At 43.8% G+C, this 67,964-nt stretch overlaps 3 protein-coding genes across 3 annotated transcripts; all 3 read right to left on the reverse strand.

The window, feature by feature from the left end:
• Nucleotides 1-4,193: 4,193 nt before the first annotated feature.
• Nucleotides 4,194-6,819, reverse strand: LOC309551771 (receptor-transporting protein 3-like). Its single transcript, XM_082252463.1, has 2 exons — nucleotides 6,658-6,819; nucleotides 4,194-4,575 (listed from the first exon to the last, which is right to left on the reverse strand). The coding sequence occupies exons 1-2, from the start codon at nucleotides 6,795-6,797 to the stop codon at nucleotides 4,224-4,226; spliced, it is 492 nt and encodes a 163-aa protein (XP_082108589.1). The 5' UTR covers nucleotides 6,798-6,819; the 3' UTR covers nucleotides 4,194-4,223.
• A 23,119-nt stretch (nucleotides 6,820-29,938) lies between these two features.
• LOC309549634 (receptor-transporting protein 3-like) lies at nucleotides 29,939-32,862 on the reverse strand. The gene is made up of 2 exons (XM_082250014.1): nucleotides 32,456-32,862; nucleotides 29,939-30,545 (listed from the first exon to the last, which is right to left on the reverse strand). The coding sequence occupies exons 1-2, from the start codon at nucleotides 32,593-32,595 to the stop codon at nucleotides 29,948-29,950; spliced, it is 738 nt and encodes a 245-aa protein (XP_082106140.1). The 5' UTR covers nucleotides 32,596-32,862; the 3' UTR covers nucleotides 29,939-29,947.
• A 19,177-nt stretch (nucleotides 32,863-52,039) lies between these two features.
• LOC309551718 (receptor-transporting protein 3-like) lies at nucleotides 52,040-58,552 on the reverse strand (the record flags this gene model as incomplete). Its single annotated transcript, XM_082252403.1, has 2 exons — nucleotides 58,346-58,552; nucleotides 52,040-52,616 (listed from the first exon to the last, which is right to left on the reverse strand). Exons 1-2 carry the CDS (start codon nucleotides 58,483-58,485, stop codon nucleotides 52,040-52,042), a joined length of 717 nt encoding a protein of 238 aa, XP_082108529.1. The 5' UTR covers nucleotides 58,486-58,552.
• Nucleotides 58,553-67,964: the final 9,412 nt, after the last annotated feature.

Raw genomic sequence — 67,964 nt, forward strand, 5'->3', positions numbered from 1 at the left:
CAATCCGGAATCCAAGTCCAAAGGGGTCTCTATCTTGATCTCCAACAGACTCCCCTGGACCCTTCTGGAACGTCGGGAGGATCCGGGGGGTAGGTTCCTGTTTCTCAGGGGCCGACTGGGGGATGTTGCGGTGACCCTGGCTACGGTATATGCTCCAAATGTCCACCAGGATGTGTTCCTCCGGAAGGTACTGACGGAGCTTGTCGACTTCGCGAAGGGACGTCTGCTGCTAGGTGGGGATTTTAATCTCCCACTGGACCCGACGTTAGATACCTCCACGGGATCGTCGTCGGTGCCCCGGGGTACGCGCCGACTGGTTCAGTCAGTCCTACATGACCTTCAACTGGTGGACGCGTGGCGGCTCCTGCATGCAGGGGAACGTGATTACACGTGTTTTTCCGCTCCCCATCAGGCCTATTCCAGGATAGACCTGTTTCTGATCCCACACCGCCTCCTCCAGTACGTAGGGGCTGTGGAGATAGGCGCCGTTACCTGGTCCGACCACGCTCCGGTCACGCTGTCTGTCGGCCTCTGCGGAACCCTCCGGGACGCGGATTGGCATTGGAGGTTGAACGAAGGGCTTCTACAGGATGCCGACGTTCTTGCGGACGTCACGCAGCAACTTCAGACTTATTTCCGCTTGAACTCCACGCCGGAGTGTGATCTGGGCGTGTTGTGGGAGGCCCACAAGGCAGTGATCCGAGGGGTGCTTATCCGTCATGGCGCTCGCCTCAAGCGGGAACGGGAGGCTAAATTAGACGCACTCCTACAGGAGGTGGTCTCGCTGGAAGAGCGACACAAACGGAGACCAGATGGGGAGACCGGCCTGAGGTTGACTCATCTGAGGTCACAGGTGGCGGATCTCTTGCGTTTCAGAGCCAAGGCCGCACTGCAGCGCTGTAAGCGGGTTTCCTATGAAGCGGGGGACAAGTGCGGGAAGGTGCTGGCGCGCGCACTTCGGGAGCAGCAAAAGGCCTCCTATGTACCTTTCCTGTTGGACGCCAGAGGTTCTAAAGTCCACCTCCCTAGAGAGATATCTAGGTGCTTTGCTGAATTTTATTCGCGTCTATATGATCTTCCCCAACAACCGACGCATGAGGGCGCCACATTGGCCTATCTTGACTCCGTGGTACTCCCGGGCATCTCCTCCTCGGATCGAGAGGAACTGGAGGCGCCGTTCACGCTGGAGGAACTCACTGTGGTGATCTCCTCTGCGAAGAAAGGTAAAGCCCCCGGGCCGGATGGCTTACCTGTGTCCTACTATCAGACGCTGAAGGAGACCCTTGCCCCCCACTTATTGCGATTCTTCAATGCGGTGGGGACTATCACTGCTTTTCGGGAAGAGGCCCTGGGTGCCCACATCTCTGTGATTCCGAAGGAGGGGAAGGACCCCTCCGCCTGCGGGAGCTACCGCCCGATTTCCCTGTTGAATGCGGACCTGAAGTTTTTTACCAAACTTCTGGCCCTCCGACTTCAGATGCTCTTACCGGCACTGGTGCATCGAGATCAGGTGGGTTTTGTCCCCACCCGCGAAGCCAGGGATAACACCATCAAGGTTATCGATCTTATACACCAGGCTCGCCACACTAATCTCCCCACGGTATTTTTGAGCACGGACGCGGAAAAAGCGTTTGACAGGGTAAATTGGCACTACCTGTTTGCGACGCTCCGCAGGTTTGGCGTGGGAGATCGAATGCTGGCGTGGATTCGGAGTGTATACACCAATCCGAGCGCACATGTGAAGGCGAATGGGGTCCTCTCGGATCAGATCCGCATTCGCAATGGTACCCGTCAGGGGTGCCCCTTGTCGCCTCTCCTCTTCGCGCTTTCCCTGGAACCCTTCCTGAACCGAGTACGGTCGAATGCGAGCATCTCGGGCATCCTTGTGGGGAATGCCACATACAAGGTCTCGGCGTACGCCGATGACCTCCTATTTTCCCTCTCCCAGCCCCTTGTCTCCCTCCCGTGCCTATTGCGGGAGTTTGAGGTGTTCGGATCCGTCTCCAACTTGAAGATCAACCTCTCCAAGTCAGAGATCATGGGGGTGGCCCTCCCACGGCCTCTTCAGGATTTGCTGGCTTCGGACTTCCCATTCAGATGGGCCCAAGGGGGGCTTAGATATCTAGGGACCGTGCTCTCCCCCAATCCGGCCGACCTGTTTCGCCTCAACTTCCCTCCCCTCCTGGTGAGCATCCGGACCCTGTTGGAGAGGTGGACAAAGGGGCTCCACTCCTGGTTCGGCAGGTGTAATATTTTGAAGATGTCGATCCTTCCCAAACTGTTATACCTCTTTCAGGCACTGCCGATATCACTCCCGGGGGGGTTCCTGAAGCAGGTTGAGTCGATCTTCACCGATTTTGTGTGGGCAGGCAGGCGACCGCGTTTGGCTCGCCGCTACCTGGTGCTGCCTAAGCGACACGGTGGTGTGGCGCTTCCGGACCCTAGACGATACTACCAGGCGGCCATGCTCACCCGATGGCTAGACTGGGCGCGTCACGCAGATCTGAAACTGTGGGTTGCCCTGGAGGCCTCCCTATTTCCTATATACTTACCGCGGGCCCCGCTTGTCCTCAGGGGAGTTCCTGCGGAGGCAATGCGTCACCCTACTATAGGGCCCACACTTAAGGCGTGCTCTCTGGCGGCCTCGGATAGAGGCCTCTCGAGGGGTAGAGGCCCGCTCTACCCTTTGCTAGGGAATCCGACGTTTGGGCCTGGTTGTGAGGGCGGCAGGTTCGGCGCCCTGATTAGGGAGGGTATCTTCCAGGTATCACACTTCGTCTCGGGTACGGGCTGGCCGACTCTCTGCCAGCTGACTTCCCTGAGTGGGAGATTTCGGTTGCTCAGGTGGCAGGCCCTGCAGCTTCTTCACTTCCTTGGAGGCCTGGGCGAGCCCTCGACATTTGGGCGAGACCTGACGCCCTTTGAGCAGTTCCTGTCCACACAGGGCCACTTGCCGCATGCCCTCTCGCAGATTTATGCCCTGATCTCGGACCCTCCCGCGGACTTTGCCCTACCGGGTATCCTTAAATGGGAAAGGGAACTGAACCAGACATTCTCTGAATCCCAGAGGCGAAATATGATCCGTTTCTCCCTCAAATCTTCCATCTGCACGAAGATACAGGAATCCAACTACAAGGTCCTTACACACTGGTACTTTACTCCGGCCAGACTGCACCGGTTCTTCCCGGAGGCGTCCGACATGTGCTGGCGTTGCCATCAGGAAGTGGGCACCATGTCCCACGTTTTCTGGTACTGCTCTAGGCTTCGGAACTTCTGGGCCGAAGTGCGTCGTATCTCCCAACTGATGACAGACCGGGCTGTACCCGACGACCCGGCATTCTTCCTGTTGCACTGCACGGGCATGGCTCCTAAACGCTATAAAAGCTCGGTGTTGAGGCATCTTGCCGATGCAGCGAAAGCATGTATCAGCCTCTGCTGGAAGAGCCCCTCTCCCCCGACGATTGCCCTTTGGTTGCAGAGGGTCAAGTGGATAAACGATTTGGAGGACATGGTGCTCACTGCACAGGGCAGAAAGGAACAGTACTCCAAGACTTGGTCCGTCTGGAATGTATTCATATTCTCTGCTGAGGGGATGGCACTTCAGGGACTGACCTCGGGGCAGGAGCTGTGATTGTCAGCGGGGTCGCCCGCGCAGGAGGACACTGATGACACCTGACTGGCCTTCCCCACTTACCCACACCACGATGTGTCTCCCGGTCTCCCGGCATGATGCCGGAGCTTCCCCCACTGCTTTCTTTCCCCCCCACCCTTGTCCCCTACTCACTCCCCCTCCCTTCTTCCTTTTACCCTGGATGTTTGCATTTATCCCTCTATTCTATCGCTCCAGATGTTTAATGGAAACACCTTTGGATGTCTGAGGTCCCGTGTGCGTGAGACTTGTTGCATCCTCCTAGCACATCTTGAGACGATTGCAGTGATTGTCTTGAGCTTAGTTGATTGCACTCTACCGGTCTGGAAAAAACGGGAATGTTTACCTCATATGGATATTTTACGGGTATGCTGTCTTCCCCTATAGATTTTATCTCTGCTGTCATGCACTTTCTGGGATTGCTGTTTACCGATACCGTTTATTGTATCCTGTAGTATTATTCTTTTGTTTGATACTTGTTTTGATCTCTTGTATGACTTATATAAATAAAGAATTTGAAAAAAAAAAAAACATTGGATGGATATAGTCCATGGGGTTCCAGTTGCTCTTGATATTAACCAGGCTGCACCTGCCAGTCACACAAATTGTGTTTGCAGGCTTCGCAATGCTCTTTATCATGTGGACCTTCTGACCTGCCAAATGATTCTGGTTTCAAGTCTTGATTTGGATCATGCATGCTATAAAATTTCTTTTGTATTTTAGTGACCACATTGCTGACAACTCTTTTAATATTTTCATGTGTGATTTTGGGGATTTCGAATACATCAGCAGTGCAGGTTTTACATTCCTGCCTGAAAATCCTCATTTTTACACTTCCTTGTTTGAAGTTTTTATTTTGGTTCATCAGAAATAATATATACACTTTTGATGATTTCCAGTGGTGTCTACACTTTGAGCAATTAAATCTAAATAAAAGAGAGAAAAAAAAAAGCATATGTCAGAGCAAGTTACTGTCACAGAGAAATAAAACTCATACATAACAGACCCCAGTAGGAATCTAAGCTTGTGCCTTATTTTAGGATTTGCTCTAGTTCCCACCAATCAGACTCCCCTTCCCCAGCGGCATGCTGAAGATGAGGACCACTGTGCTCTATTTGAGCATAGAGGTCTGACACACCTGCTGCACAGTCACAGCTACACTATATTACTAAAGTTATTGGGATGCCTGCCATTACACGCAAATTAACTTTAATGGCATCCTAGATGAAGGGGTTCATTTTTACCGTCTGCCTCCATTCCACCTATACCTTGACGTAGGGTCCTGGGAGTGATGCAGTTCAGACACACACTGGATCATGAAAAGCAGAACTCCTTTATTACTCCTTAGGGTTCAACATTGAGTTGGCCCACCCTTTGCAGCTATAACAGCTTCAACTCTTCTGGGAAGGCTGTCCACAAGGTTTAGGAGTGTGTCTATGGGAATGTTTGACTATTCTTCCAGAAGCACATTCGTGAGATCAGGCAATGATTTTGGATAAGAAGGCCTGGCTCGCAGTCTGCGCTTTAATTCATCCCAAAGGAGTTCTGTGGGGTTGAGGTCAGGACTGTGCAGGCCAGTCAAGTTCCTCCACCCCAAACTTGCTCATCCATGTCTTTATGGGCCTTGCTTTGTGCACTGCTGCGCAGTCATGTTGGAATAGGAAGGGGCCATCCCCAAACTGTTCTCACAAAATTGGGAGCAGGAAATTGTCCAAAATGTCTTGGTATGCTAATGCCTTAAGAGTTCCCTTCAATGGAACTAAGGGGCCCAGCCCAACCCCTGAAAAACAACCCCACACCATAACCCCCCCTCTACCAAATGATTTGTACCAGTGCATAAAGCAAGGTCCATAAAGCAAGGTCCATGTATATAGTGTCCTACAATGCTCATCCTTCCTAGTGAATGGAGAGCTGTAGTTTTGTCTGACTGGGTCCGATTGTTTAGTTAAAGTGGAAATTCACTCTCTCAAGCAACATTGACAATTTTTAATCATTATGCTGCTAGCAAGTAAGTAAATAGATAGGTAGGTAGGTAGGTAGGTAGGTAGGTAGGTAGGTAGGTAGGCGGCACAGTGGTGTAGTGGTTAGCACTTTCACCTAGCAGCAAGAGGGTCGCTGGTTCAAATCCCAACCACGACACTACCTGCCTGGAGTTTGCATGTTCTCCCTGTGCCTGCATGGGTTTCCTCCCACACTCCAAAGACATGCTGGTAGGTTAATTGGATCCTGTATAAAATTGGCTGTACTGTATGTGAGTTAGGGACCTTAGATTGTAAGCTCCTTGAGGGCAGGGACTGATGTGAATGTGCAATGTATATGTAAAACACTGCGTAAATTGACAGTGCTATATAAGTACCATAAATAAATAAATTATATTTACTTGTTTTAAACTTTTTTACATTTCTTTAGTTACTTCCTGTAACTAAAGCTATATAAGTACCTGAAATAAATAAATAAAAAAATAAAAAAATTATATTTACTTGTTTTAAACTTTTTTACATTTCTTTAGTTACTTCCTGTAGCTAAAGCTATATAAGTACCTGAAATGAATAAATAAAAAATAAATAAATTATATTTACTTGTTTTAAACTTTTTTACATTTCTTTAGTTACTTCCTGGTTTCCATGCCTGGGCAAACGATGCCATAAATCCCAGGAGTCTTGGGGGGGTTCTCAGCTAAGCACACCCTCCTGCCTGCATGCCTGAGCTAAGGTCAGATGGATTTAAGGTAGTAACTACTACATGAATCATCTGCCCTTAAGATGGACATGGCCATAAATGATAGGGTTGTTTTTCAAAGTGATTTCTCAGCAAAATAAAGCATGGTGACATGGATAGATGAGTGTGTTTGCTTTGAATAATAAACATGAATTAAACAGCATTTCTGGTTTGTGGTGCTCCAAGGCAGTGTAGCTGAATGCTTTGGTAATAAACCATGCTCGATATCTGTTCATACTTTATACTTTACTATAAATGTGCTGCCACAAGCATGCATGCAGTGTATTTACCCGGCAAATGTGTTCTGTGTATAATACAGTCCTCTATCCCCCTTTAGAAGATTTTCATCAATTACGAGTTTCCACTCATCTTTAATATCTGCTTCCATGATCTTATTCACAAATTCTTCTTTCCACACTGCCACACTCATTTTCACTTCTTTCAATGTACTTTCTCTTCCTGGACTAAAAGAGAACATAAGCATTACATTTTCTCCAGATGTGTGTAAAATGTTAAAAAAGGCAGCAGGATTAGTCATCTCCTACCTAGTCAACCTTGGGGATATCTGCCTGTCTGGGACAAACCATCATAAATTAGTTTATTAAAAAAGCCCAAGTCCTACATTTTAAAGAGAGAATACTATATTGGCTGACTTAAATTGATGTCTATTGTATAACTCTTCCAGGGGGGTTACCATAGAAAATGATGTGACTGCTATGGAGCCCAGCAGCATTGGGGACCCAGCACTATTTGGCTTTGTAGTAATTTATTCAAATGGCAATTGTATTTGGCAACTAAATATGGATAAGTATGGATAAGCTGGATGTATATGTAGTGTGAAAACCTCTAAAAATGTGAGAAAAGCAGAATTTTCTATCATTAGGAAGATTGCCATTTAGATGGAAAGTAGAGGCAAAGAATCCCTTAGTTTTGTTATGGGACCCAAGCACGTATATTTATGCCCCTAGTTTCTATTGCTCTTTAGGTAGTGTTTAGGAAAGCTGAATTACAACTAGATACAAAATGTAATACTAATTAAATATCGGGTGAAATAAATAGAGTGAGTGTTTAAGACTAAGGGCCCTTTCACACGGGCGCTCCGTATGTCCGCAAATCATCCTATTTTTTTGCGGATGATTTGCGGACATAATGTAAGTCTATGGCATTGCGGATGTCAGTGGATGACCATCCGCTGGCATTCGATTTTCTTCCTTTCAGTTCTGTTCCGTTTTTTGGAACGGAACAGAACCCTATTTTTCCTCCGTTCAAAAAACGAAAAGGAAGGAAAATCGGATGTCAGCGGTGTCATCCGCTGACATCCGCAATGCCCATAGACTTACATTATGTCCGTATATCATCCGCAAACAGATGGGATTATATGCGGACACACGGAGCGGATGACACAAATGTCATCCGCTCCTTGAAAAAAAAAAAGTCCCGCAGTGGATAAAAACAGCGGAGCGGCAGTGTAAAAGAGCCCTAACACTGCATTACTGGCAGGATCCTCAGGTAAAAATAAAGGAAAACAAAAAAAAAAAAAAAAGAACTAAGGGCTGGTTAACACCACAGATACACAATCCAGATCAGTTCCAAATGTGTTTCTGCATGAGCATTTTTAACATGTTTTTGATGCATTCCAATGCGTTTTTGTATGCATTTCTGGATGCATTCCAAATGTTTTGTTTTCTTCTTTTTTCCTGGTTTTCTTATACTGTACTGGAGTCCGGTGCTAATTTGATACGTTCCAGTTCGTATTTGATGTTTTTTACCGCCTCCCATTTCAGTTCAGTGCAGGAATAAAGCAGCATGTTGTACTTTTTCTGGAAATGCACTGGAACACACTGTATGGGTGTGGACTATGTCATTGGAACCCATATAACCTACCTTCCATGGGTTTTAAAGCAGAAAATAATAGCACTGTGAATTGGCCCTAAAAAAAAAAAAAAAAACAGTGCAGCTTCAAGTGCTGGTAAAGTGTAATGTGTTACATTATTGTTCTTGGTTTTAGATTCAGTGTTGGATTTACTAAAACTGGAGAGTGCAAAATCTGGTGCAGCTCTGTATAGAAACAAATCATCTTCTGGATTGTATTGTCAAAGCTTAAAGTGTTACTAAACCCAGGAGCCTGCATTCACTATATCTGGTCTCCCACAGTACACAAAACATGGAATGCATTTATTTTAGTAAATATAAACTGCTAAATATGTTTTTATCATCAGCAGTATATAGCAGTCTTGTGACTTCTATCAGTGTCTGGTTAAAACTTTTTTCATTCTCCCCTGATTGTCCTATGAGGCTGCAGGACCCCTGACCCTCTGGACAGTGCTGATCACATGCACCCTCCCAAAAAAAAAAAAACTCTCTAGCAATACACGCCAAACTGAGCATTTGCAGCTTGCCCCCTAGTCTCTGTTCTATCAGCAGATTGATTGGGCACTGTGGAAGAAGGGGAGGGGGTGGATTAGAGAAGACAGGATCAAACAGCCTTTTTACACAATGCGGAGGGTTAACCCCTTAGGATCCATAGTGAGTATAACAAGCAAGCATACTGCATATACAGAATGGTTTTACTTTGGTGGGTTAGCTGAACAAGCTGAAGTTCGAAGCTGATTGGCTACCATGCACAGCTGCACTAGATTCCTAGTGCATCAGGTTTAGTAAATCTCCACCACTGTGAATACTTTCAAGTCTGAAGGAAACCTCATCATTTCTAGCATGGCTAGTCAATGCTCTAGTGTATATCAATGACTGAAAGTGGAACTAAAGGATTAACTCTTATTTATCCAACGGTCCTGCGGACCTGCGCCAGGACCGGCTTTTTCTTCTGAGTGCCAGTCTTTGGACCTCTTCAGTGGCCGGGGGGTGATGTTATTCATGCACAGGAGGCCATCAGCCACTCAGAGACCAGCCTAGTGCTGTAAGCTAAATACTGGAGAAGACAGTGAGCAGGCAAGTAAGAGCATTTTATTGCAGAAGAGAGACAATGCGTGTCTTGCCTGCAATAAAACCCTGCCTGCTCACTGTTTCTTACAACGGAACTTCCGCAGTTCCGCTTTAAGAAAAGTTTAGACATAGTTTTCACTCTCTGAGGTATACATAGAAAACGTAAAGGTGCTGTAGTTTTATTTCATGCTATCTTGCTACAGGTAACAGAATGATAAGAGGAGAACATTAAATGATAGAGCTTAACCACTTGCTGACCAGCCGCTGTAGTTTTACTGTGGCAGGTCGGCTCTGTTACGTGAAAGAACGTACCTGTATGTTGCTTTGTGTAGTAGATAGTGGGGGCGTGCGTGCACCCCCCAAAGGCATGCACATGCACGGATTGGCTAGAGGGGGAGCCGATCAGCAGGTCCGGTGGACGAGATATCCGTCAGGCACCCGCGATCGCTCCCCATGGAGACAGAATGTCGGCCTGACGATGTAAACAAGGCAGACCGCTGTTGAACACAAGGATCTTGTGTTCCTCCTATTTAGGAACACAGGTCTCTGTGTTCATTCAGAAGTGAATCCCCCACACAGTTAGAAAGCACCTCCTAAGCACACGTTTAACCCTTTGATCGGCCCCTGGTGTTAACCCCTTCCCTGCCAGTGTCATTAGTACAGTAACAGTGCATATATTTAGCACTGATTACTGTAGTAATGTCACTGGTCCCCTCAAAAGTATCGGTTAAGTGTCCGATCTGTCCGCTGCAATGTTGCAGTCCCACTAGAAATCACTGATCGCCACCATTACTAGTAAAGAAAAATAAATTGCATACAGTAAATCTATCTCCTAGTTTGTTGATGCGATAACTTTTGCGCAAACCAAATAAATATACACTTACTGGGATTTTTTTACCAAATATATGTAGCAGAATTCATATTGGCCTAAATTGATGAAAAAATTGTATTTTTTAATTTTTTTTATTGGGAATGTTTTAAAGCAAAAAGTAAAAATATTGTATTTTTTCAGAATTTTCGCTCTTTTTTTGTTTATAGCACAAAAATAAAAAATGCAGAGGTGATCAAATACCTTAAAAGAAAGCTCTATTTGTGGGGGAAAAAAAGGACATCAATTTTATTTGGGTACAGCGTCACACGACCGTGCAATTGTAAGTTAAAATAACGCAGTGCCGTATCGCAAAAAATGGCCTGGTCATAAGGGGGTAAAATCTTCCGATCTTTAGTTGGTTAAACCTATATTATATAGCAGCAAAGTCAATAACCTGCTGTAGTTTCTCATAGATTATGTGCATACATATCATACTTCATGTAATTGTTACTTCATATGCACTGGGAATAGAAATATAAATAAAAATAAAATAATTCAAAAGCAAAACCACATTTAACAAATTTCGTGACTGTCAAGTTTACATAAATACATATGTAAATGAAATATTTATAATGGCTGTATGCAATAATTACATGAACAGTGCAGGGTTTCTATTACATCACATCAGATATCACTTACCCGTCCGATGGTTAGGAATGGTACACGCACACCAGAAAATCAGCTGTTATATACAGTAGGTTTTAGCATCATCATTCCAGGATCTCCTCCCTCCCTTCTATCATCTGTAGTATGAGTTAGAGAAATGAAACTGTCAGCTTTCAGTTTTCCAATGCTGTAATGTTGTTTGCCAACAGTCAGTGATGTGTGAAAAGGCAATGATGGGAATTTCCTAGCAAAATTCAACCTGCTACTAATCAATAATAGAATTATTGTATACTGTATGTCTGTATAGCTGATGTAGAGACATTAGACAATATGATCCTTCCATGGTAAGCATATATGTGAATAGTTTAGTGTTCTTTTTAAAGTGCTTTACAAATTTTTGACATTATATTATATAAGATCCATAAAAAAAAAAATGTGTGTATAAGCGCATTTTAAGGAATATTATAATTATATAGCGCAACCAATTTATGTAGCACTTAATATACTGTACATTTGCCATAGTCCCCTACCCTCAAGGAACTTACAATCCAAGGCCATATATATTGTATACTTACACATACTAGGCCCGTTTATCTACCAGCATGTCTTTCAAGTGTGAGAGGAAACCCACACAAGCTCAGAACATACAATATATACTCCATGCATATAATGACTTGACCGGGATTCAACCTGGGAAACCCAGTACTGCAAGGCAGAAATACTAATCACTAAGCTTCTGTGCTGCACCTCAATGCTGTAATGATACTAGGATAACAGAGATAAGTGGTATTCAGCTGCTTTGAGACCCATATCTCCTTACTTTCTAAAATGGGAATTAGGGACACCTATTAGCAAAAGTATGTAGGCAAAGGACCCCCCCACACACACACACACTTCAACCACTTGGCGACCACCCACCGCAGATGGCCGCTCCTGGGTGAAGCAATATAGTACTACGTCGATCAGGAGACTCTAGGGGGTGAGCGCGCACCACCAGCGGCGCGCTCCCGCCCCCACTCGTCAGCTGGGGAGCCAGTGCGTGTTACTTGCGATCTCCCGCAGCTGACAGAGAAGGACAGACGGCTGATGTAAACACAGCCATCTGTCATTCTCCCTTAGATGATCACAGAGGCTATGTGATCCTGATACAGTTGGGATCGAAAGTTTGGGCACCCCAAGTAAAAATATGTATTAATGTGCATAAAGAAGCCAAGGAAAGATGGAAAAATCTCCAAAAGGCATCAAATTACAGATTAGACATTCTTATAATATGTCACCAAAAGTTAGATTTTATTTCCATAATTGACACTTTCAAAATTACAGAAAACAAAAAAATGGCGTCTGCAAAAGTTTGGGCACCCTGCAGAATTTATAGCATGCACTGCCCCCTTTGCAAGGCTGAGACCTGCCAGTGTCATGGATTGTTCTCAATTAAGGATGATCGAACGGTTCGGGTCCACCATCGGTTCGGCCCGAACATTGGGTGTTCGAGGTTCGGCCGAATTTAGAACTTTTTGCCCAAAAAGTTCGGAATTCGGCAACCAGAACCGACCAAAATGCAATGCTTCAGGAAATGGGCTTTAAAAGCCCGTGATTGGACCAGAACCATTAGCAAAAGCCAATTGAGGGGGCAGGAGAATGCTAGGAATGTGATTGGAGTGACTAGGGGGTCCCTAGACCAATCATTAGTGAATACGCCCCCCAGTATATAAGATCGCCCCCACCAAATTCCTAGCATTCTTGTACGGGACATGGAAGAGAGTGGAATGCTGTTCTGTTCTAATGTGTTACAAAGTGTCATTTAGCTATTTTTAGTGTGAGGAAAGGGATATCTAGTGTAGTTAGAGTGCTCCTTTACACTTAAGTTAGCTTCAAAAATTTAGTTTCTATAGGGAAAGTGTTAAGTGTAAAGGGACCGTAGTGTAGTGTAGGGTTAACTGACAGTGACTGCTATGGAAGGGTGACAAAACCCTTCCATAGCAGTCACTGTCTATATACATAGACAGTGACTGTCTATATATGGAAGGGTGACAAAACCCTTCCATAGCAGTCATATGTCTATATACATATAATTATGTGTGTATATATACCACTATACACAAGTTCAGATGTTTTGCCTGCCTCAAAAGAACCCCAAAAAATGCCAAAAAAAAACCGCTAGCGTCAAAAAAAAATGCCCAGGTGTGTTTTTGCTGGCATTTTTTGGGGGTTTTTGGAGGCAGGCAAAACATCAGAACTTGTGCACAGTACCACTATACACAAGTTCAGATGTTTTTCCTGACTGCAAAGAACCCAAAAAAATGCCTGCTATTAAACCGGCAAGGTGTGAAAACCGAGAAGAGAAGCCAACCCCCTGAGCTGAAAGTGTTCTAATACAAACAATCTTTTTTTTTTCTGGTTCTGGACATGCTACAGAGCTGAAACTTCACATGTACACCTTTTAGACCCCCCAGATATGAAATCCAAAGTAAAAATAAAAAAATCTCTTTTTTTTTTTTTTTTTTAATTTTTCAATAATTGGCTTTTTTATCAAAAATGACAATTTTTAAGAACTTTTTTGTGTGATTTTGTGTCTGGGGGTCTAAAAGGTGTACCTGTGAAGTTTCAGCTCTGTAGCATGTCCAGAACCAGAACAAAAAGATCAGATAGGTGTAAAAGGAGGGTCCCACATCCCTGTTCTACTGAAAAATTATCTTTTCTTTTTTCATGGTTCTGGACATGCTACAGAGCTGAAACGTCACATGTACACTTTTTAGACCCCCTAGATACTAAATCCAAAGTCAAAACCAAAAAAATCTCTCTTTTTTTTTTTAATAATTGACTTTTTTATCAAAAATGACAATTTTTAAGAACTTTTTTTTGTGTGATTAATAGTTAATGGGGCATGACCCAGAACCCTAGGGACTTTTTAGGGGCATTTATTGGGTTTTAGGGCTTAAAAATTGTGTTTTTTGATTACTGAAGTTCGGGTTCCATTGATTTCAATGGGGTTCTGAAATCCGGGCCGAACTTTCGGGAAGTTCGGATGTTCTGGCCGAACCGAACTTTTCAAAAGTTCGATCATCCCTATTCTCAATCATCGTCTGGGAAGACCAGGTGATGTCAATCTCAAAGGTTTTAAATGCCCAGACTCATCTGACCTTGCCCCAACAATCAGCACCATGGGATCTTCTAAGCAGTTGTCTAGAAAACTGAAACTGAAAATAGTTGACGCTCACAAAGCTGGAGAAGGCTATAAGAAAATAGCAAAGAGTTTTCAGATGTTAATATCCTCTGTTCGGAATGTAATTAAGAAATGGCATTCATCGGGTAAAGTGGAAGTTAAAGCAAGATCTGGAAGACCAAGAAAAATATCAGACAGAACAGCTCGTAGGATTGTGAGAAAAACAATTCAAAACCCACGTTTGACTGCACGATCCCTCCAGAAAGATCTGGCAGACACTGGAGTTGTGGTACACTATTCTACTATAAAGAGATACTTGTACAAATATGGTCTACATGGAAGAGTCATCAGAAGAAAACTTCTTCTATGTCCTCACCACAAAAATCAGCGTTTGAACTTTGCAAAAGAACATATAGACAAGCCTGATGCATATTGGAAACAAGTTCTGTGGACCGATGAGGTTAAAATTGAACTTTTTGGCCGGAATGAGCAAAGGTACGTTTGGAGAAGAAGGGGCACAGAATTTAATGAAAATAACCTCTGTCCAACTGTTAAGCATGGGGGTAGATCAATCATGCTTTGGGGTTGTATTGCAGCCAGTGGCACAGGGAACATCTCACGAGTAGAAGGAAAAATGGATTCAATAAAATTTCAGCAAATTTTGGATGGTAACTTGATGCCATCTGTGAAAAAGCAGAAGTTAAAGAGAGGATGGCTTCTACAAATGGATAATGATCCTAAGCACACCTCGAAATCCACGGGGGATTACATCAAGAGGCGTAGACTGAACGTTTTGCCATGGCCTTCACAATCTCCTGACCTCAACATAATTGAAAATCTATGGATAGACCTTAAAAGAGCAGTGCGTGACAGACAGCCCAGAAATCTCAAAGAACTGGAAGACTTTTGTAAGGAAGAATGGGCAAAGATACCTCAAACAAGAATTGAAAGACTCGTGGCTGGCTACAAAAAGCGTTTACAAGCTGTGATACTTGCCAAAGGGGGCAGTACAAGATATTTACTCTGTAGGGTGCCCAAACTTTAGCAGACACCATTTTTTTGTTTTCTGTTATTTTGAAAGTGTAAATGATGGAAATAAAATCTAACTTTTGTTGACATATTATAAGAATGTCTAATCTGTAATTTGATGCCTTTTGGAGATTTTTCCATCTTTCCTTGGCTTCTTTATGCACATTAATACAAATTTTTACCTGGGGTGCCCAAACTTTCGATCCCCACTGTATATAGGATCTCATGTCTCTGTGATGATCTCACAAGCCACGCCCCTCTACAGTTAGAATCATGCCCCTAGGGTCACATTTAACCCCTTGATCACCAGTACAGTTAACCCCTTCTCTGCCAATGTCATTTTTACAGTAACAGTGCATATCTTTAGCCCTGATTGCTGTAGTAAGATCACTGGTACCCCCAAAAGTGTAAAAAATGTCAGTTAGGGGTCCGATCTGTCCACCGCAATGTTGCAGTCCCGCAAAAAATCGCAGATCGCTGCCATTACTAGTAAAAAAAAAACAAATTAAATTACATAAATCTTTCCCAAAGTTAGTAAACGCAATAACTTTTGCGCAAACCAATCAAAATACGCCAACCACCTTTGAAAACGTCATCTGTGACGAAACGTCGTAAGGACCCGGCATACTGACGTCATCTGATCGCGACTAGGGAGTGCGGACGAGCGGAGACCGTCCGGCCGGCGGCCTACACATATATGCTCCACATTTCCTTTGCTACTGTAAGTTTTACTCCTTATTCTTTTAATAAACTAAACGGTTTTACACTATGGAAGCCTTCTTTTTCATTTGGTGGTGATCTCCTTGGCCCTTTTGGAGGTACTCGTCCAGGATTCCACTGCAGGTCCCCTGAAGTTCATCATTCTCACAGGCGATTTGACCATTCCCTTAGGGTAAGAGGCAAATCTCACTGGTGAAGGCTGGCATCTCATCTTGCTTGATTCTTTTGTCTACTTAATTTGGCCCAATCTGATCACTATCTGGTAAGAGGCGAGTGTTGTTGGTGGTGGTTATCTACACAGAGGACACTTACTTAAGATTTCCCATTCACTTTGGCGTTTTCTTCTCTTTATTGTGGTAAGAGGGGACACCAGCCGTTATAGGATTGCACCTCACCCATATGTTTTGCACGTATTTCCAGTTATTTTTGGTAAGGGGTACCTATAGGTGTCCCACGTAAGAGCAAATTTATTTCTTTTTGTTTTAATTTACACTGGTGGAGTTTCACACACTTTTATCCAGTTTTTTTCACTCACATTGGTGTTTAAGTTTTTCCATTTGTGTTGGGTTTTACGCTATTGCGTTTTATATTTTTTATCCAATACCATTGAATCAACGCGAGAATACTGGTTCCAGTCTGCTATCAAGGGGATGAGATTTATCTTAGAGAACCTGCCTTTTTATTTACCATTTCTGGTAAGCGTATACCCATAGGGAGCCTGTTTGAATACTGTGATCCTAATACATATGGACTTTATGGACTTTATTTTCCATCATTCAAGCTAGCGCGACTTATTATAGAGATTCTGCTTAGGGTGTGGTCACACTTGAAGTTGCTGCTGTTCTCTTTTCCATTAGCACGGTTAATACCTTGTATTCCATTACCATATATGGGATGGTAGGAAGGAGTAATGCTTACCTTTTTTTTTTTTTTTTTTAAAACAACCAAACTTAGCAAGTATATCTAAACTATATACCCTTTTTTTTTTTTTTTTTTATTAATAATAATAATAGGGCACTCAGACACCAATTTGGATAAAAGGCCGCGGCTTACTTTATTAACTGGTATAAAATATAAACATAAACCATTTTTTAAAAATATATATAAAATACAGACCAACCCAGTCATAAACAACTCGGGTTGTCATTTACAGCAGATCAAATTGATCAACATCCAACCATATACCATATCAATAATAAATACAGAATAATAAATATAAATAAAAATACACGTCCCCCTCTGAAACAGAGGTGACCCAAACCAGTTAATTTATGTGAAGCCGCGACAAAACCAGGGGAGGGGGGGAGGGGGGGAGGGGAAAACAGGTAAAAGATTCCTGAAGATTGAGCCCCCTGAGACGGGCAGCAGCTTAAATAAGCCTTCTTCTGAGGTAACCTCCACCTCATAGGCTGAGGCGAGCGGGCGGGGAGAAGGGGCTCATTCGCTGAGAGCCCTCTGCAATATGCTAAACTGCCTAACAACTACCTAAGTCACCTAGAGACCCCACTAACCTGCCTAGTAACCCCTCCTGGCGGGAAAACTAGCCTGAGGAAATATATGGGCCTTATTACCTAAGCCTTACTTTAACCCTATACTCCCAGCTATCCCTTCCACCATCCCATAAGAAAGAGGGGCCAATTTAGCCCCCTTTCTAATATGGGATGGTAGGAAGGAGTAATGCTTACCTTTTTTTTTTTTTTTTAAAACAACCAAACTTAGCAAGTATATCTAAACTATATACCCTTTTTTTTTTTTTTTTTTTTTATTAATAATAATAATAAGGCACTCAGACACCAATTTGGATAAAAGGCCGCGGCTTACTTTATTAACTGGTATAAAATATAAACATAAACCATTTTTTAAAAATATATATATAAAATACAGACCAACCCAGTCATAAACAACTCGGGTTGTCATTTACAGCAGATCAAATTGATCAACATCCACAGGACAGGCAATGCCTCATTGCCTGTCACCAAACCCCCGCAGCGCGGCCATTTCAATTAACGAACCAAGGTTGGCATTGAAAATATCCAGGCCAATACCCGAGAGGTGAACCCCATCCTCCCGATATAAACCATTAATTCCACCCTCTAGGTCCGAGTGCCTATACGTTAATACCCCCACCTGTGCTAGAAATTTCTCAAGCGCCCGATTAACACGCTTCTTGACTTTTCCTAGTAAACGCAAACGACCGGATGACCAAACCAGCCTGTGAACGATCTCCGAAAACATAACAACCATTCCCGGAAATCTCACTTTCAGGCTGTGCAGGTCATCACGGATACGGAAAATTAAATCCAGGGTTCTAACTTTACCCACATCGTTACCTCCCAAGTGCACCACAATAATATCAGGAGGGGGGCGGGACACAAAGAGGTCGTCTAAAAAGGGGAACAACTCCTCCCACCGCATTCCCCTCCTACCGAACCAAACAACTTGAAAACTTTCCCGATCCAGGCCAAGGAGCTCCGAGTATATCCGTTGCCTTGCTCGCTGTTGTGCCCAAAAAACATATGAGTGCCCCACAATCCACACCTGCAAGGGATCACCTGAAAGGAGCAGAGATGAGGTTAGGTCGCACATAAGATGTGTAACAATTGGACTTCCATCTCCCTATACGCTTGATAGACCCAGCCCCTAAACCTGCCCTAGAAGCCTCGGTTGCGGCCCCAATCCTAAAAGAATGTGACGAGAACCGCAACCGACCCATACCAAGTGATTGTAAACATTTCTTAAAAACAAAATCAAATTGATATTTAGTCAACGTCTTACCATTTTCATGAATCAAAAAATAAACATTACTACCCGATCTGACCTGTAAATAAGCAGAGACCATCTGCACAGGACAAACCCGTGAACCCCGAAACCTGTTCAGGTGGCACCAGTGCCCCACCCCCGTTTGATCCGTTTTAGATTTGACTAAAAAAATGCTCAATCTTTCCGAAGAACAGTAAACGTTAGCTAGCTCCAGACCTGATCCCGCAATTGAGCGCACCGGGATGAGCTCAGAGATCCGCAACGCCGCAAAAAATAGCAACGAAAAAACCGCTCTGAACAGTATTGCTTCAAACGACGAATAACATACGCTGGATACAACTTCGCATAATCCTGACAAAATTTCAACTGTAATAGGGCGCCTCAAATCACTATGAGCCATTCTCCTCCTGTAACCTTTCAGGGCCTGCTGCACCGAGAAAAAGGATGAGCAGGCCGGATGGCCCTGTAGTTTGACAAAAAAGGAAACCCCTGCCAACATCTTATTGACATGCGTCCAGGAGTAACCTTTTGCAAAAAGCGAGTTTAGAAAAAATAGGACCAACTCCTCTGAGAAGGACTCCCGAGGGCTGTGCAAAGAGTCCAGGAAAGACAGCCACACAGCAAACGCCGATCGATAGCCCGACCAAGTGCTGTGTGCCACTGAGTGCTGCACATTGTCCATCACCAATTCTAAACTAACTCCCACAGGTGAGTCGGGCACGGCACGCCCACAGTATCCGCTTCTGGGAGGAGCTGAAAGAACTTCTGAACCTGGAAACGAGATAACGAATGCGCCAGGTCATTGCTTTTCCCAGGAACATAAGTCGCCTTAATCCACACATTTAACGTCAGACATTTAAAAACCATGTACCTGAGCAAAGCAATGACCGGCGGAGACCTAGAAGACAAGCAATTGATGGCGTACAGAACTCCCTTGTTATCCGTACTAACCAACAATCGCCGGTTCCTAAAATTCTCACCCCACACCTCCAAAGCCACAATAATGGGAAACAATTCCAGCAGTACAATGTTCTTAATCAATTTTGTACGTTTCCACCTCTCACACCACCGCTCCGCGCACCAGTGCGTTCGCCAAATTGCTGCGAAACCCACTGAACCCGCAGCGTCGGTGAAAAGCAGGAAATCAGAATCCAAAATAAAATCATCCTGCCAGACAGCTCTCCCATTAAAGTTGGCCAGAAACTGCAGCCACACCAATAAGTCCTCCCTCATATCATGAGTAACCCTAACATGAGCTGAGGGAGACTTCAAACCAGATACAGAGAGATACAGCCTCCTGGAAAAAGCCTTCCCCACAGGTATGACTCTGGAGGCAAAGGCCAACAAGCCCAGTAGAGACTGCATCTCTCTGAGACACACTTTCTTTTTTCTCATTACCAGGTACAACATACCTCGCAGCCGACGAATCTTGTCAGGTGGCAGTCTGAACTCCATCAATTGCGAATCCACGGTAATACCTAAAAACTCGATACATGTACAAGGCCCCACCGTCTTCTCCCCAGCTAAAGGGATGCCAAAGGCCTCGCAAAGCATGAAAAAAGTCTTTTGAATAAATGCACAATCAAGGGTGTCCACTTTCCCCATAAATAAAAAATCGTCCAGATAATGAATTATCTGGGACTTCCCAGATACCTGCTTCACCACCCACTCCAAAAATGTAGCAAAACACTCGAAATAATAGCAGGAAAGTGAACACCCCAAAGGAAGGCACCTGTCAAAGTAATATTTTCCCTCAAAAAAGATACCCAGTGAACTGAAACAGGAAGGATGTAGGGGCAATAACCGAAAAGCGGATTTAATGTCCGCCTTTGCCAGCAATGCCCCCCTACCTAACCCCTTAACTATACACAGAGCATCTTCAAATGTAGAATAATGCACTGATGCATAGTCCATATCTATCTGTTCATTTAAAGAATCACCCCGCGGATACGACAGGTGATGGATCAAACGAAAAGAATTCGGCTCTTTTTTGGGGACAATACCAATCGGGGACACTCTAAAATTTTCAAAAGGAGGTGAAGAAAATGGGCCCACAAACCTTCCTTCAAGAATTTCTTTATTTATCTTTTGCAACACCACATGTGACATACCCTCTACAGATTTTAGATTTGGAACAACTGTGCATCCTTGCCCTGAAAACAGTGGAAGGCGAAAACCAAACCGAAAACCCTCAGTTAACAGATCCGCCTTCCACCGGTCGGGGTATGTTTGCAGCCAAGGCAGCAGCTCTGCCAGCCTCACTGGTGTTTGGGCCCTTAGGAACACCTCCCTGCTGGGCCCCCGACATACGCTTGAAACATTTGGCCACCGGGTGAGCCCCGGCGCAAAACGCACATTCGTGCCGGTATTTGCACGTACCCGGCCATCTGCATTGCGCATCATTAAAGGCAAAGCAGATCCCACGCTTGTAACCCGAGGGGGCTGCTGGCTGGGGCACCTGGGCACCAGGTGCGAAGCGGGGCTAAAAAGGACCGCTGGGGAAGAAATAAATCCAACCACAGCCCAACATCCTTAGAACCCCAGGACAAACCAGGATGGACCGCCATCTTCTGTCTAAAGGCTATGTCATAATTGTACCAAGCAACCCCCCCAAATCCTTTATAAGCTTCAAGGATAATCTCGATGTGGTGGAATAAACCCACACTTCTACCGGGGAACCTCTCACACAAGATAGAGGAATAGATACAAAACGCCTGAAGCCAATTAAAAATCGACTTTGGCACAAAACGTTTTCTATCAGCTTCCTCCTCTTTCTTATCTCCTTTTGTCATAAACTCTCTAGCCGAAGGAAGTAACGACAATAAATCAATATAAGCACCTTGCCATATCTTTTCTTTCAAAGAGTCAGGCAAGTGCATCCCCAGAGGTGAAATGGCACAGGGCATAGCTTCCTTCAAAACCGATTCAGGGAGATTCTGAACCCTCGCAGTGTCAAACATGCTACCCTTGCTATGGACACTAGGGGGCGCCCAGACCTCAGAAAGATCAGGCACCATCTCTGCTGGCTTGGGAGACTGAAAATTCTGGCAGAAACTCCTAAACAAGGAGAAAAAAGCATCCGGGTCTGAAGAACCCGGCCACTCACCGCCCAGTACCGGCTGGTCCCCTGGGGTATTCGGATCCTCAGGCTGGTATGTCTCCTCCTGAGAGACATGCTGCTGGCTGCTCGGTGGATTGCTGACCTGGAGGAGCGCGCCCTGCGCAGCAGCAGGCGGCCTCCCTCCAGCTTGACGTCCGGCTCTCTGCGATCCGGTCGGCCTTGAGCCCGCCGACACGCTCCTCCTGCTCGACACGACCTCCTCCGGGCGTCCGCGACGGTCCCCGCTGTCCACGCTCCGCCCGGCCGGGCGCTTCGGAGCCGCTGGTGAGTACCTCCTCCTCGGTGTTCTCTTCCTTCTGTCCGGGCCGACTGCCCCGGAACTACTCCGCTGCTCGGGTTCACCGCCTACGTCACCCGTCCGGTGACCGGCGTCGACATCCGGCGGAATCACCTCAGCTTGACCCGACGCGAACTCTGACCCGGCAGACGATCTTCCATCTCCTAACACCGTCGCCGCCAACGATGCAGGGCCCGCCGGTTCCACCGCTTCAGATGACCGGGGAAGCTGGAGACATCTGCGGATCCACTCCTCGCCGCCCTGCTCACCCGCCCTCTCAATTAACTGCCGGATGAGGGACATCGCTGCAGGAGACCACCAGAAAGCAGGAACACAGGAGCGCTGAAAACAGGTAAAAGATTCCTGAAGATTGAGCCCCCTGAGACGGGCAGCAGCTTAAATAAGCCTTCTTCTGAGGTAACCTCCACCTCATAGGCTGAGGCGAGCGGGCGGGGAGAAGGGGCTCATTCGCTGAGAGCCCTCTGCAATATGCTAAACTGCCTAACAACTACCTAAGTCACCTAGAGACCCCACTAACCTGCCTAGTAACCCCTCCTGGCGGGAAAACTAGCCTGAGGAAATATATGGGCCTTATTACCTAAGCCTTACTTTAACCCTATACTCCCAGCTATCCCTTCCACCATCCCATAAGAAAGAGGGGCTAATTTAGCCCCCTTTCTAATATTCATTTATAGTGGAAGCATGTATGAGTAATTTGCATGTGACTGATAATATAACCAATTAATCTGTATAGAAGATCTACTAGGAAATATAGAAAAAGAAATGAAAACAACAAAGAAAGAAAACAGAAATAAAATAAAATACAAGAAAAATCCTTTAAATTAGTAATAATGTAAAGTAATAAAAACAGTTGTTCATCAATAGTATTGTGGTTCACAATGTTGGAGGTCCTTAGAATTTCCACAGACACTTGGTGGAGAAAATTTGTTGATACTAGGAAATACTTGGTTGAATTCTTAGTCTGCCTAGAAAATTATTCATATTTGCTTTACTGTACCATTCTGTATAAAGAAATGGTGTCATCAGTTGGCATATTTCCGAGTTTGATAATGAATGTTCCATAACTATTTACCTTTGGTTGAAGAAATGTTTTGTAGAATTTAGAGCTTGTGTTATTGTTTCTAGCAAAAAATTATGATTTTAACTTGTAAACAAAAAGTGTCAGAAATAGGCCTGGTCCTTAAGTGGTTAATTGACAGGCACAGTTGACCTCCTCCTGACCTGCATTTGACCTGCTTCAAGCTGGATTCCCATAGACCTATATGGGAAGAGCAGCAGTTCTGACATAAACTAAGTGCCGGTTCACACATATGTGATGCAAGAACCCAGCGAATCTACTGTGGATTCCCACATCGCACCCAACTCACAGGCAGTTCACACTTCCATATGCAAATCGCTGGGGGTGTCAATACAAAGTTAACGACACCCCCAGATCAGTTTGCATATCACAGTGCGAACTGTCAATTCGGATATTAATTGGATCACATAGGTGTGAACACCCATGTGATTCTGGTGCGGACCAAAAAAGGGTCCTTTGCGACAATGGTCCAAATGCGATGCAAATTCAGCCATACAATCTGTATGGATGAATTCGCAACGTGCAGACATCGCATGTGATTTGCAGAGCAGTGTGCTGTGAACCACATGCGATGTCTGATATCGATTATGTGTGAACTGACACTAAAACTTGATGTAAGCCCATCAAAAAAAGCCCAAAAAAAAAAAAATGAAGGCACAGGAATAATGTAGCAGTTATATTTATGTTTAAAGTCTTACTTCCTGTATCAAATTCAGTGTCCAGAGAGAATCCATATCCACATTTTGGACAGAAAAGAGCTAACTATTTTATGCATGCCAGAGTTCATTGTAGATGGGGAAACTTCAGTTGTGACAGATAACTTTTTTCACCATTTTGCAGTCACATGCGTTTATTATCTACACGTTTTTTCCTAGACCGAGGAAAGAGGGGTGTAGGATTTTTCACATTCAGCCAGATTACAGAAGGGTCCAAATCTTTGTCATGTTTTGCTAACTGTTCTCATTGAGAAGAGTCCCCCTCACTTCCTGCACTGGAGACAGAACAGGAAATAGGGAAATTTCCACACTGGGGACACAAGAAGCAGAAAAACATGAAAGAGGTTCAAAGTCTTCCCCTTTCTGATAAAAGTGATTTTATTGTTCTCTGTGTTCAAACACAGGCACAGACATAACAATGCTGAAAAGATCCCACTAACTCTCATACATCTTAAAGCGGTAGTATACTCCACTTTTTAACTTTTACCTACAGGTAAGCCTATAATAAGGCTTACCTGTAGGTAAAATTAATATCTCCTAAACCTGCATGGTTTAGGAGATATTCGCCCTCTATGTAGCCGCTGACACCAGCGGCGCATGCGCTCTGAAGGTCCAGCAGACCTTCAGAGCTCCTTGCAGGCTCCATCCCGGAAAGTAAACTCCTGCGCACATGCGCGGGAGTGACATCATCGTGGCTCCAGCCACTCACAGCGCTGGAGCCGCCGAACCCTGAAGAGATGCCGAGCGAAGATGTCAGCTGCCTCAGCGGGGTCCGGGCAACCGTGTCAGGGCTTCTAAGGTAAGTATTTCATAATGAGCTAGTATGCGATGCATACTAGCTCATTATGCCTTTGTTCTGCAGGGTTTGTTTTTTTTTTTTTTTTTGTTTTGTTTTTGAGGATACAACCGCTTTAAAACAGGCACACTTTCAGAAACTGACAAAGAATGGTTAAGGGACCCAATTTAAAGTGCTACACAGATTTACCATTATTATTTCTATTATTATTATTACGGATTTATATAGCGCCAACAGTTTGTGCAGTGCTTTACAGCATGAGAGCAGACGGTTACAATACAATTTAATACAGGAGGAATCAGAGAGCCCTGCTCATTAGAGCTTACAATCTAAAAGGGAGGATCAATTGGTACAAAAGATAATAGCTGTGGGGGATAATCTGATGGAAAAAATAAAAGTACAGTTGTTAGGTGGGTGCAGGATAGGCTTCTCTGAAGAGGAGGGTTTTCAGGGATTGCCAAAAAGTGGTCAGAGTAGGGGATAGTCAGACAAAATTGAGTAGGTAGTTTCAAAGGATGGGAGAGGCTCAGGAGATGTCCTGGAGGCAAGCATGGGAGGAGGTGACAAGCAAGCTAGAGCAGAAGGGCTTGGGAGGAATGAAGAGAGCGAATTGGATAGAATTTTGAGACCAGGTTATTGATGTAACTAGAGGCCGAGTAGTGGATGGCTTTGTAAGTTGTTGGCAGTATTTTGGATTTAACCACTTAACCTCCGAAACGTTTTGCCTCTTTCATGACCAGGGTATTTTTTGCTATTCAGCACTGTGCTACTGAGCTAATAAAATCAAATTTCTTCATAAATTTAGGCCCAAATGTATTCTGCTACATGTCTTTGGTAAAAACCAAAACTACGATTTTAAGGCCACTAGTATAGTTCTGAATGTAATCAAGATACTGATCCATACAGACACTATGCTACTAATGGTGCTGATTAGTGACTTCTAGTGTGACTGTGATAGTGTGGCAGGCAATGACTGACAGTGGCTGGGAAGGACACTAACTGACACTGACGTCACTAGTGATACTAATACAGTGATCAGTGATAATACTTTACACTGTCTCTGTACTAATAGCACTGGCTGGTTGACAGGGCTATTAAAGGGTTAACTATAGAGGGAAATCAAGGGGTTAAATTTGTGTACTGTATATGTGCTGCTTGTACTGACACTGAATTTGTCTGGCTTCTCTTTCTGAACGAAAGAGCTCAAAGTGGAAGAAACCGGCTAGATCCTGTGTGTTTGGTTTACAAACACACAGGTCTTTCCTGTGATTGGCCACAGCAGATCAACAGGTATACAGCCAAAATCATTTGCTCTAACCTGCTGGCAGACATCATGCTGTGGCCATTCACACAACAGATCAGTAGAGGGGCGTGCAGCGCTCCTGAAAACCAGGAAGTATGCTGTAACGTACACATACATTACTTAACCTGGAGCTGCCACTCGCAGTAAATGTACTGTGGGTGGACGGCAGGTGGTTAATTTGTTGGGTGAGCAGAATCCCAGAGGAGGGTTTGGTGGAGAGGGGTAGCAGACCAGGGCTCAAAATTTTAAGTCCTGCGCTACTAGCAAGATCTTAAGAGTTACCCGCCACCAGTTGCCCCACCCAACCCCTACCCTGCCCTGCCCCTAATTCCCCCCCTAAACACGTTTTCGTAAATTATCTCATGAAATGACACTGTTAAATGTTTTATGCAGAATTAAAAGGAAATATTAACAACAACTTTACCAATATTTACATAAAACATATCAGTACCCATCAGTGAAGCCCCCTCATCACAGCATATCAGTGCCCATCAGTGCAGCCTCTTTGTGCTCATCAGTGTAACATATCAGTGCTGCCCTATCAGTGTCGCCTCATCAGGGAGGCAATTGCCCCCCGGACTGCTCTGAAACCCTGTAAAAAGGCTCCACCACTCCTGCCAGAAGCGGTTAGCCAGGAAACTGTTGGTCCAGTCCACCCCTGCTCCACACTCACCCTCAGCAAATTTCCACTCACCAAATGCAAGCAGGCAAGTGGAAATTTTGAGGGCTCTAGCAGACAGTGAATGGTTGGTATGGTGGATGAGACTGGCTGCAGAATTCATGATGGACTGAAGGGGGGATAGTCTATGTAAAGGTAAGCTAATGAGGAGGAAGTTGCAGTTGAGGTTGGGATGGGTTGATAGTTGTGCCATCAATCTTGACAGAGAAGTCAGTGGAAAGGGCACATGGGGGAAAAAGTATTATAATCTCGGTTTCAGATTGATCTCTTTCTGAGACTTAGTCTTGCACTACAGATGCTCAAGAGCTTGGCTACTTTTTTGAGACTTCTGGTATCATCTGTTTGCCAAGGTTGTAGGGGTCAGGGGCTGATTCTGTGTTTAGTGAGGGGGCAAGTATGTCCAGGGAGGATGACAATGAACTGTTGTAGATATAAGTGGCTAGGCTGGAGCAGGCCAGGGGTGAGATTTTGTCATAGAGGTGGTCAGTAGCAGAGTAGAGAAGATAAGGGTTAAGGTCGCAAAGGCTTTTTATTTGTAACTGTCAGGCAGTTGGAGGGAGAGGAGGTGGAAGACAGAGAGAGAGTGAAACTAATAATGTATTGATCAGAGAGAGGAAAATTGTGCCAGAGGTTGCACGGAGTACTTGCAATGTGTTAAATGCAGCCAGGTATTCACAGTAATAAAACTGGAAATGCCGCTGGTCCTCCAGCGTGCATTCCACTAAACCAAAAGTGATGTAACCAGAAGTCCCCTCCTGCACGTTTCATCATTAATGAGCGATGCCTCAGGAGTTGCTTCTGAGGATGTAGCACATGAATGACGAAACACGCAGGGTGGGATTTCCGGTTCAGTGGAACGCACTATGGAGAACCAGAAACTTGTCTGGTTTTAATACTGTGAACACCTGGCTGCAATTAACACATTGTAAGTGCATTTTCATTTTGGTTTATGTTTTAATAAATTGTTATTACACTTATAGGAGGTCTCTCCTTTCCTTCCTAATGATCTTGCTGCATATGTCCGGTGGCTCTGGGAGGACTTAAGAGGCAAAGTAGAATTGATGGAAAACAGCATCTTTGGCAACTTCTCTGATTGACCACATATTGCACCTGGTCTCCATATCCAGTCCTGAGGTGTACATTATACCAATGGGCGTCATTTGACTTACTTGTATATACAAAAGGTCAACATAGTCTGGTGAGTGTGGAATATGCTGACTGGCACATGGTGGAATGGAGCACTCGTATATTTTTTGTGGTGCACGGGTGAAGCTTGAAACACTGAATACACGTTCTGTTTTAGATTAGATTCCAGTTCTTGTACTAGTATTTGCTTGTAGTTAGATTATTTAATAATGTTTATTGGTTCACAGGTATGAAGTCACAGTGTTTTTAAAAAAGATTCACAGTAACAAGTTTAATTAGCATTGGTTTCCCAGGACACCTACTATATACTTACATACAGAGTTCGTTTTGTGATCCCATTGATTGCTGCACTCACCACCACTCATTTTTCGGAGCTCTCAGAAATATCTTGTACTTCCAGGTACTGAGAAGCAAGTGATCTTCTCTCCTCAATCCAGGATGCAGTAATCTAGCCCGAGTAGCCAATCAAAAGCCCTGAACACTGTTAAATTCCAACACAGACCAACACAAAGCTTACACCACAAGTGTAAAGGAGTCCTTAAAGCGGTTCTTCAGTCTGAAACAAAAAATAAGTCAGCAGATACAAATACTGTAGCTGCTGACTTTTAATAATAGGACACTTACCTGTTCAGGAATCCAGTGCGATCCTCACCCGAACAAGCTCTTCGGCTGTCTTCAGATCCAGGAACCAGCATGTTTACTTTGGGAAGCCATCTTTGACTGCTTGCAGCTTCACAGCCGGCTTTTCACTGCACATGCAGTGACCTGTGATGTGTCCCAGAAGGCTGTGGAGGAAGGAGGGGAGGCCAAACTTCATCTCAGAACATCACAGCAATTTGACTGGAAGTGGGAGCGGGTACTTGTCAAAACCAGGTATCCGCTCCCCCCCCAAAAAAATTAAGTGCCAAAAGGTAAAAAGGAGGGGGGGGAGCAGACAAGCAGAACTTTCCCTTTTGTGTGAAGTTCCGCTTTAAGGCTAAAAATATATATTAAAAATTATCATTTGTCAAAGCCATAACGCCCCTGTGGAAGATGTCCATGTTGAATTGATGTAAAAATAGCATCTTTCAACACACCTTGAAAACAACCTCTTTCAACAGACCTTGAAAATCTGCTTGGTTCTAACAATAGAAAAATATGTGAACCTCATCAGTTGTGCATTGTAGGAATCACTAACACGGGACACCTCCCTACCCTATCAGTCCCCACAGTGCTTACCTCCAGTGATCCTTAGCAGGCAGGGCTCCCACAGCCACTGCAGTGATCCAGGGGCTTGAAATTCCCGCTGTTCTCCCTCTTCCCCATCGGCACTTCTAGGACAGACCACAGTGATTCTTACTGGCCAGTGCTGTCCATAAGCTGAAGCTAGCCAATCCAAATTTTTAAGGTCTAAAAAAACTCATAAAGTGTTTGTTAAATTTTGAAAATTTTAATTGTAATTTCACAATTGAACACTAATCACGTGATTTATTTTTGTTTCAATAGCTTTTATAATTTTTTTTTTTTACCGCAAACAGTACAAAATTGAGCGGCAAACAATCCTTGCCAAGCTCGATTCGTTCAATAATTTTAGTACATAGGGATCAAGGGATCAAAAGGGAGGGGGAGAGGAGAGAGAGAGAGTGAAGCATAATGGGGACATCACTAATAAGGCAGGTTGGCCTTGGTGGCTGATATAGGTACAAGAACCAAACATGGAGAACAAACAATAAATGGGTAGATACACCAAACAAACCCACAAGGCTCCTGTAGGTGGAAAAAGGCCCTACTCAGGAAAGCCCTACAGGTCCAACTATGATACACCCATAAGGCTCCATGTACACGGGACGCTGGAAATGGCCGTTTAGGAGCAGTTGGGCGTTTTTTTCAGAAGCCCCTGAACCCATCTACATTTTATCTTATCTGTCCATGTACACCAGGTCGTTTACAGTCATTTGCAGGCAGTTGCGTTCAGGGACTGTTTTTACAACGCAATTATTATCTGAACGCGTCCGAACGCGATGACCCGCGTTTAGCGTTCGCGTTTTTACATTTTAAAGGGGAAAAATTTTTTTGACCTCTAGGAACGCTTCTAAACGCAAACGCCCGCAAACGCTGCTAAACGCCCGCTAAACGCGGGTACAAACGCGACTGAACGGACGTTTCAAACGTCCTAAAAATTCCAGCATTCAAAGGGACTTTTAACAACGTCCCGTGTACATGGAGCCTAAGCCTTATGAACAACAATATCGCAAAACCTTTATGAGATTTATCATATGTTGTTAGCTTCAGTTACTCTCTCCATTACCAAAACACAAAGCCGTCGTTAACATGCTCATTTAGTTTAAATGCTGATTTATTTCATGTTCTCCTTACAATATTATACAGCAACAATTTGATTGTGGTTCATGCTGTGGCACACTTCTATTGTTCATGAGTGGTCTAACTTCTTGCCTTGAATATCTTGATGCTTCTCGATGCTGTGGCACATATGGACTGTAACTTAAGATCCTGTATGGCCTCATGTCTTCTTGAATGTCTTCATGTGATTGCTGATGTTGTGAGACTGGGCTATTTGTAGTGTATATGCTTTTAGGGTAAGGGTTTTTTTGCTGCTTTGATTTATTTTCTTGTCTTCTTACATAGTCGCAAATTCCCTTTGAGCAGGCTTCACAATTGTCACGATCATGTGGACCATCTTGAATTCCATCTTTCACAAAGTTCTTTGGGAAGTCTTCTATGGGCAGTTTGTAAATTTTCTGACATATCCTGTTAATCAAGCACTTTATAGCTACCTCAGCATTCTCTACTAAGATGATGGGTTCCACATATTCGCCATATTTACATACTTTGCACTTTTGCCTAAATATTTGCATCTGCACCTGCCCATAAGACATTTTCAGCTTCATGTAGAATAAAAGGTGCACTTTTGAAGATGCCCAATTGCGGCCACAAATTGAGCAGTAAAACCTGAAATAGAAAACTTTTGTATCAGATTTCTTGGTTTTGGCATAAAAATGGAACATGATCATTTCAGGAGAATCAGTGGGGTCCAAAACCTCAGAATTAATACTGTTATTACTTTAAAGTGCTGCTGCAGTTTTCTACATATTTATGACGAATTTGAGTTTGTAAAACAATGCAGTTATCTACAGATAATGGTTTTGCACAAAACAAGACTAGACTGCATGCAGACTATTAATATGTTCTATTCCTTAAAGTCTTTAACGGAGTTCTATCATTTCAGCATACACTTTCATTTTTTAACATCATCATTTTAATAGCAATATAAACAGTAGTTATAATTGACAATCCTTTATAAGCTCACTTGATAAATCTCCATACAAACTGTGAGTGTTGACTGTCTTCTGGCCATCACTTTCCACAACCTTCTGGATTTCTTCTATAATTGCAGATACTCCTCTGCTGTATACTTTGAATTTCTAAGGACTATATATCCCATAGTCAGGGCCGGTGCTAGACTATTTTGCACCCTAGGTAAGACCAGCTACTTGCGTTCCCCCCCCCCCTCCAAAAAAAAACTGTACATATTGCCCCCCTTCCTGCACATAATGCCCCCCTTTAACCCTACACTCCCCTTCCTTTATACACTGCCCTTTTTAATCCTACACCCCTCTTCCTGTACCCACTGTCCTCCTTTAACCCTACATCTCTCTTCCTGCACACACTGCACCCCTTTAATTCTACACCCCCTTCCTGCACACACTGCCCTCCTTTAATGCTACACCCCCTTCCTGCACACACTACCCCCCTTTAATTCTACTCCCCCTTCCTGCACACACTGCCCTCCTTTAACGCTACACCCCATTCCTGCACACACTGCCTTCCTTTAATGCTACACCCCATTCCTGCACACAGGAAGTCGCCTGACAAGTCGCGCTAGTGTGAATAGGGTCTTAAACTCCACCTTTCAGCACTGTAGTTCAGTAGACAGATTCTGTGAAATGTGTGAACCAGTAGTGCCTATCTACAGGACATAGTGAACATGAGTCACAGAATTCAAGGAAGTAAATGTGTGGGGAAATTCAGAGTAAGTTTACAAACTTCAAGATGGATCAGATTAATAGGTGTATGCTATGAATACTTGAAATACAATGTAGAATAGAATTTATGATTTTATATTTTGGACATAAATACACTTTATTAGCTGCATTTTGTTCTAAATTTGAAAAGTGTCATACACTGATCAACTCACAAGAAGTTTCAATGTAGTAAATGCTATACGTAAATAAGGATTATATTGGAACTGTGACATATTCAGAAAACTATTTTTACTGGCTTTTTTTTTTGCACAGCAATATGATCCAGATTTTTGCAGTTCAGTGATTTAAAAACGCAAAAAAAAAAAAAAAAAAAAAAAATCGCACAGGTGATCAAATACCACCAGAAAAAAAACTCTGTTTGTGGGAAAAAAAGGACATTGATTTTATTTGGGTACAGCCATTGCAGGACCGTCAGTTAAAGTAATGCAGTGCCGTTTCACAAAAAATGGCTTGGTCAGTAAGGGGGTATCCTTCAGGTCCAGAAGTGGTTAAGAATTATCATTTGCTAGAGGTAAAGATAGCAGCATATAGAATGAGTAACTAATCAGTCTTTTAATGAAGTTGGAACAGAATCCCAAAAGACAGAGGGGCTCTGAGTCCTCCTACAACCCTACAGCTGCTATGTAACTGGGAGAACCAGTGTAAAGGTATTGATTATGATATCATAAAACTCTTATTAGTGATTTCCCAACATGCATAATAATATACTGTATATTCAGTTTTAAATACAGTAGATTATTATGGTTTCAACACAAAAGAAGAATAACAAGCGTAATTGTTATACTTTTAAAAGCAATGCATTTGATATAAGCTCACCGAGCAAAGCAGCACAATGAATATTGAAGCCAGCCCTTCTGTGCCTGGAAATTTTTGTCTACAGAAAAGTCCCACAGGTCAAGGATTCCTCTGTCTTGCAATTCATTTTCAAATATTTCTCTCCAAGTGTCCTCGTCCATTTTCTCCTTCTTACTGAGTAAATAGGGTCAAGGTTTAGTGGTGATATGGCTGTAAGATATACCGGAGTCTTTTCCGGATAAATGAAAGTGAAACCTGGATTCTTCCCCCAATGTAGTGAAATTATAGACAAAAAAAAACTGTTTCATACCAAAGATCCAAGACTGGATCAGGCTAGCAATGTTTCATTTTCCCATTTCGGTTTATGCGGCCAATCAGCAGATATTCCACACTAGAATGCCTTTCTGTCTCATCAACACCAGTGCTACATTGTAAATTGCTTATAACAAGTGTTTTTTTTTTTTTTTCTTTGTCTCTGTAGAGGTACCCGTACTCTCCTGTCCTACCTCCTTAGCCCCACCCAACACTGCCTTGCCTTTCAAGCACTGCCCCTTCACCGGATACTGTTCTATGTTAAGGGCATGCAGTCTGGTAAGGTTCAGGAGGGGCACGCTCGTCAGCCTTCTTTCCTGGCCTGACAGGCTTCATGGTTAGATAAGGGTCTGGTATGGAATTTTCTAGGGGGACCACACTCATTTTGTTTTCTTGTTTTAATTGTGTGGTTCCCCCTAAAGTTCATACCAGATCCAAATACAGTAAAACCTTGGATTGTGAGCATAATTTGTTCCAGAAACATGCTTGTAATCCAAAGCACTCGTATATCTAAGCGAATTTCCCCATAAGAAATAGTGGAAACCCACAATATAAAGTGTAATCATATTGCTACACTTAGAGGCACAAAAACACGAAGAACAAAAAAAGCAGCGCCATCTAAGTGTAGAAGGACCACAGTTTTAATGTAAAAAAATGGGGAATGACACTCACAATGTTAAAAACAATGGGGTAGATTTACTAAAACTGGAGCGCATGCTCTGGTGCTATGCAGAGCTGCACCAGATTTTGCACTCTCCAGTTTTAGTAAATAAACCCCAATAGCCTACGTTAGGGAGTCTGGTGCTCATCTGTGTGTAGCACTGCCCCCTAGGGGACTGCTGAGAATTACACTTTCTTGTTTCCCCTGGGTTACCCACAGCAACAGTCTATGGAAACTTATCACTTTAAATGCTTGTCTTAGACAATGAACAGCCCAGGGGATGTTGTTTTGTAGTTTATTGTAGAACTGGGATAGGAGAAGGAATGAGTGGGATACTCCAACTGATAACTATTCACAATGTTGAGGACAACTGACTTAGAATGCGGCAAGGCCGCTGCTTCACCTTGCCACTGAAGTGAAGATACTTTAGTACTTGAAGTGTTCCTGCTTGAATTACTCCTTCAGGGTTCTAAACTTGGCACCCCTTTCTCTCTTACTGTGTGTGCTGACACCCGTCCACTGACTCTATCCACTGGAGTGGTCCCCTTCCTGGGCAGACCCCTGGCAAGCTTCTCTGTACTCACGGACACTGTTTTTCCAGAGTCACTCTGCCTTCAACTCTACCAGTCAGCTTTCCTGGACCTCTGGATTCAGCTCCACACTCCTGGCTCACAAGGTCGACCACCCGGGACCACCATCCATAGCAACAGAAGGAGAGACAGCCATCACCCTCCTTCTAGGACCTGGCTTCCCACCCAAAGACCCTTTGCCTCATGTGCTCGCAGCTTTTATCCCCTATCCCAGGATGCACCTCTCTCTGTGAAAACCCACTGGGACAGTACAAAAGCCTGTGCATTATTGGCCATGTTTTCTCCACTGTCCAACTGACCTCCTCATTGGATACAGTGGGGACACTCCCTCAGCCCACATGAATTGCACTTTGAGCAAGCCTAACTACTGATCAGGCTCCCCTGATAAGCAGACAGAGCAAACTATATTTTTCCTGCCTAGCACCTATCTAGGAGGGTGCTACATCTGTAAAGCCACTGGTGTGTACAGTATGTGGCAAGAGGTCCAGGGGGTGCAGGTGGCCTACAGTGCTTCCTGGAGAACTTAGAGACACTGGGGAACTGTTGACGTCACTTCTGGGTGCTCAAAACGCATGTTATAACGGCCCCACCCGGCTGGGAGTATCTCCAAGTTCTCCAGGAAGTGCTGGGAGCCACCAGCAGCCCCTGACCTCTGGCCACATACTGTATTCACCAGCGGCTTTACTGTATATACCAGCAGCTTTATATGGATGAGCACCAGACTTCTTAACACTGGATATTGTTTTTAACATTGTAAGTGTCCTTCCACTTTTTTTTACATTAAAACTGTGATCTTTCTACTGCTCGTACATTAAAAAAAATGTTGCTCATCTTGAAAAACACTCATATACCATGTTACTCAGCAAACCAAGGTTTTACTGTAATCTAGTATGGAATTTGGGGGTTGGGGGGGCTTTGTGCTATTTTTTGGTGTGGGTTTCCCCTTGGCATTCCTTCCAGAATCTCGGATACGGATCTGATATAAATGAAAGCAATCCCCCAACCCTTTGTTTACAAACAGAAGTAAACCTGAAATTTATAGGCAATTTAAATGGCATTTTTTTGTTTTTGTTTTATTGCCAGTTATGTTGTAGAAGGTTGTATATGTTGTTCAGATGTGCCACCTCACAGGCAGGGTAGGGGAGTCCCCATCATTTAAGGAATTTAACATTTTTAAAGCTAACAATCACCCCAAAAGACAGTGTGTGTGCCCTGCTCAAGCTCCCTCCATCTCCCATAACTGGATTTTCTTAACTACTTTTTTATTTTGTGCTGTAAGATGAAAATTACATTGCGCACTTGTATACAGATGTGCTGGAGGGCTCTGCCGAGCTTTGAGACCCAGTCGAAATCTTTGGCAATTCTGCACATGCACACAGCATTTATCACCATTTTATTCAGAAAAGACAGGACAGTCTAGGATGTCCAGACCACTGTTTTCTGAGCATGTGCACAAGCATTGGCACATGCGCAGATGCCTTTTGGACAGTTAATATTAGGGGCACCAGGTGAAGGGGTGGAGCCATGGATAAGGGATCTTAAGTTCCTCTTTAAAGCATTAAAATCGCTGCTCCAAATGCAATTATTTTTTTATTTTTTCGCTTTGGTAAATGTGCCCCTGGTGGTCTAGGGGAGGAAAATGCATATATACAATATATACAACAATATATACAACAGACCCAATTGTAGCTGTGATGTACACGCACCGATCAACTTCTGTATAACCAGCCTGCCAGGTTTTTCCTGATCCAGATGCTAAAGAACAGGGAAAGATCATGTGACCACACAACAGCGCTGCAGAAGTAAAGCAGGGACGGATCCAGAGTCTAGTCTTGGGAGGGACACTGCCAGAAAATAAGGTGTTGCTTACAAAACTGTATTTAACATACAGTCCTAACCTTGTTTAAAACAGTTACACGTTTATCATTCCAGATTAGATTATCACATATTAGATATTTATCATTACAAAAAAAGGTGAAAATGATGATGACTTGTGTCACCTTCTTCTTTATTACTATTCCCTCGGTTGTTCCTCTGTGTCACCTCCAAATACCCTCACTTTTCTTCTTCATTACTGCCCCCCACTTCTTCATTATTTCCCCCACGTGTGTCACGTTCTTCTTCTTCATTACTGTTCCTCAATTGTGTCACTTTCTTCTTCATTACTGTCCCACATATAGACCCATACTACACCCGCACCTGTGTCACCTTCTTCTTCATTACTGTCCCGCATATAGACCCATACTACACCCGCACCTGTGTCACCTTCTTCTTCATTACTGTCCCGCATATAGACCCATACTACAGCCGCACCTGTGTCACCTTCTTCTTCATTACTGTCCCGCATATAGACCCATACTACACCTGCATCTGTGTCACCTTCTTCTTCATTACTGTCCCGCATATAGACCCATACTACAGCCGCACCTGTGTCACCTTCTTCTTTATTACTGTCCCGCATATAGACCCATACTACACCTGCATCTGTGTCACCTTCTTCTTCATTACTGTCCTGCATTTAGACCCATACTACACCCGCACCTGTGTCACCTTCTTCTTCATTACTGTCCCGCATATAGACCGATACTACACCCGCACCTGTGTCACCTTCTTCTTCATTACTGTCCCGCATATAGACCCATACTAAACCCGCACCTGTGTCACCTTCTTCTTCATTACTGTCCTGCATTTAGACCCATACTATACCCGCACCTGTGTCACCTTCTTCTTCATTACTGTCCCGCATATAGACCCATACTACACCCGCACCTGTGTCACCTTCTTCTTCATTACTGTCCCGCATATAGACCCATACTACACCCGCACCTGTGTCACCTTCTTCTTCATTACTGTCCCGCATATAGACCGATACTACACCCGCACCTGTGTCACCTTCTTCTTCATTACTGTCACGCATATAGACCCATACTAAACCCGCACCTGTGTCACCTTCTTCTTCATTACTGTCCTGCATTTAGACCCATACTATACCCGCACCTGTGTCACCTTCTTCTTCATTACTGTCCCGCATATAGACCCATACTACACCCGCACCTGTGTCACCTTCTTCTTCATTACTGTCCCGCATATAGACCCATACTACACCCGCACCTGTGTCACCTTCTTCTTCATTACTGTCCCGCATATAGACCCATACTACAGCCGCACCTGTGTCACCTTCTTCTTCATTACTGTCCCGCATATAGACCCATACTACACCTGCATCTGTGTCACCTTCTTCTTCATTACTGTCCCGCATATAGACCCATACTACAGCCGCACCTGTGTCACCTTCTTCTTTATTACTGTCCCGCATATAGACCCATACTACACCTGCATCTGTGTCACCTTCTTCTTCATTACTGTCCTGCATTTAGACCCATACTACACCCGCACCTGTGTCACCTTCTTCTTCATTACTGTCCCGCATATAGACCGATACTACACCCGCACCTGTGTCACCTTCTTCTTCATTACTGTCCCGCATATAGACCCATACTAAACCCGCACCTGTGTCACCTTCTTCTTCATTACTGTCCTGCATTTAGACCCATACTATACCCGCACCTGTGTCACCTTCTTCTTCATTACTGTCCCGCATATAGACCCATATTACACCCGCACCTGTGTCACCTTCTTCTTCATTACTGTCCCGCATATAGACCCATACTACACCCGCACCTGTGTCACCTTCTTTTTCATTACTGTCCCGCCTATAGACCCATACTACATCCGCACCTGTGTCACCTTCTTCTTCATTACTGTCCCGCATATAGACCCATACTACACCCGCACCTGTGTCACCTTCTTCTTCATTACTGTCCCGCATATAGACCCATACTACACCCGCACCTGTGTCACCTTCTTCTTCATTACTGTCCCGCATATAGACCCATACTACACCCGCACCTGTGTCACCTTCTTTTTCATTACTGTCCCGCCTATAGACCCATACTACATCCGCACCTGTGTCACCTTCTTCTTCATTACTGTCCCGCATATAGACCCATACTACACCCGCACCTGTGTCACCTTCTTCTTCATTACTGTCCCGCATATAGACCCATACTACACCCGCACCTGTGTCACCTTCTTCTTAATTACTGTCCCGCATATAGACCCATACTACAGCCGCACCTGTGTCACCTTCTTCTTCATTACTGTCCCGCCTATAGACCAATACTACACCCGCATCTGTGTCCCCTTCTTCTTCATTACTGTCCTGCATTTAGACCCATACTACACCCGCACCTGTGTCACCTTCTTCTTCATTACTGTCCCGCATATAGACCGATACTACACCCGCACCTGTGTCACCTTCTTCTTCATTACTGTCCCGCATATAGACCCATACTAAACCCGCACCTGTGTCACCTTCTTCTTCATTACTGTCCTGCATTTAGACCCATACTATACCCGCACCTGTGTCACCTTCTTCTTCATAACTGTCCCGCATATAGACCCATACTACACCCGCACCTGTGTCACCTTCTTTTTCATTACTGTCCCGCCTATAGACCCATACTACATCCGCACCTGTGTCACCTTCTTCTTCATTACTGTCCCGCATATAGACCCATACTACACCCGCACCTGTGTCACCTTCTTCTTCATTACTGTCCCGCATATAGACCCATACTACACCCGCACCTGTGTCACCTTCTTCTTAATTACTGTCCCGCATATAGACCCATACTACAGCCGCACCAGTGTCACCTTCTTCTTCATTACTGTCCCGCCTATAGACCAATACTACACCCGCATCTGTGTCCCCTTCTTCTTCATTACTGTCCTGCATTTAGACCCATACTACACCCGCACCTGTGTCACCTTCTTCTTCATTACTGTCCCGCATATAGACCGATACTACACCCGCACCTGTGTCACCTTCTTCTTCATTACTGTCCCGCATATAGACCCATACTAAACCCGCACCTGTGTCACCTTCTTCTTCATTACTGTCCTGCATTTAGACCCATACTATACCCGCACCTGTGTCACCTTCTTCTTCATAACTGTCCCGCATATAGACCCATACTACACCCGCACCTGTGTCACCTTCTTCTTCATTACTGTCCCGCATATAGACCCATACTACAGCCGCACCTGTGTCACCTTCTTCTTCATTACTGTCCCGCATATAGACCCATACTAAACCCGCATCTGTGTCCCCTTCTTCTTCATTACTGTCCTGCATTTAGACCCATACTACACCCGCACCTGTGTCACCTTCTTCTTCATTACTGTCCCGCATATAGACCGATACTACACCCGCACCTGTGTCACCTTCTTCTTCATTACTGTCCCGCATATAGACCCATACTAAACCCGCACCTGTGTCACCTTCTTCTTCATTACTGTCCTGCATTTAGACCCATACTAAACCCGCACCTGTGTCACCTTTTTCTTCATTACTGTCCTGCATTTAGACCCATACTATACCCGCACCTGTGTCACCTTCTTCTTCATTACTGTCCCGCATATAGACCCATACTACACCCGCACCTGTGTCACCTTCTTCTTCATTACTGTGCCGCATATAGACCCATACTACACCCGCACCTGTGTCACCTTCTTTTTCATTACTGTCCCGCCTATAGACCCATACTACATCCGCACCTGTGTCACCTTCTTCTTCATTACTGTCCCGCATATAGACCCATACTACACCAGCACCTGTGTCACTTTCTTCTTCATTACTGTCCCGCATATAGGCCCATACTACACCCGCACCTGTGTCACCTTCTTCTTCATTACTGTCCTGCATATAGACACATACTACACCCGCACCTGTGTCACCTTCTTCTTCATTACTGTCCCGCATATAGACCCATACTACACCCGCACCTGTGTCACCTTCTTTTTCATTACTGTCCCGCCTATAGACCCATACTACATCCGCACCTGTGTCACCTTCTTCTTCATTACTGTCCCGCATATAGACCCATACTACACCCGCACCTGTGTCACCTTCTTCTTCATTACTGTCCCGCATATAGACCCATACTACACCCGCACCTGTGTCACCTTCTTCTTCATTACTGTCCCGCATATAGACCCATACTACAGCCGCACCTGTGTCACCTTCTTCTTCATTACTGTCCTGCATATAGACCCATACTACACCCGCACCTGTGTCACCTTCTTCTTCATTACTGTCCCGCATATAGACCCATACTACACCCGCACCTGTGTCACCTTCTTCTTCATTACCGTCCCGCATATAGACCCATACTAAACCCGCACCTGTGTCACCTTCTTCTTCATTACTGTTCTGCATTTAGACCCATACTATACCCGCACCTGTGTCACCTTCTTCTTCATTACTGTCCCGCATATAGACCCATACTACACCCGCACCTGTGTCACCTTCTTCTTCATTACTGTCCCGCATATAGACCCATACTACACCCGCACCTGTGTCACCTTCTTTTTCATTACTGTCCCGCCTATAGACCCATACTACATCCGCACCTGTGTCACCTTCTTCTTCATTACTGTCCCGCATATAGACCCATACTACACCCGCACCTGTGTCACCTTCTTCTTCATTACTGTCCCGCATATAGACCCATACTACACCCGCACCTGTGTCACCTTCTTCTTCATTACTGTCCCGCATATAGACCCATACTACAGCCGCACCTGTGTCACCTTCTTCTTCATTACTGTCCTGCATATAGACCCATACTACACCCGCACCTGTGTCACCTTCTTCTTCATTACTGTCCCGCATATAGACCCATACTACACCCGCACCTGTGTCACCTTCTTCTTCATTACTGTCCCGCATATAGACCCATACTAAACCCGCACCTGTGTCACCTTCTTCTTCATTACTGTTCTGCATTTAGACCCATACTATACCCGCACCTGTGTCACCTTCTTCTTCATTACTGTCCCGCATATACACCCATACTACACCCGCACCTGTGTCACCTTCTTCTTCATTACTGTCCCGCATATAGACCCATACTACACCCGCACCTGTGTCACCTTCTTTTTCATTACTGTCCCGCCTATAGACCCATACTACATCCGCACCTGTGTCACCTTCTTCTTCATTACTGTCCCGCATATAGACCCATACTACACCCGCACCTGTGTCACCTTCTTCTTCATTACTGTCCCGCATATAGACCCATACTACAGCCGCACCTGTGTCACCTTCTTCTTCATTACTGTCCCGCATATAGACCCATACTACACCCGCACCTGTGTCACCTTCTTTTTCATTACTGTCCCGCCTATAGACCCATACTACATCCGCACCTGTGTCACCTTCTTCTTCATTACTGTCCCGCATATAGACCCATACTACACCCGCACCTGTGTCACCTTCTTCTTCATTACTGTCCCGCATATAGACCCATACTACAGCCGCACCTGTGTCACCTTCTTCTTCATTACTGTCCTGCATATAGACCCATACTACACCCGCACCTGTGTCACCTTCTTCTTCATTACTGTCCCGCATATAGACCCATACTACACCCGCACCTGTGTCACCTTCTTCTTCATTACTGTCCCGCATATAGATCCATACTACAGCCGCACCTGTGTCACCTTCTTCTTCATTACTGTCCCGCATATAGACCCATACTAAACCCACATCTGTGTCCCCTTCTTCTTCATTACTGTCCTGCATTTAGACCCATACTACACCCGCACCTGTGTCACCTTCTTCTTCATTACTGTCCCGCATATAGACCGATACTACACCCACACCCGTGTCACCTTCTTCTTCATTACTGTCCCGCATATAGACCCATACTAAACCCGCACCTGTGTCACCTTCTTCTTCATTACTGTCCTGCATTTAGACCCATACTATACCCGCACCTGTGTCACCTTCTTCTTCATAACTGTCCCGCATATAGACCCATACTACAGCCGCACCTGTGTCACCTTCTTCTTCATTACTGTCCCGCATATAGACCCATACTAAACCCGCACCTGTGTCACCTTCTTCTTCATTACTGTCCTGCATTTAGACCCATACTATACCCGCACCTGTGTCACCTTCTTCTTCATTACTGTCCCGCATATAGACCCATACTACACCCGCACCTGTGTCACCTTCTTCTTCATTACTGTCCCGCATATAGACCCATACTACACCCGCACCTGTGTCACCTTCTTTTTCATTACTGTCCCGCCTATAGACCCATACTACACCCGCACCTGTGTCACCTTCTTCTTCATTACTGTCCCGCATATAGACCCATACTACACCCGCACCTGTGTCACTTTCTTCTTCATTACTGTCCCGCATATAGACCCATACTACACCCGCACCTGTGTCACCTTCTTCTTCATTACTGTCCCGCATATAGACCCATACTACACCCGCACCTGTGTCACCTTCTTCTTCATTACTGTCCCGCATATAGACCCATACTAAACCCGCACCTTTGTCACCTTCTTCTTCATTACTGTGCTGCATTTAGACCCATACTATACCTGCACCTGTGTCACCTTCTTCTTCATTACTGTCCCGCATATAGACCCATACTACACCCGCACCTGTGTCACCTTCTTCTTCATTACTGTCCCGCATATAGACCCATACTACACCCGCACCTGTGTCACCTTCTTTTTCATTACTGTTCCGCCTATAGACCCATACTACATCCGCACCTGTGTCACCTTCTTCTTCATTACTGTCCCGCATATAGACCCATACTACACCCGCACCTGTGTCACCTTCTTCTTCATTACTGTCCCGCATATAGACCCATACTACACCCGCACCTGTGTAACCTTCTTCTTCATTACTGTCCCGCATATAGACCCATACTAAACCCGCACCTGTGTCACCTTCTTCTTCATTACTGTCCTGCATTTAGACCCATACTATACCCGCACCTGTGTCACCTTCTTTTTCATTACTGTCCCGCCTATAGACCCATACTACATCCGCACCTGTGTCACCTTCTTCTTCATTACTGTCCCGCATATAGACCCATACTACACCCGCACCTGTGTCACCTTCTTCTTCATTACTGTCCCGCATATAGACCCATACTACACCCGCATCTGTGTCACCTTCTTCTTCATTACTGTCCCGCATATAGACCCATACTACACCCGCACCTGTGTCACCTTCTTCTTCATTATTGTCCCGCATATAGACTCATACTACACCTGCACCTGTGTCACCTTCTTCTTCATTACTGTCCCGCATATAGACCCATACTACATCTGCACCTGGGTCACCTTCTTCATTACTGTCCCACATATAGACCCATACTACACCCGCACCTGTGTCACCTTCTTCTTTATTACTGTCCCGCCTATAGACCCATACTACATCCGCACCTGTGTTACCTTCTTCTTCATTACTGTCCCGCATATAGACCCATACTACACCCGCACCTGTGTCACCTTCTTCTTCATTACTGTCCCGCATATAGACCCATACTACACCCGCACTTGTGTCACCTCCTTCTTCATTACTGTCCTGCATATAGACCCATACTAAACCCGCACCTGTGTCACCTTCTTCTTCATTACTGTCCCGCATATAGACCCATACTATACCCGCACCTGTGTCACTTTCTTCTTCATTACTGTCCCGTATATAGACCCATACTACACCTGCACCTGTGTCACCTTCTTCTTTATTACTGTCCCGCCTATAGACCCATACTACACCCGCACCTATGTCACCTTCTTTTTCATTACTGTCCCGCCTATAGACCCATACTACACCCGCACCTGTGTCACCTTCTTCTTCATTACTGTCCCGCATATAGACCCATACTACACCCGCACCTGTGTCACCTTCTTCTTCATTACTGTCCCGCATATAGATCCATACTACACCCGCACCTGTGTCACCTTCTTCTTCATTACTGTCCCGCATATAGACCCATACTACACCCTCATCTGTGTCACCTTATTCTTCATTACTGTCCCGCATATAGACCCATACTACACCTGCATCTGTGTCACCTTCTTCTTCATTACTGTCCCGCATATAGACCCATACTAAACCCGCACCTGTGTCACTTTCTTCTTCATTACTGTCCCGCATATAGACCCATACTACACCCGCACCTGTGTCACCTTCTTCTTCATTACTGTTCCCCACTTGTGTCCCCTTCTTCCTCTTCAGTACTGTCCCCCACCTGTGTCACCTTCTTCTATATTACATTCCCCCACTTGTGTCATCTTCTTCAGGTCCATAAAGACATAGATCAGCGAGTTTGGGTAGGAGAAACTTGACTGGTCTGCACAGAGTCCTGACTTCAACCCCATAGAACACCTTTAGGATGAATTAGAGTGCAGACTGCAAGCCAGGCTTTCTCTCCAACATCAGTGCCTGACCTCACAAATGTGCTTCCGAAAGAATGGTCAAACATTCCCATAGACACATTCCTAAACCTTGTGGACAGCCTTTTCAGAAGCTGTTATAGCTTCAAAGGGTGGACCAACTCAATATTAAATCGTATGGACTAAAACTGGGATGCCATTAAAGTTCATGTGCGTGTAAAGGCAGGTGTCACAATACTTTTGGTAATTTAGTGTATGTCCAACCCTCCCTCCTATTTATGCTATTATTTTTTCCTCAAGCTTTAACCTTCCTAGCGGTATTCCCGAGTGTGACTCGGGGTAAGATTTTAGTGCCAAAAGCGGTAACCCCGAGTCACACTCGGGGTAGCGCTAGGAAGATCGCTGGATGCTGGAGGAGGTTTTACTTACCTTTTCTCCGGGATCCAGCGATGTCTGCGAGCGGTGTGCGGCGGCGGAGCTCTCTCCCGATCGTCTGCGAGCCCCGGCTTCCGTCTCCGGCGACGTGACGTCCGCCGGGGGGTGGAACCGGCGGCAAATTCGAATGTAAAATGCACCAAACACACTGATATCGTTCAAAATAAAATAAAATCACATTACATTACCCCCCAGTGCCCTTTCCTGCAGTTTTACTGTACTTTTTATGTAAATATATGTATATATATATATATATACATATATATACAGTATATATATATATATACATATATATACAGTATATATATATATATATATACGTATATATATACACATATACATATATATATATATATATATATATACACACACACACATATTATATATATATATACATATATATGTATATATATATATATATATATATATATATATATATATACACACGTATATATATATATATATATATATACACACGTAATTCTTGTGAATGAGCAGCCCAAACCAACTGTATACATTATATATATATATATATATATATATATATATATACGTATATATATATATATAATATATGTATACATAATATATGTATACATATATATATATATATATATATATATATATATAATATGTATAATAAATGTATACAGTTGGTTTGGGCTGCTCATTCACAAGAATTACATGCTTTCAGCACCTAAAATAATGGTACCGCTTTCAGCACCTAAAATCCAAAAGAATCATACCGCCAGGGAGGTTAATGGATCATCCTCGTGATTTGTTTGACCACTAGCTGACCAGACACATTTCTAATATTTTCCAATAATTCATAACCAAAACAGCAAAAAGTACAAAAATGTATGTGTAAGCAATGGTTATTTTTCCATTTCCATGTTGTAAGTGGATAGATTTTTAGTCACAAGTCTGCTTATTAGATTGCACACAATTTATTACCATGTTATTTAGGTAGACTTAATATAATGAATTACATAAATCTGTAAAGCACATCAGTGTTAATACATCATAATGTTTCATATATTAACACAAACATTGGCAAGATTAATTTCATTAGCTGTTCTGCACATCTAAAAAAGATTAGAAAGCTATAGATCCTCTGAAGTTTTTTTGGTAAAATGAAAATTTTACTGAACATACATTATATGCTGTATACTATGGGGGCTATAAACTACAAGAAGAAAAGGATGCTCACTTAGTCCCCGTTCACACTGGGGCGACGCTACTTTGCCGGGCGACCTCATAGGTCGCGGCGCGCTGCTCGCCCCGCGACCTCGGAGCGGCCGGCACGTACTTCATAACATTGAAGTCAATGCAGGTCGCTCCGGGTCGCCCCAAAGAAGCTCCGGACCCTTTTTCTAAGTCGGAGCGACTTGTGTCGCTCGTATTAGAAAGGGTCCGCAGCTTCTCTATGGAAGGCGACCTACGGCGACCTGTCAGGCGACCAGGTCGCCTGACAGGTCGCCCCAGTGTGAACGGGGGCTTAGCAAAGTAAATGTTTGTTTAGCTTCATGTTTAACTGGAATATCCAATTATGTGCAAAAGATGTAGAAAACAAAATTTTTGTCTGCACATGATAGGATAAATGAAATGAGCACAGCTTCACCCTATTTACTGACCCTTTTTACTAAACAAACATTCACTTTGCAAAGTGAACTCTCTACAAATAAAATATGTGTACATACACTATACTATATACCATGAAATATGTGTTGTGTTGTGTTGTACACTATTTTGTATTTATTCTCTATATATATATGTTATAGAGTTTAATAACAAGTATAAATATAGGAAAAATCTTCTGTCTATAGTACACACAATCAAATTTACAAAGTAATGAAATCATATAAAATGATAGAGTTTTGAACAAACTACAGTATATGATACACAAAAATGTATGTATTGTGTGTAATATCTATTAAAATTATAATCATACTATTTGCTGTATCAAAAGGAATTATCTCAACTCAGTTATACAGTATTCTGTTTAATAATATAAATATTTTGTATATTTACAGTATTTACAGTATATACAATATATATATCTTGTGGGACACTGGCTGGCAGAATTGTGAATGTAGTGTATGTGTCACCTAGCCTCCCCTATACATGGCAACTGGCTGCAGGGTTTATGGTTGGCAAACTTTTTTTTTCAGAATTTTAAGTTCTGGCCTGAATTCTGGAGCTCAGAGGCTTTGTAGAATTTTGAGTGGAATATTTATTTCATTCTTAGGTTCACATCCTACCTGGTTGCCAGGCCTCATTATTAGTCTCAGCTGTCTTCAGACCTTTATACTGTACAGGGCCAGGATAAGGGGTAGGCAGGAGGGGAGGCTGCCCTTGGCACTGTGGCATCATGTTAGATGAGAGGGGCACGACAAGGAGATTGGGGGGGGGGTGTTTTGTTGGGAAGGGGAGTTTGGGGGTCAGCAGGGGGTAAGAATTGTTTTAGGAGGGCACATTTGGAGAGGTGTGCTAGGAGTGGTGATTTGTGTTGGGAAGGGGGTGGGGAAAAGGATTTGTGCTAGGAGGGGGGATTTGGGGGGTTGGTGCTATAAAAGTATAATGGTAGAGGGGAAATATTTTTTTTTGGGGGGGGGATTGAATTGGAGGGTATTTGTCCTAGGAGGAGAAATTTGTGGGGGGGGGGGATTTGTGCTAGGATAGGTTATTGGGGGAGGGGAATTTGTCCTGGAAGCAGGGGATTTGGAGTGTGGAGAGGATTTGTGTTTGGGGGGTAATTTTTTTTGGGGGGGGGGGGATTTGTACTGGGGACAAATGGGAAGAAAGAGAATTTAACCTGGGGAGGATGGAGGACAAAGATCTGTGCTGGGAGGAGGGGGAATTTATGCTTGGGGGTGAGCATGCAGATTAATGGTTGGCTTTTTGGGGGAGGAGGAGATTTTTGCTGGGGGGGGGGGCACAATTTGGCATGTTCGCCCTGGGCTCTAGATGACTTTGTCCCGGCATTGATACTGTATATGTGAGCTGATGCATAGTGTTGAGCGAACACGGACTGTATTATTCGTGTTCGTACCGAATAATTGGATTTTTGTTACCCGTGTTCGGTCATTTTATTTCCTGTTTTGTATGTAATGGCGCGCTTTTAATGGCGGGCTTTCAACAGCCAATCAACAAGCGTTTAACTGGTGTGCACCATCACAGCCATGCCTACTAATGTATTAGTAACTGTGATTGGCCATCTGAAGCATGTGACCATGTCTTTATAAGTTCGAGAGCCCCAGCGCGCCGCGTCATTCTGCTGTTGTTTAGGGACAGAGCACACATCATACGTGCTGGCTGCTGATTAGGGACAGACAGTGATCCTGTGAAAAATTGTGTCCGAAAAGAATGCAGGGACAGGTTGGAGTGCAGGCAGGGAAAGTTATTAGAGCATTTTAGGGCCAGGCTGGAGATTAGGCAGGGTCAGTCTACATCGATTTTGCTGTGTGGGGGGTGGTGCAGTGAACGATCTTATTGAGCATATTAGGGCCAGGCTGGAGATTAGGCAGGGACAGTCTACATCGATTTTGCTGTGTGGGGGTGGTGCAGTGAACAATCTTTTGGCCCTCACTTGAGCCCACTGAGGAGGAGGAGGAGGAGGAGGAGGAGGAGGGAGAAAAAAATATATTTTTATCAGTCTGTTGTGTGCAGCGTTCAGCTATATTTCACTACAGATTGCTGTTCTAATCTGCTATTAAAAAATTAATTTAAAGGGGAATTTTTTTTAAGAGCACTTGCCATGCTCTTAACTACCTTTTGCTGCCATTTGCAGCACTCTAGCCCTTTCCATTGGTTTTTTAGAGCCATTTTAGTGCCTGAAAGTTCGGGTCCCCATTGACTTCAATGGGGTTCGGTGTCCGGGTAAAGTTCGGAAAAAGTCCAGGACACGGACCCGGACTTTTTTTTCAAGTTCGGCCGAACCCGCCGAACACGGACATCCAGGTGTCCGCTCAACTCTACTGATGAACACTCATGACTCTTTCTCCCCCTCTGTTGTTGGAGCGTGCTACTGGGTGAAGAAACTGATGACTGACAGAACACTAAAAATGTACAAGCACTGCCTGTTTTTTTGGGGAGAACCTTTTGGAACCCTGTCAGTCAGGAACTGACTTGAGTTTGGTTGGTTGCATCGAACAGGTATTTTGTTTGTTTTATGCCATTGACTTGTTTTGCAAAGCCAATCTGCATTTAAACTGTGTTTCTTTGCTTCCTTGCAGGGAATAAAAAGTGTAGAACAAACCTGCTTGGAATGTTCCTGTGTTCCTGTTGCCCCAGACACCCAGGACTGCTGCCAACACCAGCTAAGCCGGGCCTTCTTACGAAAAAAAAAAGTGCTTTGTTTCAGGTGTCAAGTTGTTCTATTTTCTGCTGAAAATGCAATTAATGATTATGGAGAATGTTGAAACTGTGTTTTAATATAGGTGCAGCCCTCAGCTATGCTGCTACCAGCCCATGTGTTCTTCACCACTGCGATGACTTTGGGGTTTGTCAAAAACTGCTCCTGCCAAAGCACTGGTGCTATGCTAAAGGGCACAGGACTGTACCCCCTACCTGCTTCCTGGTGAATTGGGCTTAGAGGCCTTTGGATCCTCACAAGTTCACTGTGAATGCAGGTGAAAGTAGAAAAAACACTGACATTGCTGCTCATATTTATATTATTCCAAATATATTAGTGAATTAACGAGGAACTCCTTCACCGGGGTTTCCTAGGCACATAAAACCATGGCAAATGCAGGAACTTCCTCCGTGCTCACACAGTTTGAGTAGTGGGAAAGTGTGTGTGGGGGATGGGGTGAGGGGAGTGTCCAGCTCCTCCATCCGCTGTCCTGCCAATGCTTGATAGACACCATAGGACACCTTTGAACATCACTGAAACTTTGATGAAAATGTTAGTTAAAAATAAATGTATTTAAAATAATTTTTAATCTGTGTAATTATTTTCTTCTTTACTATTGCCTGCCAGCATTTATAGTGAACTGGTTAAGAGCCTGAGAGACCTCTAAAACCAGTTCACTATTAAGGGGGCAACCACCTACTTGCAACCATGAGTGGGAAGGTAGGTGACACATAGGACTCCCCCCCTCCTTCTGCTGCATGTATTGTTCTTTTTTTTGGGGGGGGGGGCCATTTATAGGCAGCCACAATTAAAGCATTCCTCCAGTTCTGAAGGGTATGTTGGCTGATATCAGCAGCCCCTTTGCTATGTGGATATCAGCCCATAAGCCTGGCATGCTGGGCTGGTAAGTGCTGGAAGGTCTTAAATGCAGGGCCATCTTACCGAATGGGCACGCTGGGCAGTTGCCCGGGGGCCCCACTTGCCCAGGGGGCCCCACCTTCCCAGCGACCCAGCCCCAGCCAAGCATTAGTCCCGATTCCCTTGAGCATCCCGCTGCCGAACTTAGCAGGTGGCAAGCGCCTGTCAGCCCTGCACTGCTGTCAGGCCTTTAGGGCCGTGGAGGGGGAGCTCACAACTGCAGGAATGCCTGTCCACCTCCACGGGAACAGGCACACACAGAACAGTCGAGTCTGACTCCCGTCCGTGTGTGTGGTCACCAGACCCAGCTGCCGAACTTGACTTGGAAGTTGTGTCATTAGCCTGGCACTGCTGTACCAATAAATATCGCCTTATCGATAATTTACATTTTTATTCTGGTGGGTGATTGTGTAGGCGGGGCCCCAGTGCACTGCATTGCCCGGGGGCCTTTAATGATCTTAAGATGGCACTGCTTAAATGTACAGTATATTGTAATATATGTGTTGCAATATATGTTACAACCTTGGCTAACCTTGTCAGTGATCCACCTGACTCTGTAGCTCTCCCCCAGTAGTATCTGCCCCATATTTGGAGTTTCTGTCCAGTTTGCTTATGCTATAAGCAAATAAAAGTTGGTCTTTTGCACAGTAGAGTAAGGATCAGTCAGAGAGGGATCCTCTGGTGCAGTTGGTATTAAAGATGTGTACGTACAAACCCCCTGGATACAAAGAAAAACATCCACAATTATATATGCAGTGCTGAAGCTCATAAATATCAATTCCCACCACCATCTGTAAAATTGCATACAAATAATGCATTACAATATATATATGTGGTAAATAATTAGCATTAATCTTAAAAATAATACCATATATATTACAAAAAGTCCAAAAAAAAAACCCTTCTTGTAATCCAAATGCAAAACATCACTTCACTTATTGGACCACTTTACCCCGAAAATATCCAATCACATGGGTGGGGCCCCTTGACCTAAAATCAAAAGCACACCCACGCTCATCTTTTTTTAAGAACGGCAAGTAGTGCTAATACAGCTTCCATATCAGCAATTCTCTCATCCTTCAGTTAGGACCTGCTCCACCTTCCTCAGCGCTCTTGCAGCCAGGGGTGAGCACAAGAACATATTAATACATATTATTTTACCATTTCAATATATATTATATTAATATTTCAAAGACTTTAGTAACAACATCACTAAGCATGAACTGGAGGCAGGGGCGTAACTACAGGGGTTGCAGGGGTTGCGATTGCTACCGGGCCCCATGCTCCAGGGGGCCCAGTAGCAAACCAGTTGGTGAACTTCCAGGATTGCAAAAGTCACACTTGCGACCGGGCCCTGGCATTGCACCACTGTGGGGAGGCCCCAAGATTGCAGGAAGGGAGCCCACTGCAGAACTTGTGAAAGGATCCTGCTGCGGGACCGTAATAAAAGGCCATGCAACGAGAGTAAAGAGCCCCAGGATTAGTGGGAAGAGCCCTGGGCTTGAAGGGAAGGGCCCCGGCCAGGGATCTGGGGGGGCCCTTCATGGTTTCTTGCATCGGGGCCCTGAAGGTTCTAGTTACGCCTCTGACTGGAGGGCTTGCACAATTGTTGCAGACTCTTCTTCTTGAGTGTTGAATCAGTTTTATATGTAGCAAGATGAGCATGACTGTCTGTTGCAGCAAGAGAAGTGAGTCTTAGCAGAGCTGAAAACAATAGTAAGATGCAATTGCTACTGAAGTCCCAGAGACGATAGAAAAGCAGGTTACTACACTCGTTATTTATAAAAACTAAAATATTTGCTTTGGCCAGACTAACCCATTAATATAGGCTACAAATAAAGCATCATTAAATGGAGTAAGATAAATTAAAGTAAGGTCAATTACGAGACTATGTTAATGTATTATTTGCCTAAATCAGAAATGATTTATTACTATACTGTTTTTCTGAAAAGCTGTTCTGCTTCGCTGAATTTTATCATTTGGGTGCAACATTCTATAGTGATTTTTTTTTTTTTTTTTTTTTTGTAGTTTTGTTACTATTGTGCAACAATGTTTCTTTACAGTATTATACAACAGGGTCCTGATTGGTCACTTTGCTCATCTGGTAGTATATCAACAATACAATCTGAGCTCTTCCCCACTCCAGTTTCTCCCCTATCCCAATAGGCTGATCTCTGAGGTTGCGATAAAACTTGATAATAAGTGTTAGGGTGAGGAAATCTTTTCTTCTTCTTCTTCTGTTTACTTCCTTGATTGGTTCTCTTCGGTAACATGTGCGATTTGTCAGAATATTGGATGTCTGTGTCGCATTTACAAATGCCCAATGCGCAGCCCTCACAGTTGTTGTAATCATGAGGACCATCGTGCCTGCCATCTGTCACAAAGCTCTGTGGAAAATAATCTATAGGCAAGTTGTAAAATTTCTGGCCTATTTTATTAACCAAATTGCCTATAGCTATCTCAATGTTCTCTTCTAGGAAAGTAGGCTCCTCATACCTGGCAGCTGTGCACATTTTGCATTTTTGCTTGAAAACATGCATCCTTGCCTGCCCAGTTCTTCTTTTCAGTTTCATTTGGAATAAAATGTGAACCTTTGAAGAATTCCAGGAGCGACCACAGATTGAGCAATAAAACCTGAAATAAATAAGACTTCTAAATAAATATATAAATAATATTATATATATATATATATATATATATATATATATATATATATATATATATATATATAAAATAATAAATAAGACTGTTGATTTTGAAATAGACACACAGAGAAAGTTATAATTACAAGTCAGGATACATAGCGTGGTATAGTCTAAAGGTATTTCTATATTTATTAACACCGCATTTTGTTTGCTCCTTCTGTATCTTTGCAGGAGCAGTTCATAATAAACATATATGTGAGAGCAGGCTGAATCACTTGGCTTCCAAAATCTGTTGGGGACACCTGACCCTGAGTTCTTAGGGTACAACTAGAAATTCCATTTTTTGCAACAGTTACACATAGAGATGTAAAAAAAGAGTGAGTTTTTTGCCTTATCTACCCGAATTTGAAAAAGTAAAGTTTAATAGAATTATCTAATTTAAAATAAACTGTAAAAAGCAGCACAGTGAGCATTATTTAAATAAATAAATAAATAAATATTTAAAAAAACTGTAAAAAGTGGCACAGTGAGCATTATTTATTATAGGAAAAAAAAATCAAAATTTGCTGGGACAAGATTACAGATAATCTATAGTTAAGAATTTTCACATAGACACAATCAGCTTCTCATACAGTCGTTCCAGGCCTGTTTTTATCACAGGCAAATGGATGAAGTATCTTACAACACATTTATTTAAGCACCTCTCAGAATCTCTACAAGGGTTGCTTATGTGGAATTGCTGGGTAGGTTTCCTTTTATTTTGAACTATTCTAACTTTTTCTTACTCGATCCAAAAATTAAAAAAAAAAATGTTTTGGTGAAACGTGCTGCAAAGCTAGGTCTGACGCTGGGAAAAAACAGCTGTAAAAACGTGCTTTCAGTAGCTTTTTCCATTTGCGTTATTGCACGTTTTGCCACGTTGCTTTTAGCAGCTTTTTTTCTGCCTCCATTCAAAATCAATGGTTCCCTATGGGAGCCTATTGATTTGAATGGAAGGCGCACCGCAAGTCGGATCAGGATTTGCGGCGGGACTTGCGCTGTGAGAATCTTGAAGGGGAACTCCACGCAAAAATGGGAAAAAACTGCGTGGGGGTCCCGAAGGGCCTGGTTTGGAATTTGAGGGTAGCCCCATGCCAAAAAAATGGTTTGGGGTCCCCCCAAAATCCATACCAGACCCTTATCCGAGCATGCAGCCCGGCAGGCCAGGAAAGGGGAGGGGACGAGGGAGTGGCCCCACCCCCCTGGACCACACCAGGCCACATGCCCTCAACATGGGGGGTGTTGGTGCTTTGGGGCAGGGGGGCTCTGCACCCCCCACCCCAAAGCACCTTGCCCCCATGTTGATGAGGACAAGGGCCTCATCCCCACAACCCTGGCCGGTGGTTGTGGGGGTCTGCGGGCAGGGGGCTTATCGGTATCTGGAAGCCCCCTTGAACAAGGGGGCCCCCCAGATCCCGGACCCCTCCCTATGTGAATGGGTATGGGGTACATTGTACCCCATACCCATTCACCCCATAAAAGGCAGTGTATGTGAATAACGACAGGAGACGTTTTGGAAAGTTTATTAAAAATCTTCATCCGGTCTTCTCCACTCCGGTCTTCTCCACTCTGCTCTTCTCCCCCTCCGCTCTTCTGCTCTTTTGCTGTCCACTCTTCTGCTCTTTTGCCCTTGGCTCTTCTTGTTTCTCCGGTCCTCCTCAGACGATGTCTCCGGTGATTATGCCGGTCTCCGGTCTCTGCAGCTTATTATATAGCCATTAGGGGCATGGCCGCCCGGCGACGTCGTCTGTGACATAAGGGGGCGGGGCATCCTGGTTCATAAGGGAACCATTGATTTTGAATGGAAGAAAAAAACATATAACGTGGCTTAACGCACGTTAAGCAACGTTATAGCAACGTTATTCAGCCTTTAGCAGCGTCAGACGTTTTTACAGCTGTAACGCTGGTCCTCAGAACACGCAGGCCGTGGGTTCTTCTTGCAGCTTAAAAACGCCTAGCCCACTTACAGCTTAAAAACGTCTGTGTGTGCATGAGGCCATTGAATAACATGGAGGGGCGTTTTTAAGCTGCAAAAAAAAAAAACGCCTGACGCTGCTTACAGCGGCTGTAGAAACGCCCCGTGTGCATGGGGCCTTAGTGTTCCATGACACTGCAACTTTATACATCATAAGGAGTATAGTCTGTAGTTGATCCCTAAAGTAGTGATGTCCAGTTCATGAACGATTTGTAAAATTGAGAGAATCAGCGCTCTAATCCTTAAAAGTGATAGACCACCCAATGAAACAAAGACTTGAATAATTGTAGTTCAAAAATATCCGAAAATATAAATTAATGATGTGGGATTCTAAAATCAATAAATATCTACAATGTGATATAAAAATATAAAACAGGTGTAAATATAAAAATACTTCTCAATCACAATGAATCTCCAGCGTGTGTAAAAAACATTCAAATAATAAATCAAATAACCTTTGAAGAAGTCACGTGGTTTGTGACGCAACGCGTCAGAGAGAAGCCGTATGGACGTCACTTTCGGTCTACGGCCGAGACCGGAAGGATCAGAGTTTACCGCATCGGCGGCTCTGTTTGTTAGCTCTGTGCATCGTACCAGATTTTACTGTAAGTGACCTGCACTTTTTATTAAACTATACCCTAATTTACTGCACCATGAGAGTTTCCTTCTTGTATCTTAACCGGAATGGATGAATGATATACGGAGATGAAAAGAGGATATCGCCCTATAAGGAAAGGAGTATACAGTTGTTTATTGCTGAGACCTACACATATATACCTGGGAGAGTATCGATATACACAAGTATCTAACCCATTGGAGAAGATCAAGAGGTGAAAGATTATACCTAAAACGCTCATTTGAGTGTTAATGGAGGTGAGCGGCCATTACACTTAATGCTGGATTGTTAGCTCACCTACCACTGCACCTGGCTGTCACTGTAATCCTTACTTCATCTTTCAATTCACTTGATCTCTTTAATGGATATTTGAGCACTATAGTCACTTTAACTTATGTTTTATGGATTTTTTCTAGCGCTTAATTCATTCACATATATTTTTATTGTGAATTCCACAGACTTATCACTTATTTTTGTATGGACTTTTCTAGCACTTTTTTTATTCACGTATATATTTCTTGGATTCATATAATCAACTTTCATATCATCAGTTTCACTATATTTTCTATTTCGGATTTTGGTAATTATTTTAAGAAGTTGAATCACTGTCACACTTTTTAGCTACTGGTGTTTGATATTATATCACCTATTTTGCACCTAATACTGTATTTACTTATTGATACATTTATGAATACTTTATTGATTTGAGATTATTTGATGTATTGTTTGAATGTTTTTTACACACGCTGGAGATTCATTGTGATTGAGAAGTATTTTTATAGTTACACCTGTTTTATATTTTTATATCACATTGTAGATATTTATTGATTTTAGAATCCCACATCATTAATTTATATTTTTGGATATTTTTGAACTACAATTATTCAAGTCTTTTTTTCATTGGGTGGTCCATCACTTTTAAGGATTAGAGCACTGATTCTCTCAATTTTACAAATTACTGTGGTACGTGGTAAAACTACTGAATTAGCTGCTTGATCCTTGGTGTTCCACTACATCTTTATCCATTTGCTTCATTTTTTCGTCTTATACCTACTTGTAGCGCATAGGTTCACTCCTTATATACAGTTCATGAATGAATCGTTCTTTTGAATCGATTCTTTTCAGTGAACTGGATGACTCGGTTCTTCTTACTGAACGACTCAGTATGAAACAGTTCACTATTCACTGAAGAAGCCCTGGCCCCGTGTCACTGTCAGCAGCGGGCTCCATTTTACAAAGGGGTCCCGTCACTGTCAGGAGCCGGCTTTATCTTCCAAAGGGCCCCCAGCCACCCCCTGTCAGTGTCACGCTGCCTCCGCTCTGCTATGTGCCGGCGGGCGGATACAATGCGCTGCGCAGCGCTGTGCTGCCTGTGGCCTTAAAGCCTCGTCTACACTGGATTTTTTCTCGATGAAAAATTCATAGTTGCATTGATTTTGTTATATTTTATTTATTCTATTTATTGTTATTTAATTAAAGCATATTTTCATGTAGTTGTATGTTTTATTTGGCTAAATTGATTAAATGCGCCTATATTTTTGGTAGAATATAAAAAAAATTTGGGGCCCCACTTTTAGGTTTGCCCAGGGCCACACTTTGTCTAAAACCGGCCCTGTGTCTGACTCAGCGGGGGGGGATTCTGTATTTCCTCAGTTCAGGTCTTATTATCTTGCAATGGTAGCAAGGAATGCTATTAACTAATACAAAATTTGACGGAAAACAATGCACAAATACAACATCATAGTGCATATCAGAGTAAACAGAGCTGTAAGTCTGAGTTCACACTGGCATTAAGGCTGCATTCCCACCTGAGCGTATCGTTTTCAGGTGTTTTATGGGCATTTTTGTATGCGTTTTTTCAAGTGCATTTTGGGCATTTCTCTGGCGTTTCTTGGGCGTTTTATGAGCGTTTTAGGGCATTTTATGAGCGGTGTTTGGGGCGTTTTTTAAATACAATGGGTGTCTATGATAGAGGCCTATGGGGGTCTATGATAGAGGCCTGAGGAAGGAGCGCATGCTCCGCAAACGCGTCGCCGCCTGCGTCATCACGTCACGATTGGAGAGTGACGTCGGAGGGTGCCCCTGTGTCCCAGCTACCAGGAAGCGCCGACATCCATCGGCTGTTACCGAGGAGCATCTGAGACCGCCGGAGCCACTCTGAGCATCTGTTACAACATACGGACGTACCATTTAGTTTACCACATGATGCCTTCCATACATACTAGTTTGTGAGTATATTGGTGTTTATTGCCATGTTGTATTAAAACTTTTCTACTGCACTTAGAGTGGCGCCTGTTTTCTCTCTACAAAATCTGAACGTGCATGTATTATAACAGTTAGGCATACACCAGATAGGTAAATAATCCCCAATTAAAACTGTCTTGCTGCTGGCCAATTTACTCTGCAGTATTTTGACTTCAAGGAAATTTCCAAACTAAAGAGGAAGTAAACTTTAAGTAAAAGTTGTACCTATAGGTAAGCCTATATTAGGGCTTGCTTATAGGTAGTGTAAATATCTCATACACATGCACTGTTTAGGAGATATTTATTGTCCTAGCAGCCAGTTATGTCACTGGTGCATGTGTGCCGTAACGGCTCGCACGTGCATGTGCGGGAGTGACATTGATGGGGCCCTGGCCAGTCACAGAGCTGGAGCCGCAAACCCATAAGGAAGATTGGGTATAGATGGACGCAGTTTCCAGCGATGACATCGCATCGCTGGAAGGCTTAGTTTTCAAGTATGCAATGCATACTAGCACATTATGTCTTTGCCTTGCAGGTAAGGAAAAAAAATGCAATCTTTAACAAGATTTTCTGATTCCCTTGGCGAACTGATCTAGACAGAGTTGAGTTGCCCTGCAGTAACAGTGCTTGTATATCACGTTGCAGCGCTGGGAATTCAGTACCATATAATTTTAACATATGTCTCCAGCAATACAGGTATACATAAACATACTCTACTTCAGAGTTGCAGGGCCCCATGGGTGACACTTAAAGTAAAAAAAAAAAAAAAAAAAGTTAAAGGAATTGTAAAAAAAAGAAAGAAATGTAAACTAGATTTAGAGAGATTCCAATGAAATGACTATACCTGCCATAACAGCATTGAGCATACTCCTGCCAACCCATACGTTGCTGGTAATGTTCATCCACAGAGAAATTCCATATATCGTAGACCCCACTGTTTTCTAAATCGGTCTCAAATATTTCTTTCCATGTGTCCCTGTCCATTATTTCTCGTCTCACGGAGTGAGCTGATACAAAGTATTTTGCTGTTTCCAGAGAAGTGATGTGTCATTTGTTCAGGAAACGAAACTAGAATTCACTTTCCTCTATAATGAATGCTGGGCAGTGTCTACATTACAAGCTGAAGCATTCCACACAAATATCTCATTTGACAAAGAGGGGACACCTTTTAGCACAAAGTATGCAGGCAAAATAAACACTCCTGCCATGCCACCTGTTACAAGGACCCCAAAAAATGAATATCGATTAATGATTTTACCACTATGTTTCCTTTACAGAATAGCGAATCTAATCATTTAAAGGTTGATTAAAAGGCTTAGGCCCCTTTCACACAGGGCTTTCCAACCGGCCGACTCAGCAGGGATCGATCCGCCGATCCCCACTGGACAGGTGGATGACAGGTCCGTCTCCGCTTACTTTGCAGAGACAGACCTGTCAGATTCCCGCTCTCCTCTATGGGGGATCGGATGAGAGCGGACCACCTGTCCGTTTTCATACGATCCTATCTGATCCGATCCTCCAGACGGATGGAAAAAAGAGTTTTCCATCCGTCCAGATTTCACGGACAGGATCGGATCTGATAGAAGCGCGTGTCAGCGGAGATGTCACCTCTGACATCCGCTGCTCCATAGAGGTTCATGGAGCATCCGATCAGGTCCACCTGAAAAAATGACAGGCAGACTGGATCGGAAAGCCTGTGTGAAAGGGGCCATAGTTTTCAAATACTGGTTTTGGTAGTTAATTAGTACAATATTATAGAAGTCCATACATCGGAACCAAAAGAGGGACAACCGAAGAGGAAAGAGGGACAGAAAGAATTTATCTATAAATCAGGGACAGTTGAGAGTCTCAAGTTGGCTCATGTGTTCAGATGATGTTTTCTTCTGTGGTTGTTGTGAATGGAAATAGCACTTCCCCACCTGCCATTTATCCACTTCTTGTCCGCTGTACGTTTACAAATGTCCTCAGACAAGAAGGGTGATATCTCGGTCATCAATGCAGCAGCAGCACTGTTTGAGATATTATTTTTTAGGGCCGGCGATTCTGAACAAAGTAATCCGAGTGGCTAAAGACTCCTGTGCGACTGGAGAGCCCGGCAAGGACTGGCAGCATCCAGCGCTAGGCACACAGTGAGAGGAATGAATATTGCTCCTCCTACTGTGATGTCAGAAACAGGAATCAACGAAGATTTTGGCACTTCCTGTTTCCTTTCTTTTTTTTACCCGGCCTTTAATGGCCAGGGAAGCAGCCAATCAGTCCGATCTGTGTCTGGTCGGCTGCTTTGGAGGCCAGAGGAGAGATTTCAGGTCTAATAAACCCCAGATCTTTCCATAAAGAGGACCTTTCGTGGCCTATGCTGTTACAACGGATGCTGTTAATCCCTTGTAATAGCAATAAAGTTGATGAAAAAACGTTAAAGTTAGAGCCGGTTCACACTACGTCGCTCCGACTTAGGGGGCGACCTGTGAAGTCGCGTGCAGCGCGACTTCGGCACGACTTGCACGGACTTCATAAAATGAATGTCTATGCAAGTCGCTCCAGGTCGCCCCGAAGTAGTACAGGACCCTTTTTCTAAGTCGGTGCGACTTGTGTCGCTCCTATTAGAACCGGTCCTGTACTACTCAATGGACCACGACGGTGCGCGACTTGCCAGCCTGACTAAGTCGCCTGACAAGTCGTATTAGTGTGAGCCGGCACTTACAGTGCTAAAAAAAAATGTAAATGTAAATAAAAAAATAATAATAAAAACAAATGTATAGGGCCCCGGTTTACCTGTGCTCATACGCACTATATATATATATATATATATATATATATTGTTTGGGGGTCTTAAGTTGTTTTCTAGCAAAAAAAATCATGTTTTTTTTTACAAAGTAATGCTAGTTGTCTGGCTGCCTTTGATTCAGTATTTTCTGATTTCAAGTCATTGACCTGGAAAAAAAGCATGCAGATTAGAAAGTCACAGAGAAGTATGAACTTCTGATCTGCATACTTGCTCTGGTTCAGTGGCACAGACTGTGTTGAAACCACTGGATCAGCATAGCAGTCGGGCAACTATCATTTTAATATTACAATAGCTATCTATATATTACCTCAATAAAGGATTTATTATTTCATGGTGGTAACAAGGGATGCTGGTAACTAATACAGAATTTAGCAGGAACAAATATAACATAGTGTAACAGATCAACAAGAACACTGTTTGACATCAAATAAACTATGAAACCAAAATAAGACAGGTAAAGTAACTCTTCCAGTCTATAAGCAAAGTGATGTTGAAGTGCAAGTACCCTCAGGTTTCTGCACATACCTTTCTTTAATCTCCTAGTAGGACCCCCATTACCTGGGGAGCTCTTACAGTATATGCAGTGCTGTATCCTGGCCTAGGCCAACAAGGCCCAGGCCTAGGGCGGCACTTTACAGGGGGGCAGCAAAAAAAATATTTCATTATTTGTATAATGACTATGGACTTCCTATTTATTATACAAACAAGTGAAATAATCCTATAATTACAATTAGTGGCTTATTTAGAAACAATGTGCCTCCAGACAGCAGCTATCTGGGGCAGCTATCTGGTGTCATTAGAAATAGAAGGATTGGGAAACAAGGATTTCGGGCACACTGAGTATATAAAATCACTTTTTATATTGAACAAATCGATTAAAAACATCAATGAAAAGCTTCATCTGGAGCACACTATTTGACTCATCTGTACATTGTGTAGTGAGATATATATCTATGGCGGCGGTTCCCCATCCGGGGAGGACTTTTGTGGCGTTCGTTACAAGCTCATCACGGGCATCCAATACCCGTAGTTTGGGTGTTAAACCAGACACCGTAGGCTCCTTATTTCTAAGTGACTGATATAGCACATAGGGTGATTACTCTCACTCCTATGTGAATACCCGTTTACCAATAGATGAGCTTTTTGAGCACTCAATAGTCCTCCTCGTTAACTATCAAAGAATTTGTAGCAAAGCGAAACATGTTGAGCAAAAACGCAAAGTAATGTACGGTGCAAACCAACTACAATTTCAGTTGACCCTGTTGACCGACACCTCGATTTTTCGGGTATACGTCGGCAGGAATCTCCTGATGTGAAGTATACTATGCTTGATCTACATTTAATTCTAAACCTTGCTGTACATCTAACTGTTATGTAAACCAAGGTGTAATATCTTATGAGCTAATGCATTCTATGATGTAGACCATTGTCATGGGTCTTGTTTTCAATGCAGAAAATCTATCTGCCTGCAATATTTTATGTTTTTAATCGATTTGTTCAATAAAAAGTGATTTTATATAATCAGTGTGCCCGAAATCCTTGTTTCCCAATCCTTCCATTTCTAATACAATTAGTGGCAGCAAACACAAGTCCAAATATCTTAAAAGAGTAATCTTACTTAACCCGTGACATGAGGCTGTACAAATGGGCACTGATAAGGCTGCAGTGGTGGCTACTGATGGGACGGCACCTGTGACCACTGATGAGGCCACACTGATATGCTGCACTGACGTGCAGTAAAGAGGCGGCACTGATAAGGCTGCACTGGGGGCTACTGATGGGACTGCACTGCTGGCAACTGATGGGACTGCACTGGTGGCCACTGATGGGACTGCACTGGTGGCCACTGATGAGGCCGCACTGATACCGCTGCACTGATGAGGCTGAACTTATGGGAACTGATGAAGCTATGCTGATGGGCACTGATAGACTGTGGTTATGGTCTGTGGTTTACAGATGACAGGGTGGGTCATAAACAGGAAGGGGTGTGGTCTTTACAGGAAAGGGTGGGTCATATTTAAATTAGGGGGTACACAAGTTTAGTCAGGCCTAGGGCAGCACAAAACCTAAATACACCACTGAGTATATGTAAATGTCAGCATTCTCGGTATGAGTCGAGGACTGGACTGTCCTGTTCTAATTTCACAACTCCTTATAAATATGCTATTCTGAACCTTCACTCTTCAACTGAGTCCACTTAACATGGACTGTCTCCAACCACTGGAAGTCAGAAACACCCAAATATCACAAGCTACGCTCAGTTTAGGAACATGAGTTTAAGTATATTAAAACCCAAGAACAAACATTTTACTTTTAGTTCCTCCAATGATGTTCCTGTATTTTCATCTGCTGATCCAATCAATAATACACTTTCTGTCATAGTATGACAACACTTGGTCACTGTACTGTTTGTATAAAAAGCAGTGTTGTCAGCCTCAGGCATGAAGTGTGTCAAAGACTACAGAACACTGCCCTTCTCTTCTCACCTACCTGACAAATGGCTCCTGCTGCTGCCAATAGTCAATCAGGAGTGCGAGTCTCTGAAGAGGCAAGGATATTGTGGACATCGCTGGATCAAGAGGGGGCTCAGGCAAGTATTTGGGGGGGGGGGCTGCTGCACACAGAAGTTTTTTTTACCTTCAGGCATAGCATGCATAACGGTAAAAAACCTTGTGCCCTTACAACAACTTTAACCAATATAGTAAAGGGCCAGCCTGTGCTATTTGTCTCTAGAACATTTGGGCCTAGCCTTGCTCATGAAAATGGCCTATCATCCCTTATTTAAAACTGCTGGCCAATTTTACATTGTTGTATCTTAAATCTTTTATTAAAAGCCCATCTTGTGCTCTTTGTTTTAGTAAATTTGAGCCTAGCCTTGCTCAATAAAATTGTGCTGCCACTGGCCAGTTTTACACTGCTGTGACAGCAGCAGTCTTACAATTCTTTTAGCAAAATAAGATAAAATAAAAGTGCACATACATCACTTAGGCCTATTATCCCTGATCATGCTGCTGACCAATTTTACACTGTTGTATTTTCTGCAGTATCTTATTTCTTGTACTAAACCCCTGTCTGTACTCTTTTTTTTCTAGTATATTTGCCATTTCTGCCTTATTGAACAAACAAGGACATTTCCGCTGACACCCGCTGCTATCCGAATCCGATCCGGTCCATGAAATCCGGACAGATGAAAACCCTATTTTCCATCTGTCTGGCGGATCAGATCGGATGGGATCGGATGAGAATAGACAGGCGGTCTATTCTCATCCGATTCCCCCATAGAGAAGAGTGGGGATCTGACAGCTCCGTCTCCGCACACAGAGCAGAGATAGAGCTGTCATCCGCCTGCTCAGGGGGGATCGGCGGATCGATCCTTGCTGAGCAGAACGCACTCCGTTCCGTGTGAAAGGACCCTAAGTCTTTTTCATTAATTTTAGATGAACCATATTAAAGCAGAAATAAATCCTAAAGAAGGTGCATTGCTGCAAGGTAGGTTTTTATTGCAGAAGGGATTCTGTACATCTTACACTTTAAGCAGGGACTCTATCTACTGTAGGTTTGAACTGAGATGTTCCACATCAAAATATTTTTTTATTATATTTTTCATCTAATAGGTCCAGAATAAAAACAAGTAATGTAAAATCGTGAGACTTCAAAGTTATAGTGATAAAAACATCCATGTTGCAATTACTAACAGGTGGATGTGTAGCATGTTGAAGCATGTCCATCAGCAAATCCTAGCTTTAACATTTGCTGAACATACTGTGTTTTAGAAAAATTGGGCAAAAATAATAGGGAGTCATTCCAGGCTTAGTGATATATTGCACTGCTTTCCAATTTATGCAATAAATATTTGTCAGAATCCAAACCTTTTTGTCCATTTGGCCTTGTTCACACAGGAGCAGTTATTTATACACCAATGCAAGGGCAACGTTTGCCGGCATGGGGATTCAGAGGTTTTCTGTGGATCCCTATGCCGGCAGTCTCATTCATTCATGGGACACAGTAGCTGTATGGACATTTCGGCTGCTTCCAATTTGACATCCATGTGGGTGCGGGTGCTTGGCCCTGAACACAGACAGTGTGAGTTTGGAGACAAGCACTGTCATGCACCCGCACTTACACAGATGGCAAATTGGGTGCTGCAGCAATGTCCATGCAGCCATTGTGTCCTGATTTACATGAACGGGACTGCATGCACAGGGATGAATGGAACACCTGTGCATCCCCATGCAGGCACATACGGCTCTCGCACATGGATACGCTTAAGTACACTTATGTGAATGATGTCTTTTTCTTCCTCAGTTGTCTTTCTTTTTGGTCTGATGTATATAGAACTTTATGGAAATGTAGTTATTAGCTACCAGTTTGTATCTTGAAAAGCAAGGTAAAAGGAACAGTAGCTGTAAAGAATGTGCTTGTGGGTTTACCCATCATTATTTGCATATAAATTCTTCATGCTCCATGTAGCTAGCAGGGGTGTCCTGTTCTGTGTCTGCATACTTGGTGTTAAACAGTGTCCTTCTTTCCCATTTAGAAAGCGGGGAGATATGTAAATATGAAGAAAATGCCTGAAAGGACAATTTGCAGAATGCAGCACTGATATCACATTGTATTGGCCCAGCAGGTGCAGAGAGGCTGATTCACTAAAAGTAGAAGAAAATAAGCTGTTGTTGAAAATAGCATCCAGTCAGGTTTCAATTTCCATTCACTGAAAATGTACACACGCTTTCTAATTAGTTGATATGTGCAACCCTTCCTCCTGTCTGTGCTAATTTTTTCCTCAAGTTTTAATGGATCCTCCTTGTGGTTTCTTTATCGATTGGCTGACCAGACACGTTTCTCATATTTTTCCAAGAAATCATAACCAAAACAGCAAAAAGTGTAGAACAAAAATGTGTAAGCAATGGTTATTTTTCCATTCCCATGCTGAAAGTGGATAGGTTTTTATTCACAAATCAACTCATGAGATCACGCACCATTTATTACCAGGTTGACAATTAGAATAACACTTTACATAAATCAATAAGGCTCCGTTCACATGTGAGCGTATGGATCGCGGGCAGAACCACCGCGGTTCCGCTCGCGATCCGGAGATTTATTGCAAATCGCGGGACGCCTAGCGTTGCCCATTGATTTGCAATAGCCCCCCAAACGCCGAGCGATGTTGCCGCGATTTCCGCCTGCCGAATCGCGGCAACATCGCGCAAACAAAATCGTGGGACGCAATACGCTCCAAAGAAGTACAAGATCCAAACGCTGACATGTGAATGCAGCCTAAAGCAGCTCAGTATTGATACATCATTAAAATGTCATATATTAACACAAACATTGACAAGATTACTTACATTAACTGTTCTTCATATCTAAAAAAGATTAACGATGGGTTCTGTGTTAGAGTTAAATGTGAGTTGGACTCGAACATCAGCTGTTCCTGTGTTAGCTGAACACACAAATAGGGCTCTTGGCGGGAAGTTTGCCCATGGATGAACGCCCCATAATGTACTGCGCTGTTGCAGTGCATTGATTGTTGATGATTGGCCAAAGCATGCACCCGACCTGTATGCTTTGGCCAATTACAGCACAATGTACTGTGAGAGCCATGATTGGCCAAAGGCAGAGTGCCTTTGACCAACCATGGCACAGGGGCTAAGTCCACGCCCCACACTATATAAAGCTGCTGCTTACATGGCAGCCGTGTGTAGTGTGTGACAATCAAGATTAGGCAGGTGGATAGTGTGTTAAGTCAGTTTAGTGCAGTCAGTGTAGTGTACAGGCATACCCCACTTTTAAAATGTATGGATATGTTGTAGTTCTGGGTCCCCTCTTGGTGCTCCCCATGTTTGGTGTCCCTGTCACTTATGGTTCGTGAGCAATGCCATGTCACGCTAACCAAGATTTCCCATAGACGCCAATGTTAGACTGGGAGCAGTGCCATGCCAAGCTGACCAATGTTTCCCACGTATGTCAACTATAGAGATGTGCAACTTTTACCTCCCACTTGGCAGGCACGTAAGAGACAAACACCAATCTAAAATGCCAAACGTAAGATTTATGGCCCTGGATAGACTCCATATCCCAGGGAGGGGGGGTGATTTGAATAAAACCCTCTTGCAAAGAGAGATGCGGTGGATCAGGCGTCTCAGAGCAACCACACCCCCAGGCCTCAACGAGGCCGAGAGCTTCAAACCCTTCCTTGAAGGATTCGTGTCAGGCAAAACTGATTAAAAATGACTCAAAAACGAACAAAATAAGCATTGACTTGAATCTAACTAAATAATTAAGTTTTAATTTGAAAAATATTTTAAAAAATATTTTTCTGCTTAATTACCTACCCAACTCATCATACATATTCTCTCCATCCCCCTCTGCTCCAAAATGAAGGCCTCCCCTTCATGACATACAGATCTATACACCCTCTATGACATTACATCCATAGACACACATATGCTAGGCATCCATACAATCCCCAGTCTCTAAACCCCCGAAGGATCGTTCCTCTTATTCTTCATCATATTTGGAACTCCAATAAACATTTTAACTGCTACTGTTAAATTAGAATGGAAAAGTGTGAAAACATATACTGTTTAATAAATTGATGTTAGTAATACTATGTAAACAGACTCTGATCAGCTTTGGACAAACCCCTCTGCCAATATCCAATCGTAGCACCCGGCACGGAAAGCCCCGCAATGGTAGGCGGGGCTTTGATTGGGTCGCCAGTCTTTCCACCTACGCCTGACGGCGCCCTGGTTGGCCCCTCCTTTCCGTGTCGGCGGCGCTCTTAGTTGTCAGGAGCGAACGGACTCCCCGCCGTTGCGCGCGCAACAGCCTCGGCACATGCGCAGTACGTGCAGGTGAAGTCCTTCCGCCCTGACAAATAGGACCACGCTGCGCAGCAATGCGCATGCGCGGCCTATATATAAGACGCCGGGGATCCCTGGAGCGTGTCATTCATCTCCCAAGCATTGGAGAAGAAACACCTCCTGGACGACGGTGGACAGGCCTCCTTCCTCCTTGGCTAGACAAAAACTCCCCCTGCTGGACCAAGGTAACAACAAGGTATAAAACTCATTAGTGCAAACCACCATGATTTTATCATGGGATATACCCCTGACCTATGTGTATGTTTTTTTGACATACAGATTACCCTGCATCAGTGCTGGGACAAGGTCATATGGTGCCCAGGGCGAAGATGGCAAACTGCGCCCCCCCAAACCCCCCACCCCCCCGCAGTTCAGCGTTCTTACAGAGTGCCGAAATATGCCCGGTATACAAGTGGTTAACTGTCCCAGGAACCTCTTATGGCAAATGGACCCACCGTCCAGGAAACAAATACACAGATGGTCCCCAAAATACAAAAGTCTCGCTAGTAGTAGTCTAAAAATCTTTAAAAAATGTATTTAAGGTATAAAATATTGCACTTATAGCTAGAAGAACGTGTCATTTCATTAGGATCAAAACAAGCCAGCTGGCTAATCGCAGCTACCTGTCCTTCTGCAGACATCCCAAGTCTCCCGCAAGTCGCGGGAGACTCCCGCTTTCCGCCCTGAGCTCACGGACACCCGCGAGCTCAGGGCAATATCCCGGCTCTGTCTGTGTGTGAGTCAGATGACTCATCGATGCAGGCAGAAGAGTGTGCCAGCAAGCCTGCACAGAGCCGAAGTAGGACCGGCTC

The sequence above is a fragment of the Pelophylax lessonae genome (genome assembly GCF_965119305.1).
Source record: "Pelophylax lessonae genome assembly, chromosome: 3".
In the NCBI taxonomy this organism is placed as follows: Eukaryota; Metazoa; Chordata; class Amphibia; order Anura; family Ranidae; genus Pelophylax; species Pelophylax lessonae.

Bases quoted from the DNA above. Each gene is read 5' to 3' on its own strand.
- LOC309551771 (XM_082252463.1), bottom strand. From the start codon at position 6,797: ATGAGTGTGGCAGTGTGGAAAGAAGAATTTGTGAATAAGATCATGGAA. The intron at 4,576-6,657 runs GTAAATACACTG...TCTTTTATTTAG, and splicing joins ACACAGAACACATTTGCCGG to ATTTAATTGCTCAAAGTGTA.
- LOC309549634 (XM_082250014.1), bottom strand. From the start codon at position 32,595: ATGGACGAGGACACTTGGAGAGAAATATTTGAAAATGAATTGCAAGAC. The intron at 30,546-32,455 runs GTGAGCTTATAT...TTTCTATTTCAG, and splicing joins TCATTGTGCTGCTTTGCTCG to GTTTTACTGCTCAATTTGTG.